The following is a 62,480-nucleotide window of genomic DNA, read 5'->3' on the forward strand; positions in this document are numbered from 1 at the left end:
TTTTTCTGCTTGCAAGTGTGTATTGGCGTTAAAAAAATATTCCTGTTTGCAAATGTGTTTTGGCAGTTATGTGCTGTGTTGTTTAACCATAATGTAATTTTCTTCCCATTTTAAGAAGGAAAATAAGCTTCTTCTTGTTAAATAGGTCAGTTTTGCAACAGCTATCCATAGTGGATTGAGCTGGAAATTACAACGGCGCACTCTGCTGGTAGTACAGAATTATTACACAGATAGAGGAAACACCTTAGGGAAAGATAGCAATAACATTCTGAAGCTTAATGTTGAGTGTTATAAATGAACACATGCTTCATCGCCGAGATAGAATTGCAAGTGGTTTATAATTATAAGATAAGAAACTTTACATAATAGTCTTTCAAAAAAGACTGTAGAATATTCAAACAAATGTATTGAAGCTAACACAAGTTATGACATTTGCATAAAACCATACACTTCAGTATACACAGTACACACTAGATTTATATTTTCACCAGATTTATATTTTCATATTTCAAAAGTCAAAACCATACACTGTACAATTTTTATTTTTAACATTTCTGATTTTAAAATTTGCATAATTTGTATCTTTTAATTTACTTTATTTTTTTTCTAAAAAAATTAAATCCTAATATTTTTTTATTATTAAACTTAAAAATAGTCAGAGGATTAGTGCTCCATCTTTGATAATAATAATAATTTAATAATTCCATTCGAGTATTTAAGAAATATGTAACCGAAATAAACTAAGTTGAGACCAGACGCAGAGCCAGGCTCAACTGCAGATATCAAGGAAAGGGTAAAAATCAGATCAGATGTTTTAACCTTTCCAAGTAAAAGACAGAAGACATGGAACCAAATAGAGAAACTGTTGGAACAGTGGCAAACAAGAGGACTGATTCCAGCAGATGATCAACCTGGGGGAAATAACGTATCTATGCTACAATTTTAGATGCAGATTTTGTTAAACTAATAAGTTTGCGCTGTGGACCAACACTATAGATTGACGGGGAAGGGGGCAGCAATAAAGATAACACCATTAAACAGTTACACAACATAACAGAAATAATATCGATAGCAGCGTCCCTAGCAACCACCTTCGTAACAATGAAAACGTTGTATGGACACAATTTCCTGAACTAATCTTCGTAATAACTAGCAAACTAAAGATCATGTACATCCACTGCACACATAATCTGACATAACAGCTCATATTTCTCGCATCAAATGACATCAAAACGCATTTTAATGGCCAAACTAACTTTAAAATAGGCATTTTCCACCGAGAATAAAACGAAGTTAGGCCATGTTTTTTTTTTCTGCAGGGAGAAATTTGAAGATCACGTGACATAGACGCCAGCCATTGGAATGAATGGAATGCAGTTGGAGGTCAACCAATCACAGAGCTTGAGAACTAATCACGGGGTTTGTCAAACAGAGCACATGGTGTAGTCATAAACGATAGCTGGGGATTCTGGGTAGTAAGTGTCTTCTGCCATCCTTTACTCCGAAAAAATATTTGTTTCTCCGAATCGAAGGGGAAAAATACAAAAGCATTGCACACAATTTAAACTAATCAATGTTGTGTAAGGAACAAGGATAATCTGGTTTTTTTTAGTCGATGAGTAGTGCAGATATCACTGTAAAATCAATCGACAGTAAGGGGAATACTTACTTCCGGGTGTACAATTCTCCGTTATCCAATGGGAATGGACGCTCACATTGCCTTTAAGGGCAGCCGACACAAATGAATGTCGTGCTTCCATGAGCGTCAAATCCCGCCGCAGATGGGATTACATTGCAATCAGTTGAAAGCTATTTGCGTCCCTTTATGAAGCTGAATGAGCCATGGAGCGTCACAACTGCACGCCACGGGACCCTGACCAAACGTTGCTCCTGGACGATTATGGAGTGAGAGTGTGTTGCCTACGTCACTACAGCCCCCAGAGAGGAGGGGCGAACAGCCAGCAAGCGGGAAAGACAAAGGTGTGGAGAGTCTCTTCTGCTCGGCCGACCACAAAGAGGGAGCTTTTTACATCCTTCTCTCTGAAACATCTTCTGCTTGTAACATTACCGCGCCATTTTAATTCAAGTATTTGAACCTTCTCAGAGACTCCATTAGTCTCCTTTTTTAAGGCTTCTCTCCTGGACGCGAGAATAATGAACAAAGCTAACATAGTCAAATTCCTTTGGAAGACAAAGAAGAAGACAAACCTGTTTAACGACGAGAAAGAGGCTCCTGGGAAAATACCATTTTATTGTCTTCATGATGTCTCTGTGATGAATGATAATGAGATCATCCCTGTACACAAAGAGTTGGGCGACTAGTGTGTACAGATGTAAAAAAAACAAGTATTATATTTAGGGCTGTCAAACGATTAACATTTTTAATCAGATTAATCACAGCTTAAAAATTAATTAATCATGATTAATCACCATTCAAACTATGTCCAAAATATGCCATTTCTTTATGTATATAGAGAGGCGAAGTCCCTCCCCTTCCGGGAGCCTCCATGGGACCCCGGAAGCGGAAAATTATACATTGAATTCAATGGAGAGAGAAAACGTATCTTTTGATCCCGTTTGAATTGTGCCACGAATGACACATATGATGTTTGTCAATTTAAAAGAACATTTTGCAAGTCAAAAAAATTTAAATGTGTCGTAAAACTGTGAAGTAACACATTTTTTTGTGTTAAGCCGCTCAGTGAACTACATCTCTCTGGTCCCGCACAATACGCGTCACCAACACAAAGATGGCCGTCACGTTGGCACATTTAACCTCATTCTTTCAGAATGAGAATAAAAGTATAAAACGAGGTGAAAATCACTACAAGTCCGGGCACGTTGAGAGCTGTACATACACGAAAGGGGAGTTAGTCGGTTCTGTAAGAGCCAGCATGCGGGACCGGCTTTACAAGGTTTCGGTGAGTAATATGAGTGCAATGTTAACGGGTTAATGTCAGTCAATAAGGAGGAGAATGAAAAAGAAGATGATGAACCACAGACCCGGCATATAATGACTGCAGTGTGCAGGGCTGTGTTAATTTATGTTACTGTTATCAATAGCATTAGTTGACTGAGAAAACCGTCAAGAAAAAAAGTTTAGCGATGTTACGAGTCGACAAGCATAATATGAACCACGGCTGTGATTGACAACCTGGACAGCCAGTCAGAAGCTAGAATGCCAACCTAGAGAGCCAATCAGAACCTAGAACGGGTGTACTGTATACGGGTTTGTATGCTGTGGATAACATTAGTGTTCACAAGAACAAGGTACACTCCCGTGTTTTGTTTTAGTTGCTCTTCAGATTGAAGCGGCCAGTTTTATATTGACTATATGTTTGATCTCCTTTTTACATCTCGTTGTGTCATTTCAGTTTATTTGCTGTGTGTAGATTCAAGGATTTTGGTTATCTTGTCAATTTGTTTGGTTATCTAGGCACAGCTGTGTGTGACTCCCTCTGGTACACTGGTATGTTTTCCTAATGTAGAGAGCATTGATTAATTCATAAACTACACACTGAGTCTAGACCCTGACCAAATCCTTTTTTGTTGATCAAATGTTTTTCAAAAATGTAATACACATTTAAAAAAATACAATGTACAATCACAACCAATACAACACAAATTACAAAAAATTCAGAAAAAACAAACAACAACAATCAGACAAGAGGACAAAACTATGGAAAAATAAACCCTCCCACCCCCAGATCTGGACCATCCTTGTATTGCTCATTCAATCTATTATAGCATGTTAACAAACATGGTACTTACTTTATTTGTACAGATCTACATGGGAGAGGATGGCGCGATGCAGAGCGCTGTCTGTGGTTGTGCCCGGAGGATGTACAAATGCAGCCACGCTGCAGCATTGGCAATATTTGCCATGTGGCAGATCAGCTCCACAGAAGTTGAGTGCCAGTGGAGGAAGCCTGGCACTTCAAAAGTAGTCCAGCCGGTGTCTCAACTCTACCAACAACAAGAGGAGACATACAACCCACTGGCCAGAGACATCGCCACTGAGGAAGTAGACTTGTTCAGGTCTCCACTGAGGGGCGCAGCGTGGCATGGCATGGCTTTTGTCACCTGAGCCGGAGCTGCAGCCTCAACATCAGGCCATTTTCAACGTGCCGGAGCTGGTGAAGGAGCGTGGGGGTCGGGGGCTTGAGGCAATTCTTGCCTCAATGCGACTGAGCAGAGACCAACAAGCTGCCATCCAGACAGCCACCGTAGGACAGCGGACAAATCCTCAGTGGCAGTTACACAGGCAGGGCAGGTTGACAGCCAGCAATTTTGGTGCTGTGCTGAGGTCGGGACTTTCATCCACTCCATGCGCGTCCCTCATGAAGAGGGTGCTAGGGGGGTACAATTTAGACGGAGTCATGGCTGTCAACTGGGAAGTTGTAAACGAGGTGTGTTTGGCCAGTGTGTTTGGCCTTTTAAGTGTGACACATATGTAGTGATAAATGCTTCACCTGACCACTGTTCCTAAATAAAAAAAGTTTTCTGCATCGTCAGTCATTTTTTCCAAATAATGACCAATATTTCACAAATTCTTCATGTAAACTTAAGAGCACAGCTGTATGTTGAGTGTCAGCTTTGCTTGGTTCATCTTACTGGGTGGGGGGGGGGGCAGCTACATGGATGTCGGTGCAGTCCACAATCATTTTGCAGTTGAAAGCAGAATGAATTTATTATTGACTCAGAATGAAGCACAACTTCATGTCATACAATACATTGACTTTATTTGTAATTGTGTAAAAACATATGAGCATTGATTAGCAAGCAGGACCTGCAGGAACAGAGAACGGTGATGGATGGAGCTGGGGAGAGAGAAGAATAAAGAAAACAGATCAACTTTATTATCGGATATTAAAAATTCAATTTCAAAACAAGTTGCCACTCCTACAGTTTTCTAGTATGTAAAGATGATTTCACATGACCTATGCAAAATATCACTCAATACATGTGTCTCTCTGGGGGGTGCATTGTGCCTTTGATGTATATAAATAATATACCATAACCAAATACTATCACGTACAGTGGAAATCAGGTTGCCAGAGCAGGTCAGTGTGCTTGTTCCTCAGGGTCTCAGCAGTTACAGGTGAGGTAAAGACAATAAAAGAGAAACAGGTCAGTAACAACACTTTAAAGTAACAACACTGAATAATTATCTCTTTTAATAATTTTCTCTCAGTAATCACTCAACTACTGTCTTTCCAACAAACAGATTGACTCACTCTCACTATCATCACAATGAAACACGTCCAGAAGAATGTCATGCAAAGCTGCCTGCCTGCCTGTCTTCCTTCGACTCTCCCTGAACTGCTTCCTTAGCACCCGGTGGAGGGCGCAGCAGGCCACTCTTCAAATGTTTCACGAAATACTTACCATGATGACTACTCTTACTGTTTAACATTTTGGTTTACTTCATGTAATAAAATAATAACTTAATGGTAAGGCTACTAAAAATGACAAGGCTAAGTAATGTAATGCTAACTAACGTGCTCGCTACTCGTCGCTACTAGCTAGGTAGCTAACTTGACTATGTTCCATGCACAACATGTATATTACCTATGATATTACCTGATATGTCTGATCCAGCGACTCCTGGTCCTTTCATAAGACGGGAAGCGATAGAACGAGCAAGTGGTATGATCACTTTTGTGATTACAACATGGTACAAAGCACACAGGCATCTTATAAAAGTGAATTTATTGGAGCAATCTCTTATATTTATTGGAGGGAATAAATCAGTTATGAAATCTTCTTCTTCGCTTTAATTACGAGTCGCAACCACTTGGAGCATTATCGCCTGTGACATCACATGCGCGACCCAGAATGGGATTTGGGATTTGTAGTCTTTGTAGTCGCGTATTTTTCATAGTCTTATATTTCAACAGTATTACGACAAAATGTGACTTTTTTGACATGGAAATGATTGTTTAAGATTGACAAACATCATATGTGTAGTTCGTGGCACAATTCAAACGGGATCAAAAGATACGTTTTCTCTCTCCATTGAATTCAATGTATAATTTTTCGCTTCCGGGGTCCCATGGACCGGAAGTAGATGGGCGTGACTTCGCCTCTCTATTGTTGTGGGAATGGAAAGATAAATGAAAGAAGGCGGATATATCCATTTAACATACAGTATGTTTATTATAACATTGTTATGTGTGTCAAAATGAAAGACAGCTCACACACCTATCAATCATCAAACTGTGGGGTCTTATTTCATTACGTGTTGATTTCTATCAACACGTAATGTTGTATCGATATAGGCCTATATAGAGATGCACTACAGCAAAAGTATTCTCCGTCGGGACTTCCTGCACGCAGTTATCTTGATTCTGATTGGCCAGAAGACATTATCAAAGATGTTCTATTGAGAAGACGATCACTACGTGACAAAAGTTTTCAAAACCGTTTCTAGTCTTCGGTATTTCCAGACAAGTGACTGCTGAAATCAATCTTGCTAACTGCTGTCTGCAATTTACTCCGCGAGTTGGCGGACTTTATTTTTCTTACTTTAACATCATTTTTCATGGTGGGGCTAAGGTGGGGCTAAGCCATTTCTTGGTATGGGTGTAGCCTACCCCAGCGTTGCCACTGGTGGGATGTATGGGGCAGGCCATTCTGCACATGCGTTAAATGCGTTAAATATTTTCAAAAAATTAATTTCCGCCGTTAATGCGCTAATTTTGACAGCATTAATTATATTATTTTATAATGTTCTGTTCAGGGTCAGGGTCAGATTTATCCCACAGGCGGCTTTTTTGAGTTTTTTCGAGAATAAAACATTTGGGAATATTCATGTGGGAAACCTACTGACATTGAGACAAATATTGAATAGGGTTTAAATTAATTTCCCTTAGGGATGAATGTTTGTCCCACTTTAATTTGACAACAGAATATTATCAGATTTTCCAGCTCTGAAATGAAATTGGATTACGGATTTTTTTTTTGGATGCGTTAAAAAAAACGCTTGCGGTGTTTTACCTTCACTGGTTTTATATTAATCTGAACCTAAAAGCTTGGGCTCAACCTTGAGATGAAAACGTTATTTACTGACGCCCACATCAACAAATACATTGAAAACCAATCACAGTTCAGCATGCGACTTGCAAGTGACATGATGACTTGAAACACTATTTTTTGGGGATTTTTTGTCAAAGCACTTCAGATATTCATTGCTATCGGGATGTTAAGAGCATTCCATGGAATATAACAAAAAGTGTGTCTCGAGCCGGTTTCTCAAACTTACCCCACCTTTAATCATTGCTAGGGTAGATATTAGGCAAAAATACATACAATAAAAAACTTAATTGAACCACAGTAATAAACAAACCAGCACTACTTCCTTATAGCAACGTTTTTGTACTTTAAAATCCATTTCCTGCTTGATGGCTCGGCCTACACCATGATAGGACACATTTACGTAACAAAAGATACACTACTAATGGTTGAAAATGACAGGTGTTGCTGACATTGTTTTCTATGCTAGCAGCTGATGAATTGTATAATGTCTTTGGTAAAATGCTTTATTTGTGCTGCACAACTATGGTGAAGTTCAAACAGAGACTGAAAGCAACAATGAAACCGAGGAGAATTTCCTGACCGATATTTGAACATACATTTTTCATTTGTAACTTTTTGTAAACTTTGTCATCAGCTGTTTGAGTAAATGTGAGGAATGTAAGACAGACAGACCTAAAGCATTGCTCAGAGTGTTAAATGGGGAAAAGTAGGTTTTTCTTCCATAAATGTGTCTCTGTTTTAGCTAAACTTCATGTGTTGGAAATAACTTTTACGTGTATGGATATTGATTTTGTTCAGTATGAAATTAAAGAATTCTAAGACTTTTATTGCTCTTTCGTGTATTGTTTAACCTCCTAAGGCCCAAGCTGTTTTTTTACATGCATTTTTTATTTCTCTTTGCTATTTGGGCTTATTGGACCCTAATTAGAATAAAAACTAAGAATCATCTTTTGATATGATGTACTTTTAGAGAAAAATGATGTCCACATATGTGGATTCTTGGTCCGAATTTCCATAAAACCCAATTAAGTCACCATTGAGTAATAGAATGAAAAACTCTTTATTTCCACCTTGAACACAGCAGTGTTTTTCCTGACTGCTTTTGCATGTATTAATAACACATACACACATATTTTTGAACATGTTTTGAATATCAGAGTAAAAACAACATGGAAACATTGCACTTTTGCCCCTTTGGACAGTTAAAACTAATGCATGGATCATTTGAAAAGCTGCAACAGTGCAAACAGTAATTGCAGGATGACATTGTATGCCTGTAACAAAATATAAAACATTCAAATCATTTTTTAAATTGTCACGTTACGTACACGGTACGTACAACAAATGACGGAACGTCATAGTGAAAAAATAAATAAATAAATGTTGCCCCTTTTTGACAGTCACAGTATGGCTCATGTGAAATGTTGCATTCGTAATGTAAAAAATAGGATATGTGAAAGGGTGGGAACATTGAGGACAGAAGGACCCGGCCTGCTTACGGAGGCCCAGGGGTCACCTGATGACCTTCACAGAATCTCTGCCATCACACTGCCATCACCTACAGGACTGTCTCAGAAAATTAGAATATTGTGATAAAGTTCTTTATTTTCTGTAATGCAATTAAAAAAACAAAAATCTCATACATTCTGGATTCATTACAAATCAACTGAAATATTGCAAGCCTTTTATTATTTTAATATTGCTGATTATGGCATACAGCTTAAGAAAACTCAAAAATCCTATCTCAAAAAATTAGAATAGTTCCTCAGACCAAGTAAAAAAAAAAGATTTATAACAGCAAAACACAATCAAACATTTGAAAATGTCCATTAATGCACTCAGTACTTGGTTGGGAATCCTTTTGCACGGATTACTGCATCAATGCGGCGTGGCATGGAGGCAATCAGCCTGTGGCATTGCTGAGGTGTTATGGATGCCCAGGATGCTTCAATAGCGGCCTTTAGCTCATTAGCATTGTTGGGTCTGGTGTCTTTCAGCTTCTTCTTCACAATACCCCACATATTCTCTATGGGGTTCAGGTCAGGGGAATTTGCAGGCCAATCGAGGACAGTAATGCCATGGTCAGTACACCAGTTACTGGTGGTTTTGGCACTGTGGGCAGGTGCCAGATCATGCTGGAAAATGAATTCCTCATCTCCATAGAGCTTTTCAGCAGACGGAAGCATGTAGTGCTCTAAAATCTCTTGGTACACAGTTGCATTTACTCTGGGCTTGATGAAACACAGTGGACCAACACCAGCAGCTGACATGGCTCCCCAAACCATCGCTGACTGTGGGAACTTCACACTGGATTTCAAGCAACTTGGATTTTGCTCCTCTCCAGCCTTTCTCCAGACTCTGGCGCCTTGACTTCCAAATGAAATACAAAACTTGCTTTCGTCTGAAAAGAGGACTTTGGACCACTGTGCAACTGTCCAGTGCTTCTTTTCCTTAGCCCAAGTCAGACGCCTCTTCCGTTGTCTTGAGTTCAGAAGTGGCTTGACCATGGGAATACGGCTATTGTAGCCCATTTCCCGGACACGTCTGTGAACAGTGACTTTTGATACCTGGACTCCAGCTTCAGTCCACTGTCTTTGAAGCTCCCCCAAATTCTGGAAGCGACTCTTCTTCACAATGCTGTTAAGGCTGCGGTCATCTCTCTTGGTTGTGCAGCGTTTCCTGCCACATTTCCCCCTTCCAACAGACTTTTTGTGGATGTGCTTTGAAACTGCACTCTGTGAACAGCTTGCTCTTTGAGAAATGTCTTTTTGTGTCTTACCCTCCTGATGGAGGGTGTCAATGACGGTCCTCTGGACAGCAGTCAGATCAGCAGTCTTCCCCATACTTGTGATTTAGTTTACTGAACCAAGCTGAGTGTTTTTCAAGGCTCAGGAAACCCTTGCAGGTGTTTCGAGTTAATTAGACGATTCAAGTGATTCGTTGAACACCCTACTAGTATACTTTTTCATGATATTCTAATATTTAGAGATAGGATATTTGAGTTTTCTTAAGCTGTATGCCATAATCAGCAATATTAAAATAATAAAAGGCTTGCAATATTTCAGTTGATTTGTAATGAATCCAGAATGTATGACATTTTTGTTTTTTTAATTGCATTACAGAAAATAAAGAACTTTATCACAATATTCAAATTTTCTGAGACAGTCCTGTATGTGTGAAAGGCTAAGTAACAATTGCGTTCGGTTTGCATGCACAAGAACACTTTGCAGGTCACACAGCGCACTCGGGTTCTTCCAGTGCAGCCTGGTTGTCTGCAGCGCATGGCATTCTTCAGGCCCATCATCTCTGGGAGGTGGGCATTAGCCCTCCTGCGGACCGAGACATGGGGCACCTCTGTCACATGACGTTTTACCCCTTGTTGTGCATCTTCTTCCTCTGATTGTTCCGATAGGTCAGCATCTGCACCGTGATGCTGGGCCAAGAGGATCTTTGCCACTTCCATACGGAACTCAAGGAACTGGATGGGTTTTGTCTTTGGTCCAGCACATATTGCATGGTCTTTGCGGTAGAGTAGCCAGCTGTTGGCTAAAGCCAGATCCGTGAAGTGCATGACCATCCGCATTGTCCACTTCTTAGTACGGGTGCTCATGCGATAGTAACTGATCATTCTATCGATCAAGTCAACTCCACCCATCTTGGTATTGTACTCACGGACAATGCTTGGTCGCGAAACAGTGACATATTGTTTCAACCTCTTGTCCCAGCACTGGCAGGTGTCCTCAGGCTGTGTACCATGAACAATAGACATCAGCAATACTGGCTTGTTGTCATACCACTTCACTACACACAGTTTTCCATCTTCAGCGGACACTTCTGATGAGGTACCTCTTCCTGCGCTTTTCATGGCTTTGTCACTGGGTAACTTGTCGTTCGCTCCAGCGAGTCGGTTCTTCATTATTGTACCAGTTATGTACAGCTCCTTCTCCATCATTTGTTGCGCACCTTTGATGGTGGTGAAGAACCGGTCACAATACACTTTTGTGCCGCGTTTCAGGGTTTGACAAAGACGCTCGATGACTAAGCTTCCCAAGCCCAGGCCCTCGGGTTCTTCGACCTTCTCGATCAGTGATTGTGTACCTTGATAGAGCTCAAAGTCAAGCACAATGCCATCTGCAGTAGCACACACAAAGTTCTTAATGCCAACTGGGTTGGGCTTCCTTGGCAGATATTGTCTGTACGGACAGGCTCCCGTGAAGGGTATCATTTGCTCATCAATAGATGTGCAATCAGGTCGATTCAGAGACTTGCAGCCTCGCAGAATCCGCTCCAGAAAAGGCCCCACCTTCCAGAATTTGTCAGACATCTTCAGATCTTCAGGCACATCATCATCAATTACCACTTTTATTGCTCCCCTCAGTTTGAAGAATCTGGCACGCGTGAATCTGTCAGTGATGGCAGTGATTTTAAAGGCTTTGGACCAATACATCCTAATGGCTGGGTATCGGATGCAGGACATTAAAATACAGGCACCAAAAAAGTGGTAGACCTCATCGACTGACATGTTGAGTGGGTCCCCACTCCTAGACAGTGACATGGCATTAGAACATTCTGAAATCAGTGTCATCAGATCTCTATCGATGTACTGGTCAAAATAATCTAGTGGGGTCCAGCCATGTCTGTCCAGATCGCTTTCGTCCTGATGCTGATACTCCGCAAGGTTTGGCGTCAATGGAGTAGCCTTCCAGCGTATTCCACGTCCTGCACAACCAGAATCAGAATAAAATAGTATTTAGTATGTATAGTATTTATTGCAGTAAGTTACATTTTATCTATGTAAGCAAAAAAACTTGAATCTGTGTGGACGTTTACATGAAATTTGAAGATTTACCCTCAAGGCATGCTAAAATAATAACAATTACCTTGTTTGGACTCTCCCTTTTTATTTTTTTTGGTTTGGCTTGGTCCTGGTGTTGGCTCCTCAGAGTCATCTTCTGCACGATCAGTCTCAATCGGTACAGTTCGACATCGACGTCTGGGAGTGTGGGATGAACCTGTCCCTGTACTCTCTGTCCCTGTCAATGTAAATAAGCATTCTGCCTCCAATCCTTCACGTAGCCCTGAGGGCCTAACTACATAACATAAACACAAATCTACTGGGTCTTGACTAACCATTATCTGCACCACGGCGACGTTTATGTCCTCTGCTGTGCTCTGTGGGCTCAGGAATGGGGTCCTCATTGTCACTACTGTCACCCTCATCCTCACTGCTGCTTTCCTCCTGTGGTGATGGTTGGTAATTTGTATCCAGGATGGGATCATCATTGTCAGATAGGTCTAAATCTGAGTTGTCTTCATCAATCAAGCCAAGTAGCTGCATAGCTTGGTGTAAAGAAAAACGCTCTGGAAATAAAAACAATGGATTTCAATGGTACTGTACAACGTTTTAATCCAACTAATTTATGTATGTATATATGTATTTACTATTTAGTGATTGAATTGTTATGTATTACATTTAGACAATGTACAGCCTTTTAGCTGCACCAGATATACTTGTTTTCTCATTTTACATGTGTGCATGTTTACTAGTATATTAGCTGTTTCGACGAGCTTCAGTCCATAAGTACACAAACGTGTACTTCATGTTTAGCGACATGTTACGTTCTTATTTTTACACTTTTTTTTCCAAATTTGCTTGTCATGACAAATATCCAACGCTTATATAAATATCTAAATAAGAATAAGCCATGAAATATGGCAGGACTTCTTACCTGATCGATGTTTGTGTCTGGAGTGGCCACTTGAATCATCCCTCGTATTTGCCGCCATCTTGAATTTTTACCATTGTATGTTATACTCTTCTGACACCACCAGATGGCAGTATAAGTGTCCACATATGTGGCTATAAGACCCCAATTCAGCAGTGTACACCATTGTGGACATAAGAGCTAAAAAAGTGCTGTCCACGCATGTGGCCACGGTACTTCTACTTTTATCAGAGTATTTTTAAACACGAGTATCTGTACTTCTACTTGAGTAAAGGAGGTGTTTACTTATCTGTCCCCAGGTGCACAACACACAGTCTGACCTACAGTAGCATTGATAACAGGAACTATCTGACAGGAACTATGATCACATTGACAAGCCCAAAAACAAAACACAGCCACTATGATTTTTATCAGCAACACCTGTGACACATCTTTGCATATTCATAAACAACACAGCCACAAAGTTTAACCTCAATAAGGAAAGAAGAAGAAACTGAATTCTGGTAGAACGAGAAAACAAAGACACATTTGATTAACTTATTTAAAGGATAGCAGCCACAGTTTCTAAAATGTAACTTCCTTCTGCAACTAAACCATCACTTTCAATTGATGTTATTTTCAATTACTACTGTACTGATACAACTTATTTACATATGTTCACTATTGTAAACTATTAAGACTGGATCTATAAACCCCTCACCTCACATATTTACAATTTTTCGGTTCATGTTTATGAAATTAACAAATGGATGAATAAACATTTTTAAAAACTTTAAAATCCAGTATAAAAACTGATCTTCTTCTTCGTGTTTAGTTCCTGCAGAACTCCATATTCCTGACCTCCAGGATGAGCTCCAGTTCTCAGATTATGGTTTGTGAGAATCTCAAAGTAATGGTTCCAGTTTACTTTGCTGTCCACTCCGAACCCAAAAACACTGACCTGGGAAAACAAGAATTGTTCTGTGAATCCCAGCTGAATTGAGCATTGCTGTCAACAAATGTTTTTGTTTAATGTATTATTTTGAATAAATGCTCCATAAAGTTGAATATACATTAACCTTTCTCCATTTTCTATGTTACATTAACTTGGGTTGTAGTAACCAATTAGCCTTTTGGACATTCTATCATCCACAACCATTAATGATGTCTTCAGCATTTTGGAAAAATACAGAATGTCTTTCTTGTCAAGAGTAAGGTAGGAGTGTTAATTAGAAAACCTTCATATTTGGTGCTGCTCTAGAGTCAGGGCCGGACTGGGACAATAAGTCAGGCCGGGTATTATATGCCCAGCCTGGCCACTACCAGTTTTTTGCGCCATTTTGCTGGATTTATTTGTCAATATTTACAGCGTTGCTGCCCATAGTGATAGCCCTCTAGTTGAAATCTACTACCCAAAAATAAACATATGGAGATGGGTTACTATTTAAAAAAATGTGCAAATCTATTTAGGAACCTAATCATGTGAACATATTTGAAGTGGGGGTGGACCTCAAATCCTATGGGGGGTCCGGGGGCATGCTCCCCCGGTAAGATTTATTTTTTAAATGTTGGGCTTGAATGCATCAATCTGTTGCACTTTGAGGGGGAAATAAAGAGACTACACCCATATGAAACAGAACTGTATACATTTAAATAATCATAAAATCATAAGAACATGGCCATAACCAATAACACACCATATCCAATATGAAAAAACATTGAAACTTGTTTATTTATTTGTTTTCGGTTCATTTATATGTGTGAGTGTGTCTGTGCTCCTGAACCAGCCTCTCCCCCCTCTCCCCCCTGCTCCTCTTTGAGGCAGCAGCAAAGAATAGTTTTAGCTCTCAACAAGTTTTAAAAGTTTATCTTACCTTTTTTCACCTAGTTAACATTTTATTTGTATTATTCATGCATATTTTACTAATCACTCCCCCCTCAAATGGAAATATATGTTTACATATGGTGACCGAACCGTTTGAGACCCACTGAGATAACTTAAACTAAGTTAACTATCTAAAGACTCAGAGAGTCCTTTACCTCACCTGAGCTGATGTTATCAGCCTCTCAGTCTGACAGCAGAGGACTCTCCTCCACCTTGTTGTTGAAACAGCTCCTTATATCCGTTAGCGCAGCTAGCTAGCACCAGATGCTAACAACAACAATACATGTGACCGTTGCGCACGCTTTCTCTCTCTCGCTCGCGCCACACATACACAATAGGGATGTGCATCTCCATCACTGAGGCCGATGCGATGCGCATCTCGATACGTTGCCACGATACGATACATTAACGATACATTTGAAACACCAGGCGATGCGATAGATACGATACGATTCACCCCTGTTGCGATACAGTTCGATACGATTTGATTCAACGTTATGCGATTCGGGGCGATACGATGCGATTCAACACGATGCAAAAATAATGATACTTCAATATGGTACGACAGAGGATTTTTGTTTTATTCCTTATATGCAGCAAATCATACATTAACAAAAAAGTGCTTTACATATTTGGTACTGCACATCCCATCATGCCGTTTATTTTTTTACCTTTAAAAGCTCTCCAGAGTACAATAACACCTCACAGTTAAACAATGTAAGGATGCATTGCTCATGATTAACAATGTGCAAATAACAGCTACCATAGAGCAATGCCCATACAGCTGCCAGCCTGATGTGCTTAACACTCAGAGGCTAACACACCAGTGAGCAGAAAGCATTGGTTTCTATCTGAACAATAAAGAAAACAAATAACCTTTCACAAACAGGTATTTCATAACTGCTTACAGTAAGGAAGACATTTCAATTATTATTGGCCGTCACAGGCTGCTGTAAGCTAAACACCTCTCTCTGACAGAACACCTCACTGAGTGATTTAACTCATATGTCTCACTTTCAGGTTTCTCTTTTCAGCCGCAGACCCCACGTCGCCTCTTTATGTGCGTCGCTAAGTTCCTCGTACTACTTGTGTACTTTAAAGCGGCTCGGCATCGTTAACAATTTGCGAGTGATTTTTCAAGTTGACCGTCTGTAGTAATAGTGCCGCGCACATATACCATCAGGACGTTGCTGATGGGGTGCGGCTGCGGAGTGATACTGTGTGTATGCAAGTCCGCATCTAGGACGGATTTATGTATCATGGCTGTAGACCTGTTAAGTAATAAAGATACCTCATACAAAGGTCTACGGATACCTTATTACTCTCCATGACCTGCGGTCAACTATATAGCATAAATGACTATTACACCGTCTTTCTCGAACAATCCGAAGTGTTGCCAAACGTTTGATTTGTAGGTATTTTTCGGTGCGCCGTGTTTCTCTTTCTCCTCAACTTCCGTGTGTGTCGATAACTGAGACTCTCGTTCTCCGTAGTGGCGAAGCAAATATCAAAGATCGTCTCTGCTGAGCGTTGACAAGATGAGGGGATTTTATATGAATGAATCGTTTTTTTACCGATGCAAAGACGCTAGGCAATCGATGCATTGCGAGTTCAACCCGGTTCAACCCAAACTGTAGCCGATGTGCACTCTTTCAACCGGTGCACTCGCATCTTGAACGTTTATGCCGGTGCACCGATGCGAATCGGTGAATCTTAACATCTCTAATACACACACACACCCTACCGAGCTTGAATTACACACAGAGACCAATCGAGGGCATTAGTGTATGATCTGTATGAAAGTGGCCATGTCGGCAGGCCACATCATGTAGACAGCCAGTCCTCCTCTGTGAGGCAGAGTCAGACCCACATTTGCGCAGCATTTGTGTTCATAAAAAAAAATCCTCAGGCCAGCAGGCCACTTAACAGGCCAGGCCATCGGGAAACCTCCCCGTCCTCCCGATGGCCAGTCCGGGCCTGGGATGCAGTGACACAAATATTTGGGAAGGCTTAGCTTTCCCTAGCCTACAGTATCCGCCGCCCCTGTCCGCTTCTGAAATGCTTCTGAAACGCGCCCGGTAGGGTATGATGCCGGAGGAGGCCGGTGTTACCGAATAAGATGTAGGCCGAACAACTGGTGATATTCTATAACGGTAAAGGCAGATGTATCAGGGGCGTGGCCTTTGTCGAATAACCAGGAAATATACATTTTGTGCGGCAAAGTGCAGAATACCGTTTTGATAAGGGATACATGTGTGTAGTCTTTAATATTAAACATGATCGCTGGTTGATAACCACAGAACTCGTATCACAGTTTAATCTGAGTGGATCACAGTTTACCACAGCTCTCCACGCTGCGTTGGAGATGGGTGTAAACAACTCAGACAGACTGTATATTTTACTAACAGACGGTATGAAAGTATAAACGGGTCTCAAATCAACTCGACATCATATTAATAACGATACACGATACAAATATAAGACTGACAACAAGAACAAGCCACAGAAGTCATATCACAAGTTATCCTGGGCGGATCACAGCTCCACAGCTGAAGACTTCTCCACGCTGCTTTCAAACTGTGAGTAAACAACGCGTGCTTCACTTGTAGGCTGTCTGAAGGTATACACAGGTCTCATATGGACTTGGTATCACATTAAGAATGATATTCAGTCATAAGTCTGGCAAAAAAAAATGGTTTAAATGATTTATTCAAGCTTGCAATGTTTTGAACACACATCGCCATTCACCTCATGTGTCTTTTTGTAGTCCTCGCTGTACGCGTCCGCATATCGGCATCGCAACCACAACCTCACACACTGGTACTGAATGTGCATCAAAGTGTTCCTATGGAGCCAAATATACCAAAAGATGTATGTAAGCGACAGAAGAAGCGAACGAAATGTATATTTCCTGGTTATTCGACAAAGGCCACGCCCCTGATACATCTGCCTTTACCATTAAAGAATATCACCAGTTGTTCGGCCTACATCTTATCCGGTAACACCGGAACAAAACCGCGGCGCAGCGGTAACGCAACGCAGATGGAACCGGTGAAATCGAGGGGTGAGGAACAAATTCGTAGTGGCCAAATGGCGGTACTGCAATTTCCGTATCAGTCCATGACGTCACCCGGCCCAGAAATACTTTTCCCCATTGACTAATATGGGTAAAGAGACGTCTGTAAATCAGCGGATAATTAAAAAAAAACTAAATAAACTATCAAGTATGAACTATTTTATAGCCCTTATTAGAATCATTTGGTCGTTAAAGTTGTAAAATGCACTAAAAGCCGAATCTAGATTTATTTCTCTCTCCATTCATTCTACTGAGCCGAGAGTGGGAGCTCGAGGGGCGGGGCTTAAGGCAAGGCAAGGCAATTTTATTTATAGAGCACTTTTCAGCACTTGGCGATTCAAAGTTCTTTACAGATTAAAAGGAAAAGACATTTAAGAACAAATACAGCATAAATACATTATTAAAAAGGCATTTAAAAACAGGCATAATAAGCAAAGGTAATGAAATAAAAATAAATAAATAAACACAGCAGGTACAGAACACATGACTAAAAAGGCATACTGTAGTGTGAGTATGTGCAGCTCAATTAAAAGCAGCGGCAAATAGGTGCGTTTTTAAGGGGTGCATGCTCTGTGAGCGCACATACGGGTTCTTCTGCTCCGACAGCCAGGCATGATGGGTAATCTGTGATGTTTCGCTCTCTCAAAAGTTGAGCCATTTTGTCTTCATGCGCCAATGAGCAGCTCTCATAGGAAAGAACGAGACCCAGCACATCATCTTTTCTGGGCGTATTGCAACCATCACTGTCAATTTGTTTAAAAAATAACTTTTAAATGTTGACAATGATCAATTTGAACCCTGATCACACATGAACAGGCTGAGAATTACAGTCATGAAGCCAGTGGATGTAGAGTTGCCTTTATTTTCCAGCCAGTTTTCATGGACATGCTTCATGAACGCTGGATTGAGGATCATCACCTGTAATCAATCAGACTTAGACCTTATTGAACTGATATTGGTACAAACCATTCCTATCACCAGTCAATGCATTACAAGGAGTTTACTAAGTTATTACCTTTTTTGCCAATTCCTTGTCATTTTTACAATATCTAATCCAATCCACTTTATTTATATAGCACATATTAAAAACAGAGGGTTTATCGAAGTGCTTCACAGCAAACACAACATTATAATAAAATATAATATTACAATAATAGATAAAAGGCACACATAAGAATAGATAAAAGGTACATAAAGGCTATGGACAGACAATAAAAGCATACAAATCGATAAAACAGCTCAGACTGACTCGAAAGCGAGGGGAAAGAGGTGGGTCTTTAGGCGGGACTTAAAAGTTTGAAGGGTGGGCGACAATTTGACACGGGTCGTTCCAGAGCCGGGGGCTACCGCTGAGAAGGCTCGGTCTCCCCTGGTCTTTTTCTTGGTTTTAGGGCAGGGGTCTCAAACTCAAGGCCTGGGGGCCAAATCCGACCCGCGACTCCACTTTATGTGGTCCCGCAAGAGCTTGCAAAGAATATAATACGTTTATTATACGGTTGCATGCCACTTTACAGAAGCACTTGCCCATAAACTACATGTCCCACAATGCATCTTGTTGTGTGAGATGCACACTGAAGAGACTTGCAATTATTTACCCTAGACTTCTGCTTTCAGACATAGTTAATTACTAAGTTATTATCCTATCCGATAATAATCCAATTCAGAGGCAATAATGTAATAATAATACATTATTTTATATATATATATATATATATATAATATATTTATATAGTTACAACCGCCCCTTTGAGAGCAACCTTTATGCAAATGTAGCCCGCAATGAAATTGAGTTTGACACCTCTGTTTTAGGGACTACCAGCCGCAGCTGATCAGCCCTTGAGGGGGTGTACACCTTTAGGAGGTCGGAGATGTACTGAGGGGCCAGCCCATTAAGCCATTTAAAAACAGACAATAACATCTTAAAATGAACTCTAAAATGGACAGGAAGCCAGGAGGGAAGCCAGTGGAGGGAAGCCAGAATAGGTGTGGTGTGTTCATGCTTGCGTGTTCCTGTAAGCAGCCGAGCCGCAGCGTTTTGTACCAGCTGCAGGTGTGCCAGCGAGGTCTTGTTTAGGCCAGCATAAAGTGCATTACAATAATCTAGACGAGTAGAAACCAAGGCATGAATAACAAGCTCAAAGTCTAAAAAGGATCAAACCGGTTTAATTTTGGACAGGATCCTCAGGTCATTTCATTTCATTTCAAACCTTTATTTATCCAGGTGTATCCCATTGAGATCATTGATCTCTTTTTCAAGGGAGACCTGCTCAAGTAGGTTCCACATGAAACATAGAAACATAAACAGAACAACAAAAAGGACAGGTGATAACAACAACCACAGAGTTTATCTGTTTAAAAACACTGTCGATTTTGACGCCCAGATTTGTGACCATGGGTTTTGCATATGGTTGCAGGGAACCCAGGTCAATGGAAGGGACATCACCATTTGGTCCAAATACAATGACCTCCCTTTTGCTCTCATTTATATTTAAAAAGTTTAGCGTGATCCAGGTCTTTATGTCATTAAGACAGGCAACCGGGGGCATCAGAGAGCTGGTGTTTTATTTTTGGGGTATATTTGGGGGTCGTCCGAATAAAACAATATAAGTTATTCAAACATGTATTACTTGTTTCATGCAAAAACCATTTGAATACTCACCAAATCCTTGTTAGCGATTCTCTTTGTGTTTCCAGCAGCTCCTTCACTGTTGGAGGAAACATTGTTCAATTCAGTAAAAAACTTACAAAAGTGCTATTTAGTAAGAATTATATAACACTATCTGTCAGATTTAAAATCCATAGCTAGTAAATTGGTAAGGGCCTATATTTAATTATTATTACCACAAATCAGGTCATTCAAGAGCGTACAGACTGCCAACGCTTATTTTTTAAATTTGATATTATTTATATTCTATTTTATTTCTATTTCTGAAATATTTTGGACTGTTTATTTCTTTTGTCTTAGTTTCTCTTTCTCTTATGTACATTGCCTTGTGTTTTGTATGCTGCTGCAACGCTAAGATTTCCCTATTTGGGATCAATAAAGTACCTTTCTATCTATTTATCCATCTATCCACCTGTCTGTCTGTCTGTCTGTCTGTCTCTCTGTCTGTCTGTCTGTCTGTCTGTCTGTCTGTCTGTCTGTCTATCTGTCTGTCTGTCTGTCTGTCTGTCTGTCTGTCTATCTGTCTGTCTGTCTGTCTGTCTGTCTGTCTGTCTGTCTGTCTGTCTGTCTGTCTGTCTGTCTATCTGTCTGTCTCTCTGTCTGTCTCTCTGTCTGTCTATCTGTCTCTCTGTCTGTCTGTCTATCTGTCTGTCTGTCTGTCTGTCTGTCTGTCTGTCTGTCTGTCTGTCTGTCTGTCTCTCTGTCTGTCTCTCTGTCTGTCTATCTGTCTCTCTGTCTGTCTGTCTATCTGTCTGTCTGTCTGTCTGTCTGTCTGTCTGTCTATCTGTCTGTCTGTCTGTCTGTCTGTCTGTCTATCTGTCTGTCTGTCTGTCTGTCTGTCTGTCTGTCTGTCTGTCTGTCTGTCTGTCTGTCTGTCTCTCTGTCTGTCTGTCTGTCTGTCTCTCTGTCTGTCTGTCTGTCTCTCTGTCTGTCTGTCTGTCTGTCTGTCTGTCTGTCTGTCTGTCTGTCTGTCTGTCTGTCTGTCTGTCTGTCTGTCTGTCTGTCTGTCTGTCTGTCTGTCTGTCTATCTGTCTGTCTGTCTATCTGTCTGTCTCTCTCTCTCTCTCTCTGTCTGTCTTTCTGTCTGTCTGTCTATCTGTCTGTCTCTCTCTCTCTGTCTGTCGGTCTATCTGTCTGTCTGTCTGTCTTTCTGTCTGTGTGTCTGTCTGTCTGTCTCTCTCTCTCTCTCTCTCTCTCTCTGTCTGTCTGTCTGTCTGTCTGTCTGTCTGTCTGTCTCTCTCTCTCTCTCTCTCTCTCTGTCTGTCTGTCTGTCTGTCTGTCTGTCTGTCTGTCTGTCTGTCTGTCTGTCTGTCTTTATATCGGATTATTTGAATATATAAAGCAGTTTTCCAGCTTGGCTATATTTGGATTGCAATTTAAAATGTATATTGATTTCAATGATTGCTCAAAAGAGAAACATGTTCTCGCTGTAAAGACCACATAAAGTAGACTTTTCCTGCTCAATCCTCTACAAACCTTCCTTATACTTCATGCAAACTCATCCATTCAATGCATTTATCTTTGCGTTCCTAGCTTTAATTGAACTACACATCAGGTATTGTTTTAAAATTACCACCCACCTTGGTTTGAACTTGTTTATAAGCCAGAGTAAATCTTGATTTTTGAATGGAAACAGCACAAGACTAGTGTTGTCTGGCACATCAATGGCACTCTCTGGATAGAGTATATGATGAGTTGATCTGGTCCCAACATCTTCTTCAAATCCTTTGGTACGGCCGTGGTTCATTCTTAAAAAAACATAGTTTGAGGACAATTATATGAGGATTTCATGGAGTGTACAATTTGTTTTAAAGCATATTTGCACAGGAATAGAATAACCAACCTTTAGTACTTTTAACAAAGAATCCTTAATAAGGCAAGTAAAAATGTAACTGCAAATGTTTTGTAAACACTGAGGTAACGTAGCTGTCAGGATTCTCATGTTATGTCACGTTTGTAGTTTTGTACTGTATGTCTGGTTATGGGTGTTTTCCTCCGTGTATATTGTCTGGTCCCTCTCTCTGTGTTTTTCCCCTGTCGTTAGTTTCCCTGGTGTGTCTGATTGTCTGATTGTGTTCTTCTTCTTCTTCTTCTCTTGCTTTTGGCGGATTGCAAACAACTTAAAAGGTGCATACCGCCACCTACTGTACATGAGTATGCATCATCACATCATTCCAACTCATTAACCTATGTTCTAATCAAAATAAAATTAAAATAAATTAATAAAACCATTAAATAAATAAAACAAAACAAAACAAATCTATGTTCTTTCCTGACCTAATGTTAGATTCTTTTTCCTACCCCAGTTTCAATCAAGAATTTAAACAGTGCCTTTCTGGTAGCTCTTACTCCCTCTCCTTTTGTTCCCAAAACACCAACCACACTCCACTCCCTCTCTGCCTCTAAGACTTTAGCCTTTAATTGTTCTCTTTCCGCTTTATATATGTCACAGTGTAACAATATATGTTCTACATCTTCTTTTACTGCACAGTTCCCACACTTGTTACTGTCACTTTTCCCCATGATATACAGCGTACTGTTCAAAGCCGTGTGATTTATTCGGAGTCTAGCCATCATGATTTCCTCCCTTCTGTTTCTTTCTTTATGAATATTAATTGTAATTTTATTTTGTACTTCGTGATAGTCCTTGCCTTTCTGGTCTTTCTCCCACCTTTTCTGCCAGATCTCCATCCCTTTCTTCTTAATGACTGCTTTTCCTTCTCCTTTACCAAGTTGAACTGGTAATGTTATTTGCTTTTGTAGTGCAGTTTTTGCTAATCTATCAGCACACTCGTTCCCTTTCACCCCCTCATGTGCAGGCACCCAGCAGAACTGCAGATCTATGCTGCTTCTGTGCAGTCTTAACAGGCTATGATTCAGTTCTATGAGAATGTCTTCTCTAGTAGTTGTTGTTGATTGTATGCTTTGTAATATGGACAATGAATCTGTACATATAACCACCCTATCTGGTCTGACCTCTTCAACCCACTGCAATCCTATTATTACAGCAAGCATTTCTGCTGTATACACTGATAGTTGATCAGATGTTCTTTTTGAAATAGATATTTTAAAGTCTGGGATGTATATGCCAACTCCAACACGCTCTTCCTTGTTCTTAGAGCCATCTGTATACATTTGTAGGTAATTGTAGTACTTTTCGTTCAGATACATACTTGTTTTAATTCCCACTTCATTTATTTGCCACTCTTTTTTCCTTTCTATGATATTCATATCTATGTTAGCTTCTGGGAACAGCCATGGGGGAACACTGCTAAATGGAGTTGCTTTGGTAAACGGGATATTCTCCACTCCATATGCCCTCGTTCTCTCATTACTCGTCCAGCCAAACCCACGTCCCTGGAATTTTGCATATTCCCAGCAATCCTGTAATATTCTGTTTGGAATATTTCCTTCTCCACTACCTTGTAGTCTGACCCAGTATGACAGAGCAAGTTTCTCTCTTCTGATCTCCAGAGGTGTCTCTCCTGCTTCTATCAGAACTGCATTAATAGGGGATGACTTTATTGCTCCAATACACAGCCGCAATGCTTTATATTGTATTCTATCCATTTTTAAAAGCGATGTTTTTGCTGCTGCTCCATATACTATACAACCGTAGTCTATTGTGGACCTCATAATTGATCTGTAAATGTCTATTAATGCTTGTTTGTCTGCGTCCCAGTTGCATCCGGCTACAGCTCGCAATAAATTTAATACTTTTTTGCATTTTGTTTCCACTTGATTAATATGCATGTTCCATGTGTATCTGCTATCAAACCACAGTCCTATGTATTTGAACTAATTCACCTTTGTCATTGGACGCTCATATAGTGTTAGCTGTTGGCCATCAATCTTGCGTTTGTTTGTAAATACCATGTAGCATGACTTGCTTTCTGACATTTTGAATCCCCAGTTATATGACCACCTCTCCACTTTTGTAATCGCTCTAGCTTCTCCATTACGTATGGGGCATTTCTTCCCCTCATCCAAATAGCCCCATCATCTGCGTACAGAGCCGATTGTATGCATGTGTCTAAGCATGTAAATATATCATTAATCATGATGTTAAATAATATTGGACTGACTGCACTCCCTTGGGGAATACCATTTTCTATTTCAAAATAGTTGGAAATATCTGCTCCAACCTTTACTCTAAATGTCCTGTCTGTTAAAAAGGCCCTTACCCAATTGTACATTCTTTTCCATCCATTTACATAGGTGTGATGTAAGAGCTATTGGTCTGTAGTTACTGGGGTTAGCTGTATCTTTCCCTGGCTTATTGAATGGTAGCACGATTGCTGTTTTCCACACACTTGGCATATCTCCTTCTCTCCAGAATGTATTGAAAAGGCTCAACACCATTTTCATAGTTTCCATAGGTAATTGTCTAAACATAGCATAGCATAGCTGGTCTTGTCCTGGGGCTGTATATCCTGTACCTTGTAAGGCTATTTTGAGTTCTGACATTGTAAATTCCACGTCCAGAGCCGACCTATTATCCTGTCTCTTCTCCTTCACGTTTTCATTCTCTGCTAGTAACTGCTGTTTTTGCTGCCTATGCATATCACTGAGATGCTCCCCACTATGTACTGCTGCAAGTGTCCTTCCTAACATATCTGCCTTCTCTTTATCTGTCACTGCCCGCCTCTCCCCATCCACCAAGGCTGGCATTTTAATGGATTTCCTTTTCCCACTCATCTGCTTAAACATGGACCAGACATCACCTAATTTAACTCCTCTGCCAATGGTAGAACAAAATTCTCTCCATGTTCTCCTTTTTGTATATTTAATTGTCCTTCGAGCAGATGCCCTTTTCCTTTGAAACTCTATGACATTATTTTGCGTCATGTTTTTCCTTAATTCTCTAAATGCATTATTTCGCTCTTTAATAGCCCTGCTGCATTCCTCATTCCACCATGGCACCACTTTCTTCCTACCCTTGATTGTTGTTTTGGGTATACTGTTCTCTGTTGCATTCAGTATATGTTGCGTTATTTGGCTTGTAATGACCTCTATGCTTCCCTCTGATGTTAGCAGGTGTACCGACTCCTCACACCATATCCTAAATTTCCCCCAATCAGCTTTAGCAAAGCACCACCTGGTTATTACACCTCCTTCCTGCATATATACATTAGTATTCATTTTAGTAAGCACTGGATAATGGTCCCTTCCTACAGTGGAGCTATTCAAAACAAACCATTCGCATGTATGCACCAAACAGTTTGACACTAATGTCAGATCCAGGCATGAGACTTTCCCCCTGTGTACATCTACTCTTGTGCCATGTCCATCATTAAGGCATACTAGTGTTCTTTCCTCCAGCATTTCTTCCACTATATTTCCGTTACTATCTGTATGGTTGCTGCCCCATAGACTGTTGTGTGCATTGAAATCACCACACCAAACTTCCTTCCTATGTTTATTGCCTGCTATTTCTTTAAATATATCAGAGGTTAGGTTTTTACATGGGTTGTATAAATTGATTATCCTAATGTTATCTTGTTTCCTAGGGTTGCAAATTTCCACTATAATACAGTCTATATCATCAGGAGATTGCACCTCCCTATATACCACACCATCTTTGAGAAACGTGGCACACCCTCCACCATTTTGACTATTAGCTCTATCATGCCTTATACAGCTAAATCCTGGAATGACAAAGTCTAATTGAGGTCGTAACCAGGTTTCTTGCACACATCTTACCTCAGGGACCACCTCTAGCTCATATATATATTTCTTAAATTCTTGACCATTAGCTATGAGGCTTCTTGCGTTCCACTGTAGTATGTGCAGAACCATGATTAAGGATCTAACCCTCATCCTGATTTTCATTTTCCCCAGCTCCATTTAGAGCTAACATTGCATGTATCTGATCTGCTTTAATATCTTTCATGTCTAGGAATTTTCCAGCGCCTACACAATGGCTTTGATTCTATCACTTTTCTTTTTTAACTGTAATGCAACATTTACAGTATGGCATATGAATACCACAAAATTCATCTTTTTCACTCCTAGAACATCATCATCCTCTTTACTCTAGGTGGCGCTGTGGGGTTGGATTTGAAGATTACTTTTTGGTGTGTTCCTGCCATTTTGTATTGTAATGCTCTGCTCCAGCGCCGTATAGGCTGAGAGTTCTCATTCATAACACTCCGTTCGATGTCTCACTATGGGATGCGCCTCATCGCGGAGCAAACAGAAGCATTAATCTCATTACGCCAATCCTGATTGGCTGGTGATCTTGACGTCAGCGTCAGGGAATCCACCCCCTATAAGTAGCTTGCGCTACGCCGCATGCGTCATTCAAACACCTCTTCTCGCTTCAGAGCACATCTCGAGAAAGATCAGTAGCTAGCTAGCTTAACGGTCCACAGACTGATTTACGAAGCTAACCTTCGGTCGACGGGCGCTCGCCGGCTACTTCTATATATACTTCTGCAAGAAGACTGTTAATACCAACACACCAGTTAGTATTGCAAATCGACCTCGCCGTTTTCTCCTCGGGAATAAAGGTAAGGTTTTGATTTTTTCAAGCTAGCAACACACGTGTTGCTAGCTTGTCTTCCCTCACTACCGACACCACGGTAGCGAGGACGTTTTTTCTTTTTCTCTCTCACACCAGAGGAGGGGAAGATAAAAAGGGTATTAACACACCAGTTAATATTCTTTGAGAATAAAATTCTACACCGTCGTTTTTTCTCCGGATTAACGACAGTTGGGGAAGTATTTTTTCTCAGCAACGTACCTGTTACGAGCGGGTCCTCTCCACGCCGTCACCACGGCGACCGAGATGGACGCTTCTCTCCCTCACACCAGAGGAGTCAGGGACTCGGAGGCTCGGCTCTGTGGCTGCGGGTTGAAGATATCAGGCACAGACTCACACCAGGTCTGCTCGTCCTGTCTCGGGCTGGAACACGCCCAGGAGGCTATCGACAACCCCGGCTCGTGCGGACATTGTGCCCGCTTCACCATCAAGAGCCTCCGCCGACGGCTAGCACGCCAAGCTAGCTTGTCGGGTCAGGACTCCCTCATGTCCTCTGATTTACCGGACGGAAATCAGGACACGGGGGCGTCCACCACAGAGATGGAGCCCCGCACTGTGTCGGTCTGGGGCTCATCAGTAGTGGCAGCTGCAGAACCGGAGTCCCGCGCCGTGTCAGGCTGGGACTCGGTGGCAGCGAGGGACGTGCGAGCGGAGCCCCGCGCTGTGTCAAGCTGGGGCTCCCAACTGGACCTCACCATGGTCTCGCCCGCGGATGATGTCCCGGAGTTGGACTACATGGAGGACGAAGAGGATGAAACCTCTGGATTCCTCCTGTCCGACTCTGATGAGCAAGACGATGATGTCTTCGTGTCATCAGCTCAGGCTGCAAAGCCGGGAGCGATGGCTGCTCTCCCGGGCGATAGCACACCAGCTTTGCCCTGTCTGAGTATAGACCTGCAGGCCGTGTGTCAGCGTGCCGCAGCCAGCCTAGACATCCCATGGCCCGAAATGGCCAAGGAGACCTACAGGTCCCGTTACGAGGGGAAAAATTTGCCCCAAGCAACGAGGACAAAGAGGCAACTCCTGCCGGTCTTCCCGGAGATGTTGGATGAGGTGTCGGTCTCGTGGAGAGACCGGCCCTTCAGCAACAAGGCCCCAATCCAGGGTGCCTCCTCCCCTAGACTGCGACGGTATGGAGAGGCTCGGCCTGCTCCGCATACCGCCGATGGAACCGCTGGTGGCAGCTCACCTCCTCCCGAGGATGGCGACTACACCGAGCAGGAACCCCACGCTACCGGCAAAGGCGGACCGGTTCCAGTCAACCATGACTGAACGGTCCTACAGAGCCGCAGCATTGTCTGCCAGGGCTTTGAACATTTCCTCGCTGCTAACCGCTTACCAAGCGGAGCTCTGCGAGGATCTATCGAGTAATCCTGGACCGGCAGTACTGGACGAGATAGCCGCGATCACGGACATCTGTCTCCGCGTTCAACGCTGCGCCGTCCAGGCCACGGGAAAGGCAATGGGAATTATGGTGGTGCAGGAAAGAGCTAGATGGCTCAACCTCACCAACCTCCCAAAACCGGGAAAGAGAGGATGTGCTGGACATGCCCATCGTTCCCGAGGGGATTTTTGGATCTGCGCTCGCTTCTATGCAGAAGAGATGCGAGTCCAAGAAGAAGGAAGACGAGGCCCTCCACCTCTGTCTTCCTCGATGGGTCGAGCCGCTGCCTTCACAGCGGCAGTCCCTCGCCCAAGCTACCTCAGCTGCTCGGTTTAAAGTACCGAAACAGCAGAGGTCACGGCCCGCCCCGAGTCCCCAGCCCAGGCAGGAGACGAGGGCGAATTGGCCCAGAAAGTCTCCGGTTCCGGCTGCAGCCCAGGCGCAGCCAACCCGGAATTTCGGCCAGCAGGCGAGGAAGAAGAAGCTGGCGGCCTGACAGCCTCCTCTTCTTCCCTCGGTGACGGAGCTGGAAGGTTCCCCAGCTCCAGATGTGTTCCCGCTGCCTCGAGAGATGCCTCAAAGCCATCCTCAAGTGCACCAAAACACATGTCACAATATTGCTCTGTTTTCTCGGATAAAGCATTTTCCGCTGACGCATCCAGGCCTCAGGCTGAGGGCGCAGCTCAGAAAAATGAAAGAGAAAACAATAAAACCAATAAACAGCCCCACATTTGTTCCCCTTTTGAGAGCAGCTACGGCCTCTCTCAAAAGGCGGATGATGAACGGGTCTGTGAAGGCACCGCCGCCACGCGCATGCGCAGTAACGACTGGGGCTGTGAGGCTACCACCGTCACGTGCAGGCACAGTGCCGGCTGGGGTTGTGAAGGCACCTCCGTCACGCGCATGCGCAGTGTCGGTGGGGACTGTCAAATCGGGGTACCACCGTGTTCAGACACTAGAGGGCCCCATAACACAACAAATAGAGACTCAGAGGGCAAAAGACGTGACATCTCCGCTGGCTCTAAGGAGCGAACAGTGGAAGATGCTCACAACGTCTGCTTGGGTGTTCAAGACAGTTACACGGGGTTACAGACTCCAATTCGCTGTCACCCCCCCTTGCTTCTCGGGCGTTCTGTATTCACAGGCCCGAGGGGAGTCAGCCCACATTATAGAAAGAGAGATTCTCTCACTTCTAGAAAAGGAGGCTATATCTATAATACCCGCCGAGCAGAGTCAGAGCGGCTTTTATTCCAAGTATTTCCTCGTTCCCAAACGGGGAGGGAACGGAATTCGGCCAATACTAGATTTGAGGGCTCTGAACAATATCTAAGAAGATACAAATTCAGAATGCTCACTCACACATCTCTGCTGCGTCTCGTGCGACAAAACGACTGGTTTACATCAGTCAACCTGAAAGATGCGTATTTCCACATCCCAGTATATTACCCACACAGGAAATATCTGAGGTTCGCATTTCAGGGGATCTGTTACGAATACAGAGTACTTCCCTTCGGTCTGTCTCTCAGTCCAAGAGTGTTTGTACGATGTACGGAAGCCGCGATAGCCCGTTAAGACAACAGGGTATTCGCCTGGCAACCTACCTAGACGACTGGCTGCTTCTCGCACAGTCGGAACAGGAGACTATTACGCAGACAAATGTCCTCGTAAAGCACCTGCTCAACCTGGGTTTCATAATAAACACAGAAAAGAGCATGTTGTGCCCGGCACAGACTGTACTCTTCCTGGGTTTACACCTGAACTCGGTGCCCAGCCCGCCTGTCAGCGGAAAGAGTGAAAGCTTTCAGAGCTTGCCTCGCTCATTTCCAGCTGCGCAAACATGTTCTTTTCAGATCATGCCTGCGGTTACTGGGGCTCATGGCGTCAGCCATCCTGGTTGTACGGCTGGGACGGTTACACATGAGGGAGTTTCAGCGCTGGGTAGCCGCTCTAAAACTAAACCCCGCGCGTCATGGAGCACGGAGAGTGATGGTTACTGTGAAATGCGTAATGGCACTGCGCCACTGGCTGCACCCGACTTTTCTGGTACGGGGCGTGCCTATGGGTGCTGTCCTTTCACGGAAGGTGGTCACCACAGACGCATGACTGACAGGCTGGGGAGGTATTTACGAAGGTCGTCCGGTGAGGGGTCTCTGGAGCAGAGACCTCCAGCGGTCGCACATAAATTACCTGGAGCTTTTAGCGGTGTTCCTCACCCTAAAACGCTTTCTGCCTTTTCTCAGAGGACACCATGTCCTTGTGAGGACGGACAATACGACCACAATATCGTATATAAACCGACAAGGGGGTTTGCGCTCTCTCCAGTTACACATGCTGGCACGCAAACTGATCTTGTGGAGCTGCGGCCGTCTCCTCTCTCTGAGAGCGACGCACGTACCGGGTGTGATGAACCTCGGTGCAGACCTGCTGTCCAGAGGTGTACCACTATATGCAGACTGGACTCTACATCCAATGATTGTGAGCCAGCTGTGGGTGCGTTACGGCCGAGCCGCGGTAGATCTGTTCGCATCAAAAGAAAATGCTCACTGTCAGCTTTTCTTTTCAATGCGCGATCAAAACGCACCATTAGGCGTGGACGCGCTCGCGCACATTTGGCCTCCGGTCCTCCTGCTTCCTCCACTAGGTCTCTTTATGACTGTAAGTGGAGGGTGTTTGAGGACTAGTGCCTTCAAAAAGGGCACACCTCTTTTCAATGCCCTGTGGGAGTGATTTTATCATTTCTACAGGACCTAATTGATCAACACAGAGCTTTCTCCACGATCGAAGTCTACCTGGCTGCTATTGCTGCATGCCATGTGGGTTTTGAGGGTAAGACGGCTGGCCAGCATCCTCTGGTCTGCCGTTTTATGAAGGGAGCTTGCAGGCTCCTTCCTGTTTCCAGGTCACTGGTGCCCTTATGGGACTTGACAGTGGTTTTAGATGGGCTCACTCGAGCCCCATTTGAACCCCTGGAAGAAGCTGACATGAAGCACCTGTCACTCAAGACAGTGCTGTTACTGACCCTGGCATCCGCCAAGCGAGTCAGTGACATTCATGCGCTATCTGTACATCCTTCATGCACTCAGTTCGCCCGAGGGTTAACGAGAGTGTTGCTGAAGCCCAACCCTGCCTTTATACCTAAGGTGGTTGGTTCATGTACCCCCTTTGACATTGAGGTATTTCCTCCGCCGCTGTGTCCCTCCGGGGAACAGCAGCCGAATTTGCTATGTCCAGTCCGTGCTTTACGCACCTATATGGACAGATCAAAAGAGTTTCGTCATAATGACCAACTCTTTGTGTCCTGGGCTAACCCTCAGAAGGGCAAGCCTGTTACTAAGCAACGGCTCTCTCACTGGATTGTGGAGGCAATTGCTTTGGCTTACACGAGTCAGGGTCTGCAGGCACCTTCGGGTTTGCGTGCTCATTCGACTCGTGGTCTGGCTACATCCTGGGCTTTGTTCAAGGGTGTTTCCATCCAAGACATTTGTGCAGCAGCGAGCTGGTCCTCGCCGCTCACTTTTGTCCGCTTTTACAGATTAGACGTCTTTGCTCCCAGTGTGGCCCATGCAGTGCTGGGCCCCCTGCTGAGTTAGAGCTCTAACTGTTAAGTTCTGGTTGGTCTTGGTGACTTTTGAGATAAGCTCGTCTGGCAATTCGGGAGCTACAATATCCCATAGTGAGACATCGAACGGAGTGTTATGAATGAGAACTATAGGTTACTTACGTAACCCCAGTTCTCAGAGTAACATGAAGTGAGATGTCTCACCAGACGGCCCTCCTTGCTATGGTGAAGCGAGAAGAGGTGCTTATTTTGAATGACGCATGCGGCGTAGCGCAAGCTACTTATAGGGGGTGGATTCCCTGACGCTGACGTCAAGATCACCAGCCAATCAGGATTGGCGTAATGAGATTAATGCTTCTGTTTGCTCCGCGATGAGGCGCATCCCATAGTGAGACATCTCACTTCATGTTACTCTGAGAACTGGGGTTACGTAAGTAACCTATAGTTATGTCATCTCCGTTCACTCCAATGGACCACTTTTTTACAGCAATGGCGGATCGTGGAGCCTCTCAATCGTTCCCCGGAAGTTAGCGCCAAGGCTAGCAGAGCTGTAGAGTTGCAGCATAATAGACCGTTCGTGACGGACTTTTAAAGGTAAGAAGAAGCTTAAAGATTTATATTGCGGATATTATCAGTACATCTGATTCAAATTAACATGTGTATTAAAGGATGTCAGTGGATTATCCCTAAATTAGTAGATTTAGGGAACGTTTACAGATAACAGATTAAGCTAGGATACCATACCATAGTACCATACACTATACCATAGTGGTTGAATACACAGTATTAGGAAACACTTTATACTTACTGGACATGTTATACTCATTATATACTGTATATAAAATATGACCAAGAATGTGAGACAACTTTATAGAAATTCATATCACATCTGTTACTGATGCCATTTGTCATACTTTGTTAAACTCACAAATAATAAAGTTCCATAACTTCAGTTGGGAACAAAGACCACACCTTATCTCCCCAAGGCAATTTCCCATCCAATAGGTGTGCTATATAGGTGTGTATAACCCTTTCTCCTGTCTGTTACTCCCTCTTTCAGCACAAGAACCAGAGGGGGATTCAATGGAGCCTGAATACCTGCACTGAGACCCTCACCCTGCACCCTGAGTCTCAACTCTCAGTGTTTTTCAAGCCTTTCCCTGTTTTTTTGTATTAAACAAAACATTAAGCTTTCCCAATGGTGTGGTTTTCGTTTTGTGAAAAAGTGCAAATGCAGTGTTTGTATACAATAACCTAACCTCACATATTTTTTTGCTGTTGGTCATGAAATTGCTCCTGCTGACTTGTGCCAGCCATTTTTTCCTCCGCTCTGTGTCAGTGGGGAAGCCGTACATTCGTACTCCTTTCTCGGAGCGATTTGAGCATCCCCAGGCAGCACAGCAAACCATGGTGGCGACTAGGAGGCAGCACAGCAAACCAGGACAACACGGAGGAAAAGGCACAGACAAACTGCATGATATGCTATTCAATGTTTATTGAATTCCATGTATTTGCAATGGATGTTCCTAAAACAACACATTTAACATCATCATCATCATCATCATCATCATCATCCTGCTGCTGCTGCTGCTGCTGCTGCTGCTGCTGCTGCTGCTGCTGCTGCTGCTGCTGCTGCTGCTAGTCCTTTGATACTCACCTGTCGGTCTCCTGTCCTTTCTGAAAGCCATAAAGATGACATTAGTCATTGAGATAACTTGTGTCCTCAATTACCATGGGATTACTGAAACTACCATGAATTTAAGAAAATGGTAGAAATGAATCTAATCTGAATTTTGAAGCATTCCTTTAGATCCCCTCCCTCTAAATATATCAATAAACATTAGAAAGTGATGCTCCTGACTACCATACAAGTTTAAGAAGATAATATTGGTTTGAAAGAATTCAAAGCTATAAACAGCAACAGGCTCTTTAACCAAGGCACTGTTAGCCTAACACAGTGGTACTCAACCTTGTCCTAATCAGGAGCCACATTGACGAAAAAATATTTTTGCAAGAGCCACAATCCAAAAACGCTCCTTTCCTCCCTGAAACCTTTATGCATTTGAGAATATGGATAATAGTAATATGTTACTTAAGAATGAAAAGCATAATGTACAGTGCAATAACTGTGATTTCTTATTTTCACTGCAACCACAAAACACACAAAACAACAGATAACAGACAGCATGTTTACTGATAATCACAGTCCATATAACAGCAGATTATACACAGCAGGGGTTGTCAGAAGAGTAATGTTGACCTTACTTCACACTCAATGTGATTTCTGACACTCCTTCTGCCGCACAAGTGATTTGAAGTCGGGCTCTGCGCTGGAAACGGCGATCCGGAGGGCCTATGTTGTGTGCTGCAGACTCAATCTGTTTCGGTTGCGACATTTTATTTTTGTGAGCGCAGAGAATGCTGCTTCAGACCGGTATGTGGACGGAAACATTGAGATGATGCGTCTTGCCAGTCTGGAGATATTTGGTAGATGCCCCACCAGTTTCCAAAAGTCCACGACATCTGTAATCCGAAATTGACGCTGAAGTTCATCTGAGCTCTTTAACTCCACGAACTCCATTTGAAGCTGCACAAGTCCGAGCTGGTCGCTTATTTGCTTCATTTCATTGACTTCAATCAGGAATGGGTTTTTCACAAGTAGAAAAATATTGCTATGGTCCTTGAAGTCGTGGAATCTGGATGTGTAGTTTTGCTTGAGCTCAGTTAGCACCTCACAGAATTGAGATTGACAGGTCAGGAGAGCGTCTGCATGCCTCGCCATCACTTTCTGCACGGTGGTAGGGTGGCCATTTTCATAACACCAAAAAGGAGGACACTTTGGGATTATCTTTTAGTTTTTATCCTGGCTTCACTGAATCCTTCACACTCAAAACACAATAAGACTCTAGTGTACTAACCACAAGTTGAATGTCTATTTACGATACTTTTGCCCTTTCCTGGCTGCTTCCAAGAGTTTTTTGTTTGTAAGGAGTCTCTGGTACATGTCTGTGCACTCAAATGTGAAGTTGACACAAATTTGCAGCTCTGCCTTGACACTGTCCACATCCAGACGATTTCTCTCATTTCTCCATGCTGAGGTCATCATTGAGAACACACGTTCTGTATGTGCATTGCTACATGGGATGGAGAAGATGTAGGCGCTGATCTTCCTCAGATTCACAAGTGGGACTTCTGCTTTGGAAAACAGTTTCAGATACCGCTCCTCACTGTGGCATCCTTCCATTTCTGAAGAGCTGAGAATAGCTTCCACCATGCCATATTCCTCATAGAGTCCATCCATGTCAATGTCTTTCAGGCTGCAGGCTTGGACTGCATCACTGTATTCTCCATAGGACACAGCAGTTGTGAGGCCAAGCTTTGACACTTTACTATGAAAGCTGTTCTCAGAGAAGTCATACCTTTCACTCACATATTTCTTGGCTCTTTCATAGAAAACAAGAAAATCAGCCTCACATTTCTTAGCCAGATCAGGGGTTAGCTGCTTGAGTTTGTTGTTCACAGCAAAGCCAAAAAATGTGTCCTTTAACCTTCTCTCAAGTTTCCCTTTCAGTTCAGTCATTACCTTAAACACAAAATCTTGGAGCATTCCTCCTCACCTAGACTCTGAAAGTAGCTGGTCAGGGGTCTCCAACACTTCAGGATTCTGTCAATAGATGGCAGCAGAGACAACCATCGCGTGACAACGTGCCGCAGCAGATTGCATTCCTCCACTTCCACAAACTCGCAGAATTCCTTCAACTGCGCCGTTCTGCTAGCTGAGATGCTAAAATGGCTATACACCTTAAGCACAACATTTTCAATGTCAATATCCAAGTTGCTTGCTGCATATCTTGTTGCATTGTGCAGAATATGGGCTAAACAGTTTGCAGCGAGCACGTCTTTTTGAGCCTGTTTCAGTTTCTGATAAACACTGTTGTGTTTTCCATAGTTAACGCTGGCGTTGTCTGCTGCATATGCTGACATTTTTTTCACATCTAGTCCAGACATCTCCAGTTTAGATAGCAGCTGATTTGTTATAGCTTCCGACTTTTCGTTGCTATCACTGTAAAAATCCAACAGTGCATGTTGCACGCCCTCCTCAAAGTGAAAATATCTCAGTACAATGGGGAAACACTTGATCGTACCTTTGTTTGATGCATCACTTGCCACTGAATAATGCAGTTCATTTTCTTTTATGTAATCCACATGCGTCTGGACAGAGTAGGGTGCTAGGATATTTTCGCACAAAGCTTTGGCTTTTGTTTTTCCACAGGTCATCCCTTTTGCTATTGATGAGTCGTTGTAGATTGTGCGATCAACTTTTATTCCACAGTCTACACTCCTGTATGACTGGTGATGCTTGACGGCATGATAAACTTTACAAAGTTCTGCTGCGGAGATTTTGTCATCTTGAGGCGATGAAGCTTCACGGAAAAACGATAAAAGTGAAGAGGCACCTGCGCTTTGATCGTTGCTTTTGTGCTTATCTGTGTTAGCATGTCTGTCGACAGCACCTTTTCCTTTGCTACTTACGTCCACATCGCAACGACACAACGTGCAAAAAGCATGGAAGTCGTCCTTTCGGCTTTTTGTGAGGAATCCATGCTCTTTCGACCATTCAGGATTAAATGAAGTCTTTCGTTTCGGCATTTCTGCGGTTTAACCTACCGCTAACTAGGCGGAGTTGGCTCATGAGCTAGTCTGCTAGCGCTAACGTCACTCTGTGCCACAGTGCCATGCCGTGAACGTGACGTCAAGAAGCACATGGCTAATTGTTTACGTTTATTAACCTATGAAATACAAGATATTTATTTGACATCACATTCAGCCAATAATTTGTAAGACCACAAGTCTTACAGGGATATATACTTACACATAACTTATTTTTTGTATTTCTTTGTATAATTGTCTATTTTTTTTTTATACCCTAAAAGTATAAAATGGGGATCACCTCAAAAGGAGGACAAATGAGCGTCCGGCTCAAGGCTGCGCCGGCAGACGGACACAGACATTGAAAACCGGACTGTCCGACCTAAAACCGGACGGATGGCCACCCTACATGGTGGGGAAGAAACGGTAATCAGAACCACGGACACTTTGGTCGAGTACATCCAGTTTGTCAGAAAATACTTTGACAGCCGTGTAGAGCTCATACACGGTCTTGTTTCTTCCCTGCATCTTGAGATTAAGTTCGTTCAAGTGCTGCGTAATGTCACACAGGAACGCAACAGACAGCACCCACTCTTTATCATCCAAAAAGGAAAATCGGGAAGTCTCCCCTTGGCCGACAATGAAGGCTTTCAGGGGTTCAATCAAGTCCATTAAATGTGCAAGCATACGTCCTTTAGACAGCCATCTGATCTCGGTGTGTAACACCAAATCTCCATAGTGAGTGTCAAACTCCTCACACAGCAGTTTAAAATTTAAGTGGTTTCTTGCACGGGCCCTGATATAATTAACCACTTCGATTAAATTTGCCATCACTTCATTCAGACATTTGAACTTAGCAAACAAGGCTTGTTGATGCACAATACAATGGTATGAGAAAATACCCTCAGCAGCAACCCCGCCGTTTTTAAGCGTCTCTTTCAGCAAGGCCACGGCTCCGTTCCTCTTACCAAGCATCGCCGGTGCGCCATCTGTCGTGAATGCTGTGATTTTTTCTGGGCCAATGTTAAACTTCTGTAACTTCTTTTCAGGGAAACCATGTCAAGCAGTTCCTCTGTAATGTCAAGCTTACTGTTGACCGCCCGGATAAAGATTAGTAATTGTGGCGTGTCATTGACATCCAAGCTTTCATCCATTGCAAGGCTGACAAACTCAGCGGATGACAGTTTGTCCTTAAGAGTATGTGCAATGTTCTCTGAAATGTCTGATGCCCTCCTAGCTACAGTAGAATCCGACAGTTGCATTTTTTTGGCCTCTCGTTCCAGGTCTTTTTTCTCAGGAAACAACGTTGAACAAGCCAGCAGTATGCAGTCCTTCACCATTTCTCCATCAGTATATGGCTTCATCTTTTTCATCAGTTCATGTGTGATTTTGTAGGATGCCTCTGTCGCTCTTTCACTCGTATTAGTGTGGAAAAAGTTTTTTTGAGCAGTTCGGTTCTGTTTGAGTCTAGCCAGCTTTTCCGCCCTCAGCTCTCCACCTTTCGGAAAGTCGGTACTAAACTTCGGGTGTTTTGTGTCGTGATGGCGCTGCAAATTGGACCTTTTAAATTGTGAAATGATGTTGTCACAAAGCAGGCAGGTGCATTTTCCCGAACCGGTGGAGACGAAGAAAAACTCCAGTTCCCAGTCCTCTTTAAATGTTCGATATTCCTCTTCATATTTCCGTTTAGTCGTAGCCATTTTTGCATAGTGCTGTATAGTTTTCCCAGTGTGACGTAGCAATTATCTCGCGCGAAACAATCAGAGTGCGAAACCTGACATAATATTTGATTGGCTATTCAGAGGGGGAGGGGCGACGACTGATGTGTGACTTGTGAGTGATAATGAAATGTTGATGAATTCTTCTGACTTTGTTTTTCGTTTTTCAAAGATTTATTTTTTATTTTTTATTTTTTAAGTGGGACTTAAAAGAGCCGCAGTTAGTCTTAAAAGAGCCGCATGCGGCTCGCGAGCCGCGGGTTGAGTATCGCTGGCCTAACATGTAAACTAGTTGTTCACACTAATCCTAATATTATCACTTAATATTAGCAAATTCTATTTTATTTTTTAAAACATATTGATGTAAATACATACACATATCGATTTGTTGTATAAATATTGCAAATCAAAACCTTTATTCACTAATAATTACCAAAAGTCGAAGTTCTATCTCCTGTTATCAATGCATTCACATTGCCCGCCATGAACTTCCGGAGAACGATCCTCGTCTGCATGGACCACGTGACGATAACCGTTTTTGGACTTCCGCTGTCGTAACTCTTCTATCTATACGGCGCTGCTCTGCTCCATTCCACTAGGGGTCTTATTGATTGTTATTGTTCCCCTTACTTTCTTTATTGCTTCTGCATATGACACTTTGTTTGTAATCTTAACCCTCTGCACCTCTCTGGCCTCTCTCTGCACTTCACATCCTCCAAACGCAGCACTGTGATCTCCTCCGCAGTTACAACATTTAACCTTTGCATCCTTTTCACATTTTCCATACTCATGTTTTCCTCCACATCTCGCACACCTTAGCTGCCCTTTACACTGCTGCGCTGTGTGCCCCATTCGTTGACATGCGTAACACCTGAGAGGTTTGGGAATGTACTCCCTAACAGTGAAGTTCAAATATCCCATTTGTACTGCCTTAGGTCATGTTCTCTCAAACTGAATGAGAACTGATAATGTTTCTTTGAGTGTGCCATCCCGTTTGCTTTTAAGCCTTCCACTACTTTACCTCCTTTTAATTCACTTTTAATATCTTCCACTGACATGTCCAATGGTACTCCTGAAATGACTCCTCTCAGTTTTGCCATTGCTCCTGGGACATGCGCCTTCATTTTCTCCCCATTCAGTGAGTTCATTCCCAGAATCTTTTCCTGCTGCTGTTTGTTATTGGCATGTATCAAAACCCGCTTGTTGTTCATGAATTTAGCGAATTTAATTTTTCCAATCGCTTTGGTAAGTTTAATCGGGTGGTAATGCCCACCATCCTGATTGAATTATATTACAACTTTCCACTCGTGTTCTAGTTCTTTATCCAACATTGCTTGGCTGACACTTTGACTGATTTTTGATTTTTTGCTTTGATTAGCCTTGTCGGCTTCACCCGACCAATCCGACCACCTTCTAGCTCTTTCTGAACTATCTCTTTCTTTCAAAGATCTTTTCTTCCTCGCAGCTTCGGATATCATCCATTCCATATCGTCTCTTTGTCTACCATCTGAGCTGGTTGACATGATGAAACACTCAATGTACAGTTTATGTTCGGGCAAAAGAGTTCCCCCGGGCCCGCACACCTCTAGTTCCGGGAGTCTCGGGAAGTTCGACATCTTTGTACATAGATATATTTATTTAATGTACATTGTCATAGGTTTATTCATGTGTATATTTTTGGTCAATTGGTGTGGAAATATTTAGTAAATGTGTGTATATAGTTGTGGTAAATCGTTTGCTTCGATAATGATAATGGTATGTGCCAGCCAATGAAGGCCTTCTATAAAAGGCAGTCAGTGTTGTTAAGAACAGGGTTGTATACTGTGTGGGTGATGGAGGGCAGCCATGTGGTCGCAGTGGATTGAAAAATAAAACAGTTTTCTGTGGAAAAACACCAACCTGCCTACTTCTCCTATTAAGCCTCCATGACCGCTCGGGCATTCTAACACCTCCCCAACCCTGGTTATGTTTAGCTTTGTATTGTTCCTAAACCTGACGAACTGGTCAGCAGGGCGGGATACAAAGGATGGAATTTTGCAATATTTTGAGTCTCAACACGATGTTCAGGTTTTCTCCCCTCTGAGAGTTCACCCTGCTTGGCATGACGTAGTGTATGATGCACATCCAAAAGGGTTCATCTGCTGCTGCTGCTGAACATCTTGTCCCATTCGCAGTGTGCCTTGTCAGGTAAGACAATACATTAATATATATATATATATATATATATATATATATATATATATATATATCACACATTTGAACTGGTGGGATTTTTGAAATACTGTATGATTCAAAAGTCATTTTAATCCGAGTGACAGAAAGTTTGAAGGCTTAAATGTAAAAGGGTGTGATTAAGTTATTTCTGCTAATGTCTGCCTTTAAAACAAAACACTTTAACTTTTTGGGCAAAAGTACAATTATTATAATCTCATAGTTGCCTGTTAGTTGCTACAGTTTAGTCAGATGATGGTCTGTAGGCCTAATGATGTTGAAATGTGTAATTTGGTTTAAAAGATTATGCAATATAAAGTCGAACTAATAACCTAAAATGCATTTGAAATCTCTCACGTTGGTCAAAATAAAAATAAAAACTAGTTTTCTAATTTTGGATTAAATATATTTTTCTTTTTCAAATAAAGCTAATTCAAGCAACACATAAACAACACGTTTAACATTCAGAAACTGCACATTGGTTTTGCTGTTGGTTACACAATGTGAAATGTTTCTCTGAGATGATGGCAGCCTTTTTCTGGCGTTCCAAACCCCATAATTAAACAGCAGGATGTTTTCTTTTAACCTCTGATCGTGATGACAACCACTTATCTATTTAAGCCATGCCATGGAACTGGTTTGATCTGATCCACAAGCACTACGCCTACTGTACATATTTTAAAAAAACATTCTTATTTCTTCCGTGCTCTTAACTTCCCCTTGATGCACCTATGCACCTGTCAGTATTTATGTAATTTGCCTATATGTAAAACGACATTTTATGCTACAAATTTGAATTGTTTGCCTCTCCTGTGACATGTCTCCATGCTTTAATGTTCAAAAAGCTCTTTATTGTTCTCATACTGCCTGTGCTGCAGCACCTCTTTTCACCCTCTGTCTGAAACCAGAGCCCAGTCTGCTCTGATTGGTTAGCTGGCCCGGCCCTTGGTCCACTAACAGTAAGCGAACATATTAGACAAAGAGCGTTGATCCATTATTTGGCTGTTTATTTACATTAATGTGTATGTTGCTGTTTATTGTGCATCCACTGAAAAACTGTCCAGCATCAGTAGCATGGCTTACGTGGTCACTTGTATAGGTTGAGGATGATCGAGGCTGTTGCTTGGCGTGGCGAGAATATTGCTCCACTTTCTCCGGTCCCCGAGATTGGGCTTCCATTAGCTCTGGAGAGAGCTTTCGCACCTGGGGCCACTAACGGTCATAATTTCTCTGCTTTGTTTCAAGACCCGCATCAGAAAGCTTTTGAATGGTGCTACTTTTCCAGTTGGTCTACCTGCTCTTCACGTAGCTCTGCATGTCGTCGTTTAGGTGCTTTTTTTTCTGGAGATAGGCACTGCTCAATCCACTCCTCAATACTATAGTAAGACCCCCCCGGAGGTCGAAGTTAATCTTAAATGTTTCCATTTTATGCTTTGTAAGTTTGTTTCGTAACGGAAGAAATTTAAATATATTTATAAAACTCGGACCTCTTTGATTACAGATTTGAAAACATCGTTGCTTGCTTTAAAAGTAGCACAATTCATTATGTTAAACCTTCAAAAGTATCTAGATACCCCGTTACTTCTCCATACGCTCAGTATACCACGGCTAAGAACCAATCAGATTGCTTGATTTGACTTGTCCGTTTTATAAATATATATATATCACACGTTTCCACTGATTGGATTTTTGAAATACTGTATGATTCAAAAGTCATTTTAATCCGAGTGACAGAAGGTTTGAAGGCTTAAATGTAAAAGGGTGTGTTTAAGTTCTTTCTATGCCGATGTCTGCCTTTAAAACAAAACAATTTTAATTATTATATTCTCATAGTCGCCTGTTAGTTGCTACAATTTAACCAGATGATGGTCTGTAATGATGTTGAAATGTGTCATTTTGTAATTTTAAAAGATTATGCAACACAAAGACAAACTAATAACATGTATTTGAAATCTCTCACGTTTAAACATGGTCAAAATACAAATAAAAAACAAGTTTTCTAATTTTGGATTTTCTTTTTCAAATAAAGCTAATTCAAGCAACACATAAACAACACGTTTAACATTCAGAAACTGCACATTGGTTTTGCTGTTGGTTACACAATGTGAAATGTTTCTCTGAGATGATGGCAGCCTTTTTCTGGCGTTCCAAACCCCATAATCAAACAGCAGGATGTTTTCTTTTAACCTCTGATTGTGATGACAACCAATTATCTATTTAAGCCATGCCATGGAACTTGTTTGATTTGATCTACAAGCACTACGCCTACTGTACATATTTTAAAAAAAAACATTCTTATTTCTTCCGTGCTCTTAACTTCCCCTTGATGCACCTATGCACCTGTCAGTATTTATGTAATTTGCCTATATGTAAAACGAAATGTTATGCCACACATTTGAATTGTTTGCCTCTCCTGTGACATGTCTCCATGCTTTAATGTTCAAAAAGCTCTTTATTGTTCTCAGACTGCCTGTGCTGCAGCACCTCTTTTCACCCTCTGTCTGAAACCAGAGCCCAGTCTGCTCTGATTGGTTAGCTGGCCCGGCCCTTGGTCCACTTAGAGATGTCCTGCAAACTAAACTAAAAGAACCTCCTGTTTTTTTTGTAATTTCTTTATTACTCTAAATGCATAAATGGGGTAAAGGTCTTTCTCATCAGTTACAGTCATGTGATTGTAGAGCGTGATGTTAAAGTGTTACAAATATACTTTATGATAGAATAAACTGCTGTAAGGTAAAACGCTGTATGATCAAAGCTCAACAGTATGGACTTTATATAATTTCATATTGCATTGCATCTCTTTGTTTAATAGTTATCAGTTGTGTTGGGGAAATATTTTCCAAGGCCCATAACTAAATAAACCATCAGTGTTTGACATCAAAGCTCCAGCTCTCCCCGTGTCTGAAGACGCCTGTAGATAATAGGTGTGTGAATGTAAGGCGTGGCTGCCTCACAGATAGTAGATGACTGATCAACCCTTTTCTTTCATTATGAACTCTATCCACAGGTTGGCTGTGACTGATTTAGGAGAGCCACACTGCCAAGATGCTTTACAGATTAAATAGACCCAAAACTCTCCTGTCCCTTCTGAGCATCGCTGCCATTTACTTGCTGTATGGATCCACGTGGAATCCTTCGGTGTGTTCCCCGGACCATGGGAGCTCCAGAAGTTGTGACTGTCACAAATGTTTAGGAGACGGAGATCCGTGGTTTGGAAAGACTCTCAAGGCATTTCCAAGACCCTTTCTGTCAAAAACACATCGGACATCGCTGGAAGAATACAATTGGTGGAAGGTAATCTATCTATCTATCTAAATGAAAGTTTCAGGAACAAAGATTCTCTCTCTTTTTGATCTATTTCTATAAAAACCTGTCTGAAAATGAGCTGATCAGATTTTGGTCACTTTATGATGTTTTGTCTTGTGTAACCATTAGCCAATCACCAACCAAGGTAACCCCCCCCCTTATCACCTGAATCTCCTCCTAGAGCACCATTGTGTTCTTTGTAACCAAATGTCTCTCAGAGGGGCGTGGGGAGGGGCTCCTTATTTTCATCTAACGTAACAGACAGAGAATCAGCTGTATGGGTAATGCTGCAATGATCTGTTTGGTGTTTCAGCCAATCAGAGACAGGTTCTGTATATATCTGAGACCTGTGATATATTGATGAAGAACAGTATAATAGGGGACCTTTAAGTGGAACTGGTACTTGATTGAATTGTACACGAATGCTGGAATAACCTTATTTTTCTGTTATTTGTCAGAAATTACGGTGCACCCACTGCAGCTTCACTCAGTTCAACGCAACGTTGGAAAAACTGTTTAAGATTTTCCCATCAGTTCCAGATGTTGTCGAATCGAACCCTGACCGCTGCGTCACCTGTGCTGTGGTGGGGAATTCGGGAAATTTGAGGCGATCACACTACGGACCTCTCATAGATGCTCATGATTTAGTAATACGGTAAATCACGACTGCTATTTCTAATAAAATCCAGACTCAACAAATGACTTTTTTTACCGTGTGGTTTAGAAATTGGCAAAGGAACAGAAAGCATGTATTAATTTTTCAAGGCTTTTATTGTCATTTGTACATAGCTACAGTGTAGATATGTCAATGCAAATCTTAGGCTCCTCCAACAGTGTGACACAATAAAACAGATCAAACAGTACAAGTAAATACAATAGAATTAAAATAGTGCAAGAAGAGTCTATACACGTGGAATATGATATATTGGATACATTATTTGTAAGTTGCAAACAGGTGAATGTTATGAATGTTCTAGTATTATCCCTCAGATGGAATGATAGTTAGATTTTTATAATATTCACAAAGACCTATGCTCGGATTATTCTGTAACTTCTTGAATTTGCACACAAAATGCTGTCAAATCTTACCATCAGACAGCTGGGATTTCTTTTGATTACTAACACAGCATTCATAATCCTCCAAACCACAAAGAGGCAGAAAGAATCCAATAAAAGAAATATCTAAATTACTGCAATGCCGATTCTTACGGGAATTACATTACTACGTTACCTCAGTGTTTACAAAACATTTGCAGTTACATTTCTACTTGCCTTATTAAGGATTACTTGTTCAAATGTACTACAGGTTGGTTATTCTATTCCTGTGCAAATGATGTTAAATTGTTAACATAGGTTCAGGATCATGGCCACGCCTAAAACTCCGCCTCGAACCACGGCCACCTCTATTTATATCCGGCAAAACTTCCGGCCACTGCTTGTCTCCATCCTTTCAAAGACTGACAGCCAGTCCGTCATTCACGCCAAGCGTCGTCACGGTTCAGACAAGCTAAACGCTACCACGAGAACATTCAACTCACCATGGCTCCCGAACTGCTGATCAACTCACCGGAGTCAGATGAAGATCTCTTCGACATCGGCTACCCGCCATCCACGTTTCAGCAGTTGGATCCAAGCCAAGCATCCGAACGGAGCCGCGTGCGCTCGGCAATCAGTGTCCCACACACCAGCCGCCACCGCTCCCACTCAAGATCCCCCAACGAGAAACACCTCCAACTCCAGACAGGTCCCAGGCTTCGTCTTCTCCGCCAGCGAGGGCAAACAACCGGGGCCACAACAGGCACAGCTAGGTCAAATCTCCCCACCAACGGCAGCCTGCCTCATTAGCAGCCCCCGGCCACTCGCAGCGGCGCACTCGACACGCCTCTCGGACGGAACCGCGCTCCAAAACGGAGCCCGAACTCAGGAGGTGGACAGTCATTCAACTCCAACGCTTCCTGAAAGAAAGCGGCATCCACTTTCACCGAAATGACAACAAGGCTAGACTGTTCTACAAAGCCTACAGCAGCACAAGGGCAAGAACAACGAGACACACAGCTCTTCCGGCTCCAGAGCCAACCACCGCGCGCACCACAGGTCGTGATGTCACAGGCCTCCGTCCTCCTCCACGGACACAGCCCGACTCACCAGCACCCCCTGGTGGGGGCCAGGTCGTATTGCCCTCTGTGCCTGCTCTCTCTGTGTCTGACATGTCGCAGCTCATGTCAACCTTTCTCTCATCCCTGTGCTCACAGGCTTCGCGAAATCCCCTTGCACATACATCCCTTCATCCCTCCATCCCTTCTTCTTCTCTACCTTCAGCAGTCCACAGCAAACCAGTTTCTGCTTACCTTCCTCCTTTAGCAGCTAACCCTGTAGCAACAGCGCCTCGCCCAGTAACCCAAGGGGCCATGCTACATGCTAACCCATTAGCCGACTCTTACCCAGTACCTTCTTTCCCAACTGGTCTATCCTTTCCCCCTCCCCATCCCCCCATCCCTACCCCATCCCTTCCCCATCCCTTCCCCAACACCCAAATGTTTGTCCTCCCTGTGCAACCAGCTACACTCTAGCCAAAGCAACACCACCCATCCAGCCAGCCTCCTCAGTCTATCGCCCTTCCCCCGTGTCCCCCGTCTTGCGCCAGCAGACTCTCCTAGGTAGCTACGTAGACTTGGCTCAGCTACTACAGCCATCAATCATCGACACTAGCCTCCTCATAGAGCTCGACATGGCCTTACGCTTCGGATGCTCAGGTTTTTACACCTACCACGTCCACTTTGCTAGCCAAGCCGCCGGCCGCATCAAGCAGTTCAACCAGGGAACATACTGGGGCACTCTGGACTCCGAGCTTTACTGCCGCATCTTCGCAGCACGCGCATCCCTCACTTGCCAATTATGCGGAGCCCCCTCCCACCCGGCCTCAGCGTGCTTAGTCAGCGCCCCACCACCCGAGCCACACCCTCACTCCCCTTTCCTTCAAGAGGCAACGCCTCAACCTTCAACCGCCTGTCACCTGCCGCACCCCCACCTCCCATCATCCCTAGGCCCGCAAACGAACGTTCACCAGCCAACGCCCCCGTTTCAAAGGGCGTTGACAGACACGGAAGGCCAATCCTCTACCAGGGAGGCAGGACGGTGTGCAACAATTTCAATGACCTAGGCTGCTCTCTTTCTAGCTGCCGCCTCATGCACATCTGCTCTTTCTGCGGTGGCGCTCATGCCAGGAGCACCTGCCCTCACAACCCAACTACACCAGTAGATTGACTAGCACGGCACCTCAGCACACCCGTCAAGATAAGCAACTTAGCTACCGCCTCAGTGAATCATCCAGATAGTTTGTTTACTTTCTCACCAATGGCTTCACCCGTGGTTTCCACCCAGGCATAGCAATGTTGCCTGACACATCTCACATCTGCCAGAACCTTCAGTCCGCTTTAACAGAACCTCACACCTTCGACACCTTACTGGCCAAAGAAGTCAAAGAAGGATTCATGATAGGCCATTCGATAGTCCCAACTTTCCAGTGTCCGCATCAGTCCAGTAGGCAAAGCTACTTGGAAATACTCCGGGAAAAGACCCGTCTTCTCCACACGGCTCAGCCATCCCGAGCATTAACAGCGTCATTCCAAGCCCAGACTTTTCGATGCAATACGCAAACATCGACCACGCCATCACCCTCATCCGCTTAGCAGGCCGTGGAGCATGGCTCTCTAAGGCAGACATCACCAGTGCACTCAAGATCTTGCCTATTCACCCAGACTTCTGGCATTTCTTTGGAGTGTACCGGAAGGGAGCCTATTACTTCTCAGTACGCCTCACATTCGCTTGCAGAAGCAGTCCCCAAATCTTTGATTCCCTTTCAGAAGCTCTGTGCCGGATCTCGACAAACAACCACAGACTCCCCTATGTGCTCCATCCTCTCGACGACTTTCTCACTGTCACCCCACCATCCTCACCCCCCTGCCACGGGCTGAGCACACTCATACAAACATTTTTCAGACCTTGGCATTCCTCTGTCTGAAGAGAAAACCTCAGGGCCTCAATGTCTTTCCAGGCTTCTCTACCCTCAGAGAAAGTACAGCGCATCACTCTCCTCTTGTCAAACTACTTACAGGCAGACAGATGCACGAAACGGCAGCTGTTAGCCCTCCACGGCAAACGACTCTCTCATATTCACACTCCTGAGTAAAACGGATCAGCTGGGAATTTCTTTCCCCATCCACATCTTCCGCCTGAACTCGTATCCCAGCCATACGAGCCACTAACCAAATACCTCAGCGCAAGGTACGATGCACACGCAACACCTCAACACCCACTCTTTCTCACCGAAACAGGGGAAACGGCCACACATTTCTGGTTCCAGAAACACTTCCACAATGTGTTGCTTATTTTGGGGATATGCTCAGAACACTATTCGAGCCATTCCTTCCGCATTGGCGCAGCGTCCACAGCAGCTAGACCGGGCATCTCTTATCCAACCATCTAGGCCCTCGGCCGCTCGTCATCCCAAGCGTACCACGCTTACATCCGCAACAATCTCAATGATCTCAGATAGGCACACGCTCAAGTCAGCTGCTTTAGTCAGACTCTTTTGGGGGCCCGTAATCAGCCCACGCAGATCATACCGGAGACGGAACCCCCACTCTGAGTCTCCCACTGCACGGACCACAGCTCGTCCTCCCAGGTCATCCCTTCACCCCCCTCATATCAGTCACCTGTTACTTCAATAAACTTACAAACATCACACTGTTGTGGCGTGGTTCCTGTTAGTGAAATATGCTTTAAAACAAATTGTACACTCCATGAAATCCTCATATAATTTTCCTCAAACAATGTTTTTTTAAGAATGAACCACGGCCGTTCCAAAGGATTTGAAGAAGATGTTGGGACCAGATCAACTCATCATATACTCTATCCAGAGAGTGCCATTAATGTGCCAGACAACACTAGTCTTGTGCTGTTTCCATTCAAAGATCAAGATTTAATGTGGCTCATAAACAAGTTCAAACCAAGGTGGGTGGTCATTTTAAAACAATACCTGATGTGTAGTTCAATTAAAGCTAGGAACGCAAAGATAAATGCATTGAATGGATGAGTTTGCATGAAGTATAAGGAAGGTTTGTAGAGGATTGAGCAGGAAAAGTCTACTTTATGTGGTCTTAAAAGAAATAAACAGTCCAAAATATTTCAGAAATAGAAATAAAATAGCATTACAAATTAAAAAATATAAATAATATCAAATTTAAAAAATAAGCGTTGGCAGTCTGTATGCTCTTGAATGACCTGATTTGTGGTAATAATAATTAAATATAGGCTCTTACCAATTTACTATAGCTATGGATTTTAAATCTGACAGATAGTGTTATATAACTCTTACTAAATAGCACTTTTGTAAGTTTTCTACTGAATTGAACAATGTTTCCTCCAACAGTGAAGGAGCTGCTGGAAACACAAAGAGAATCGCTAACAAGGATTTGGTGAGTATTCAGATGGTTTTTGCATGAAACAAGTAATACATGTTTTAATAACTTATATTGTTTTATTCGGACGACCCCCAAATATACCCCTAAAATAAAACACCAGCTCTCTGATGCCCCTGGTTGCCTGTCTTAATGACATAAAGACCTGGATGGCGCTAAACTTTTTAAATATAAATGAGAGCAAAAGGGAGGTCATTGTATTTGGACCAAATGGTGATGTCCCTTCCATTGACCTGGGTTCCCTGCGACCATATGCAAAACCCATGGTCACAAATCTGGGCGTCAAAATCGACAGTGTTTTTAAACAGATAAACTCTGTGGTTGTTGTTATCACCTGTATGATGTCCTTTTTGTTGTTCTGTTTATGTTTTTATGTTTCATGTGGAACCTACTTGAGCAGGTCTCCCTTGAAAAAGAGATCAATGATCTCAATGGGATACACCTGGATAAATAAAGGTTTGAAATGAAATGAAATGACCTGAGGATCCTGTCCAAAATTAAACCGGTTTGATCCTTTTTAGACTTTGAGCGTGTTATTCATGCCTTGGTTTCTACTCGTCTAGATTATTGTAATGCACTTTATGCTGGCCTAAACAAGACCTCGCTGGCACACCTGCAGCTGGTACAAAACGCTGCGGCTCGGCTGCTTACAGGAGCACGCAAGCATGAACACACCACACCTATTCTGGCGTCCCTCCACTGGCTTCCCTCCTGGCTTCCTGTCCATTTTACAGTTCATTTTAAGATGCTATTGTCTGTTTTTAAATGGCTTAATGGGCTGGCCCCTCAGTACATCTCCGACCTCCTAAAGGTGTACAACCCCTCAAGGGCTGATCAGCTGCGGCTGGTAGTCCCTAAAACAGGGGTGTCAAACTCAATTTCATTGCGGGCCACATTCGCATAAAGGTTGCACTCAAAGGGGCGGTTGTAACTAATATAAATATATTATATATATATATATATATATATATATATATATATATATATATATATATATATATATATATATATATATATATATATATATATATATATATATATATATATATATATATATATATATATATATATAAAATAATGTATTATATTACATTATTGCCTCTGCATTGGATTATTATCGGATAGGATAATAACTTAGTAATTAACTATGTCTGAAAGCAGAAGTCTAGGGCAAATAATTGCAAGTCTCTTCAGTGTGCATGTCACACAACGAGATGCATTGTGGGACATGTAGTTTATGGGCAAGTGCTTCTGTAAAGTGGCATGCAACCGTATAATAAACGTATTATATTCTTTGCAAGCTCTTGCGGGACCACATAAAGTGGAGTCGCGGGTCGGATTTGGCCCCCAGACCTTGAGTTTTAGACCCCTGCCCTAAAACCAAGAAAAAGACCAGGGGAGACCGAGCCTTCTCAGCGGTAGCCCCCGGCTCTGGAACGACCCGTGTCAAATTGTCGCCCACCCTTCAAACTTTTAAGTCCCGCCTAAAGACCCACCTCTTTTCCCTCGCTTTCGAGTCAGTCTGAGCTGTTTTATCGATTCGTATGCTTTTATTGTCTGTCCATAGCCTTTATGTACCTTTTATCTATTCTTATGTGTGTCTTTTATCTATTATTGTAATATTATATTTTATTATAATGTTATGTTTGCTGTGAAGCACTTCGATAAACCCTCTGTTTTTAATATGTGCTATATAAATAAAGTGGATTGGATTAGATATTGTAAACAAATGACAAGGAATTGGCAAAAAAGGTAATAACTTAGTAAACTCATTGTAATGCATTGACTGGTGATAGGAATGGTTTGTACCAATATCAGTTCAATAAGGTCTAAGTCTGATTGATTACAGGTGATGATCCTCAATCCAGCATTCATGAAGCATGTCCATGAAAACTGGTTGGGAAATAAAGGCAACTCTCCATCCACTGGCTTCATGACTGTAATTCTCAGCCTGTTCATGTGTGATCAGGTACGTTCAAATTGATCATTGTCAACATTTAAAAGTGATTTTTTAAACAAATTGACAGTGATGGTTGCAATACGCCCAGAAAAGATGATGTGCTGGGTCTCGTTCTTTCCTATGAGAGCTGCTCATTGGCGCATGAAGACAAAATGGCTCAACTTTTGATATTAGTCAATGGGAAAAAGTATTTCTGGGCCGGGTGACGTCATGGACTGATACGGAAATTGCAGTACCGCCGTTTGGCCACTACGAATTTGTTCCTCACCCCTCGATTCCACCGGTTCCATCTGCGTTGCGTTACCGCTGCGCCGCGGTTTTGTTCCGGTGTTACCGGATAAGATGTAGGCCGAACAACTGGTGATATTCTTTAATGGTAAAGGCAGATGTATCAGGGGCGTGGCCTTTGTCGAATAACCAGGAAATATACATTTCGTTCGCTTCTTCTGTCGCTTACATACATCTTTTGGTATATTTGGCTCCATAGGAACACTTTGATGCACATTCAGTACCAGTGTGTGAGGTTGTGGTTGCGATGCCGATATGCGGACGCGTACAGCGAGGACTACAAAAAGACACATGAGGTGAATGGCGATGTGTGTTCAAAACATTGCAAGCTTGAATAAATCATTTAAACCATTTATTTTTGCCAGACTTATGACTGAATATCATTCTTAATGTGATACCAAGTCCATATGAGACCTGTGTATACCTTCAGACAGCCTACAAGTGAAGCACGCGTTGTTTACTCACAGTTTGAAAGCAGCGTGGAGAAGTCTTCAGCTGTGGAGCTGTGATCCGCCCAGGATAACTTGTGATATGACTTCTGTGGCTTGTTCTTGTTGTCAGTCTTATATTTGTATCGTGTATCGTTATTAATATGATGTCGAGTTGATTTGAGACCAGTTTATACTTTCATACCGTCTGTTAGTAAAACATACTGTCTGTCTGAGTTGTTTACACCCATCTCCAACGCAGCGTGGAGAGCTGTGGTAAACTGTGATCCACTCAGATTAAACTGTGATACGAGTTCTGTGGTTTTCAACCAGCGATCATGTTTAATATTAAAGACTACACACATGTATCCCTTATCAAAACGGTATTCTGCACTTTGCCGCACTTATCCAGATCAAATTTGACTGTTTACTCGTTTTGCAAAGATAGAAGCAGAAATGTCATTGCTACATTTGCAGGGATATTTAGAATTTAAAATGCTGCTTGATCGTTAATTTTGTTCTCGGCAAACAATATTATGAATCCTCTATTCAAAACTATTATTCAGTGTCCATCGACATGAAAATAACCAAAAAGTTCATGCTGGACTCAAACCCGAGTCCCAATAGCAAAAATCCCTAGTGCCATGCGCGTTATGAATGAGCCACGGATCAATACAATGTATTTTATCATTACAGATTATTTTCTCACATTAACATTGTTAAAAGAGTCAGAACAATTCAACCCGACCATTCTTTATAATGGGAGCGAATGCATGTACACTTTAAGCCATATAATATAAATATGATAGTAGGCATTTGCTTTGAAATAGTAGGCTATATACTGACTGAGCATGGACAGACGAAAACATGTTAACAACAGTGTGGAAAAGTATTAATATATGTGTTTCTAGTTCTCAACGTAGCCTATGTGATACCCTCGTCATTCGGTGTCGCTGTATCGACATTTAACCAAGTAAACAGTCACATCTTATCTGGATAAGTGCGGCAAAGTGCAGAATACCGTTTTGATAAGGGATACATGTGTGTAGTCTTTAATATTAAACATGATCGCTGGTTGATAACCACAGAACTCGTATCACAGTTTAATCTGAGTGGATCACAGTTTACCACAGCTCTCCACGCTGCGTTGGAGATGGGTGTAAACAACTCAGACAGACAGTATGTTTTACTAACAGACGGTATGAAAGTATAAACGGGTCTCAAATCAACTCGACATCATATTAATAACGATACATTATACAAATATAAGACTGACAACAAGAACAAGCCACAGAAGTCATATCACAAGTTATCCTGGGCGGATCACAGCTCTACAGCTGAAGACTTCTCCACGCTGCTTTCAAACTGTGAGTAAACAACGCGTGCTTCACTTGTAGGCTGTCTGAAGGTATACACAGGTCTCATATGGACTTGGTATCACATTAAGAATGATATTCAGTCATAAGTCTGGCAAAAATAAATGGTTTAAATGATTTATTCAAGCTTGCAATGTTTTGAACACACATCGCCATTCACCTCATGTGTCTTTTTGTAGTCCTCGCTGTACGCGTCCGCATATCGGCATCGCAACCACAACCTCACACACTGGTACTGAATGTGCATCAAAGTGTTCCTATGGAGCCAAATATACCTAAAGATGTATGTAAGCGACAGAAGAAGCGATCAAAATGTGTATTTCCTGGTTATTCGACAAAGGCCATGCCCCTGATACATCTGCCTTTACCATTAAAGAATATCTCCAGTTGTTCGGCCTACATCTTATTCGGTAACACCGGCCTCCTCCGGCATCATACCCTACCGGGCGCGTTTCAGAAGCATTTCAGAAGCGGACAGGGGCGGCGGATACTGTAGGCTAGGGAAAGCTAAGCCTTCCCAAATATTTGTGTCACTGCATCCCAGGCCCGGACTGGCCATCGGGAGGACGGGGAGGTTTCCCGATGGCCTGGCCTGTTAAGTGGCCTGCTGGCCTGAGGATTTTTTTTTATGAACACAAATGCTGCGCAAATGTGGGTCTGACTCTGCCTCACAGAGGAGGACTGGCTGTCTACATGATGTGGCCTGCCGACATGGCCACTTTCATACAGATCATACACTAATGCCCTCGATTGGTCTCTGTGTGTCATTCAAGCTCGGTAGGGTGTGTGTGTGTGTATGTGTGGCGCGAGCGAGAGAGAGAAAGCGTGCGCAACGGTCACATGTATTGTTGTTGTTAGCATCTGGTGCTAGCTAGCTGCGCTAACGGATATAAGGAGCTGTTTCAACAACAAGGTGGAGGAGAGTCCTCTGCTGTCAGACTGAGAGGCTGATAACATCAGCTCAGGTGAGGTAAAGGACTCTCTGAGTCTTTAGATAGTTAACTTAGTTTAAGTTATCTCAGTGGGTCTCAAACGGTTCGGTCACCATTTATGTAAACACATATTTCCATTTGAGGGGGGAGTGATTAGTAAAATATGCATGAATAATACAAATAAAATGTTAACTTGGTGAAAAAAGGTAAGATAAACTTTTAAAACTTGTTGAGAGCTAAAACTATTCTTTGCTGCTGCCTCAAAGAGGAGCAGGGGGGAGAGGGGGGAGAGGCTGGTTCAGGAGCACAGACACACTCACACATATAAATGAACCGAAAACAAATAAATAAACAAGTTTCAATGTTTTTTCATATTGGATATGGTATGTTATTGGTTATGGCCATGTTCTTATGATTTTATTATTATTTAAATGTATACATTTCTGTTTCATATGGGTGTAGTCTCTTTATTTTCCCCTCAAAGTGCACCAGATTGATGCATTCAAGCCCAACATTTAAAAAATAAATCTTACCGGGGGAGCATGCCCCCGGACCCCCCATAGGATTTGAGGTCCACCCCCACTACAAATATGTTCACATGATTAGGTTCCTAAATAGATTTGCACATTTTTTTAAATAGTAACCCATCTCCATATGTTTATTTTTGGGTAGTAGATTTCAACTAGAGGACTATCACTATGGGCAGCAACGCTGTAAATATTGACAAATAAATCCAGCAAAATGGCGCAAAAAACTGGTAGTGGCCTGGCTGGGCATATAATACCCGGCCTGACTTATTGTCCCAGTCCAGCCCTGACTCTAGAGCAGCACCAAATATGAAGGTTTTCTAATTAACACTCCTACCTTACTCTTGACAAGAAAGACATTCTGTATTTTTCTAAAATGATGAAGACATCATTAATGGTTGTGGATGATAGAATGTCCAAAAGGCTAATTGGTTACTAGAACCCAAGTTAATGTAACATAGAAAATGGAGAAAGGTTAATGTATATTCAACTTTATGAAGCATTTATTCAAAATAATACATTAAACAAAAACATTTGTTGACAGCAATGCTCAATTCAGCTGGGATTCACAGAACAATTCTTGTTTTCCCAGGTCAGTGTTTTTGGGTTCGGAGTGGACAGCAACGGAAACTGGAACCATTACTTTGAGATTCTCAGAAACCTTAATCTGAGAACTGGAGCTCATCCTGGAGGTCAGGAATATGGAGTTCTGAAGGAACTAAACACGAAGAAGAAGATCAGTTTTTATACTGGATTTTAAAGGTTTTTTAAATGTTTATTCATCCATTTGTTAATTTCATAAACATGAACCGAAAAATTGTTAATATGTGAGGTGAGGGGTTTATAGATCCAGTCTTAATAGTTTACAATAGTGAACATATGTAAATAAGTTGTATCAGTACAGTAGTAATTTAAAATAACATCAATTGAAAGTGATGGTTTAGTTGCAGAAGGAAGTTACATTTTAGAAACTGTGGCTGCTATCCTTTAAATAAGTTAATCAAATGTGTCTGTTTTCTCGTTCTACCAGAATTCAGTTTCTTCTTCTTTCCTTTTTTGAAGTTAAACTTTGTGGCTGTGTTGTTTATGAATATGCAAAGATGTGTCACAGGTGTTGCTGATAAAAATCATAGTGGCTGTGTTTTGTTTTTGGGCTTGTCAATGTGATCATAGTTCCTGTCAGATAGTTCCTGTTATCAATGCTACTGTAGGTCAGACTGTGTGTTGTGCACCTGGGGACAGATAAGTAAACACCTCCTTTACTCAAGTAGAAGTACAGATACTCGTGTTTAAAAATACTCTGATAAAAGTAGAAGTACCTTAAACAATACACGAAAGAGCAATAAAAGTCTTAGAATTCTTTAATTTCATACTGAACAAAATCAATATCCATACACGTAACAGTTATTTCCAACACATGAAGTTTAGCTAAAACAGAGACACATTTATGGAAGAAAAACCTACCTTTCCCCCATTAACACTGAGCAATGCTTTAGGTCTGTCTGTCTTACATTCCTCACATTTACTCAAACAGCTGATGACAAAGTTTACAAAAAGTTACAAATGAAAAATGTATGTTCAAATATTGGTCAGGAAATTCTCCTCGGTTTCATTGTTGCTTTCAGTCTCTGTTTGAACTTCACCATAGTTGTGCAGCACAAATAAAGCATTTTACCAAAGACATTATACAATTCATCAGCTGCTAGCATAGAAAACAATGTCAGCAACACCTGTCATTTTAAACCATTAGTAGTGTATCTTTTCTTACGTAAATGTGTCCTATCATGGTGTAGGCCGAGACATCAAGCAGGAAATGGATTTTAAAGTACAAAAACGTTGCTATAAGGAAGTAGTGCTGGTTTGTTTATTACTGTGGTTCAATTATGTTTTTTATTGTATGTATGTTTGCCTCATATATCTACCCTAGCAATGATTAAAGGTGGGGTAAGTTTGAGAAACCGGCTCGAGATACACTTTTTGTTATATTCCATGGAATGCTCTTAACATCCCGATAGCAATGAATATTTGAAGTGCTTTGACAAAAAATCCCCAAAAAATATCATCTCTAGAAGCCGTGGCGCTGTAAAAAGCACGACCGGCTAAAATAACTGGATGGCCTACCTGCCTGTCAGCCTTCCATCTGTGCACAAACTTATCTCGTGCCCTCATTGGTCATGTGCGCGTTCGTGTGTGTGTTGGAGGAGGGGCTCTGGAAGGAAGTGGCAGATTTTTGATATTTTCAAATTCTAGCGCACTCGAGCTGGTTTCTCCAAAATGACCTACCCCACCTTTAATGCCACACTAACACACTGTTTTCTGTACAGATGTATTTATGTTGTATGGTGTGTGTAAATATTTATTTTTATCTGGACAATGACATCTATCTTTAAATTGATCTTAACGAGCCCCTCCAAATTCCTTTTTATCTATTTCAATCAGGAGAGACTTCATTTTGTTTAAAGAACATTTATTGACACATGCCATATGATAAATGTTAAGTCTTTGGCGATTAACCCCCCCCCCCCCCCCGGGGTCTAGACCAGGCATGGTCATATGCGGCCCGTTGGCCTTTTTAATCCAGGCCGCCAAATATTGGTACAAAATGGTCCAAATGACAGTAAAGACCGCATTCATTTTGCCTTTTTCCTTCAATACCCGGCATTTCAGTTGATCCCACTAGATGGCGCAATCTAGTCACAAATTACCTTTGCTGGAGTCGGCAACCCGTCAAGATCTAAGAACCAAATATGTCACGTGAGTCAAAACACTCCATGGTTTACTAGAGAATTATCTGATCTAATTCATGATCGAAATAAGCAATGGTCCTTAGTTAGAAAGTCTAACTAGTGATGACTGGCTTCCTTTTCGTGTCCTCAGAAATAAATGTTCTGCCCTTATTAAAAAAGCTAAAGCTGATTTACTATCTGAGCTTAACCACTGATTGTTTTAATGACCATTCTAAGTTCTGGAAAACAATTAAATCACTTCAGAACAAGAAGGTTTCTAGTTTCCCACAAAAAGTAAAGGTCAGTGATTATTTTATTTCAGATTCAGATGGTATGTCTAATGCTTTCAGTGCTCACTTCAAACAGGCTGGTCACATTTTTGATGAGCAAAGTCATGACTCTCTAAATGGTGGTACTCACAGCCCTAGTCAAGAGATGAACTCCCCTGTTTTTGATTTAGCTTATTTCTCGGTCTCTGAAGTCTTACAGGGTTTGCATTCAATTGACCCTAAAAAGTCTGCCCGGCCTGACGGCCTCAACTCGTTCTTTTTAAAAATTGCAGCTCAGATTATAGCACAACCAGTAACAGATATTTTGAATCTCTCCCTGTCCACTCACACACTGCCAGCTGTGTGGAAGCAAGTTCTGGTATCGCCCCTCTTGAAAGCTGGTGATCCCACGGAGTTGAATAACTATCGTCCTATCTCAAATCTTTCTGTGTTATCAAAGATTATTGAGTCCCAGTTTCTACTCAGCTAAAACTTTTTTTAAATTCACACAACATCCTTAACCCTATGCAATCTGGATTCAGATCAAAGCACAGTACTGTGACTACCAGTCTGAAAGTCTTAGACGATATTAAGGCTGCTTTGGATAAAAAATCTGTTTGTGTTGCATTGTTTATTGACCTAGCCAAACCATTTGACACTGTAGATCACCACATTATGTCTGATGTTATGTTGATGTCTCGTTTCGGTCATAATGCCATTTGCTGGTTAGTTAGTTATCTAACCGACCGTACTCAAAGCGTCAGGTTGGGTAGTACTGTCTCTGACCCTGTCACCTTGGAGAAGGGAGTTCCACAGGGCTCTAATTTGGGGTCTTTGCTCTTTTTATTATATGTAAACAATATTTGTAATCAGATGCAATTTTCTACCTATCATATGTATGCTGATGACACTATTGTATACTCATGTGCTCCTTCTCTGGATATGACCGTTTCCAATTTTAAAATCTGATCTGTTATCACGCTGCAGCATGCACTTCTTGATTCTAAACTGCTATTGAACAGTAAGAAAACCAAAGCACTGCTTTTTGCTCCGAAGTCAGCGTCCTCTTGCCTCTCCATTGACACCCTTGATGGTGTTTCTGTTGAGTTTGTCGATACCTACCAATATCTTGGCTTTTGGTTGGACAGTAATCTGAACTTCAAACACCACATTGAAGTTCTATCAAGGAAATTGAAATTCACTCTTGGCTTCCTTTTCAGACTTAAATGTCTCTGGCTTATTCCTGTCCCAGCTGGACTACGGTGATACCATCTATAGATTTGCCTGTCCCACTGTTTTGGCCAAACTTGACCCACTCTACCATGCTGCACTGCGTTATCAAATGCACCCTATAGGACTCATCATTGCAAACTGTATAGCCTAACTGGATGGTCCTCACTTAGTATGCGTAGTGTTAGAGCCAGTATTTTGATTTGATAAGAAAGGCCACCTAATTGGGACGTCTGTAGTCAACGCACTATAAACGACTACAATTCCCACGGCGCCTGTGCTAACGCCACAGTGATGGGCAACCTGTTGAGAGACGACGTCGAGGAACAGTTTTTTAACCGTAATACTCGTACTGTACACGTATACAAACCGTACAAGTACCCTTTAAGTTGTAAAATTATAAGCATTATAACGAAAGAAAGAATACCTAAGTTGTTTGTTTTATTTGAGTTTTGCCTATTTCTTTTGAATATTGTAAAGGCCTATTTTCTTTGTTGCATGTGCAAAAGTTTGTTATTTTATTTTGAGCAAACACATCGCAACATCTTCTAAACTATCGGAGGCCAAGCAACACTTCAAACTGTGAGTACTTTAAGGAAAGAAACGAGTTAGAACTGTCTGTTTAAGGCGTTTAGTGGCTTGATGGAAAAACAAGGAAGGAAGCCACGACACGTAGGATGCAGCATTGGTTTTTATTCATGTATAAAGCCATTTTAGGAAAGCTTCCACTCTACATATGTGCCAGATGTGCTCCAGTCTGTGACTCTTACAACCTCAAGCTGAGCCTGGATACGGGTCCAGGTTCCTGCCGTGCGGACTGAGGCTGGGAAAAAGAGTATTTTTCATTATGGTCCTTGGAATGACCTTCAATCACGCCTCAAACTGAGGGCCCTTGTCTCAATAGCATGTTTTAAATTGAAGTTGTCTGAGGTCCTTACCACCAGCTGCACTTGCAGTAATAAGTAGTACCTTTCTTCCTCTCCTAATGTGCTCAATGTAGTGACTGCTTTTTCATCTTTTGTTTTCTTAGTTATGTTCTCTGTATTTTATATGTTTGTGTTATGTGTAACGTTGCTGCCTTCTTGGCCAGGTCAGCATTGCAAATGAGATTTGATCTCAATGCTTTTTATCTGGTTAAATTAAAAATAAAAATAAAAAAGTTAACAAACTCCGGTGCACGAGCAGCACTGCAGTGGGCAGTAATCCCGCTGAACCACATTAATAAACAATGAACCACGGCACTCTGGAGAAAGGTACAATGTTGGAGAAGTGTTCTTTAATTTAATCTGGCTTCGTATGATTAAAAACTACCCGACGCAGTCCTCTATTGATGTTGTGAGTGGAGTTGCGGAGAAAATCAGCGGCGTAAAACGCTGTGTGGGTCATAAGAAGGCACGTAAACGGTTACGTCATGACGCAAATGATGACGCAATGACGCAATAATTCACCTTTGAACCTGCATCTGTAACAATGAGTGGACCAAAGAAAAGAAAAGTCGACAATGAGTGCCGAGTGTTTAATGAGGAATGGACAGCTAAATATTAGTTCACCGATCTGCTACTGGTTTTAAAACTCATAGTGGCCAGCGAGCCAATAGGTTTGCCCACCCCTGGTCCCACATGGTGATGATGCTGAAGATCTGGATTTGATGAGGAGATGGGATGAAGAGGAGGTGTGATGAGGTCTTTGGATTAGCTCTGCTGGCACTGGATATGATGGAAGGAGGTGGATCGGGAGGAGGCGGGTGGCAGCATGAACACCTGAAATCACAGCTGACTGCAGGAGAGAGGAGAACCATTTTAAAGTTTGGCTGCAGCACAGTGATTGGCTGCTGGAGAATGAGGTGAAATGTAATAGGTTAAAAAGAACGTCTGTGATGATCAGCTGCGGAGTGAATGTATATATATACCCAGTCTTCCTGAAAGGACTTAATTTATATCAAAGTCCATTAGTGTTTCAAGTCATCATGTCACTTGCAAGTCGCATGCTGAACTGTGATTGGTTTTCAACGTATTTGTTGATGTGGGCGTCAGTAAATAACGTTTTCATCTCGAGGTTGAGCCCAAGCCTTTAGGTTCAGATTAATATAAAACCAGTGAAGGTAAAACACCCCAAGCGTTTTTTTTAACGCATCCAAACAAAAAATCCGTAATCCAATTCATTTCAGAGCTGGAAAATCAGATAATATTCTGTTGACAAATTAAAGTGGGAAAAAACATTCATCCCTAAGGGAAATTAATTTAAACCCTATTCAATATTTGTCTCAATGTCAATGTAGTAGGTTTCCCACATGAATATTCCCAAATGTTTTATTCTCGAAAAAACAAAAGAGATTCATTCAAGTGTAACAGTGTTCATTAGTGATGGCAGTTTGACACTGAAGCTTCGAACGGAGCTTCAACCCTGGACTTCCTATTCCATAGAAGCAGTGCTTCGAAGCTTGCTTCAAATCACGTGACATGTGATGTCCGAAGCAGCAACTGCTTCAAATCACGTGACATGTGACGTCCGAACCAGCAACTGCTTCATTTCCTGAATGAATCAACTCACTGGTTCGCCGTCCAATCAGGTGATTCAATGCACTGCCTCGTCTCGATTCTGACAGGTGACAGGTTGAAACAGTTTCAAATTTGAGCGCTTCAACACTTTATAACCGCTCTAAACAATGCGCGGGTTGTTGTCGTAGTTTGCATTGTTGCTGTTGAGTTGTTGTTGGCATTGCATTTGAATTGGATCATTATAGAGCAAGCCAGGAAGAAAAATAGGTCGTTCTGGCTCGTGAAACACTTCGAAATGTGGAGAAGTTGTGAACAAAAAGACAATGAGTAATATAAAAACACTTCGATGGTCTAAGGAATTGATAGTCCAGTGGATAGAGCCGGCGGCCAGGATGCAGCGATATCCTCCTCGCAGCTGGTTCAAAGCTCGGAAAAGTTAAACTTTTAATCATTGCTTTTCAACTTTAATACTTTAATAACTGATAAAAGGCCCTCTCCGCCCAAAAAAATGTCAAGCACTCTCAAGTCTCTTCTCAATAACCCAATACACACTATTATCAATCTTTAATTGCAAATAGAACATGATATTCAGTCTTTTTGTGTGTGTGTGTGTGTGTGTGTGTGTGTGTCAAATATTTTTCAAGGCAAAGATACGTTAAACCCACTGCAGCCTTGCACTTCGCCAGGAGAGGTCGCTGTAACTGAAGCTTCGAGGAATGAACCTATTTCCGACACAATTGTCCAAGTGGTTCGACGCTTCATTCAAAGCTTCATTTTGCCATCACAAGTGTTCATAGAGCAACTCATGGCGCCTCTCCCTTTCTCACTGTTGCAGTATGTTCAACTGCTAAAACTGTAAAACAATAAAGTCAATAACACCCTTGTCAAATATATGAATTAAAGTCATGCTTTGAGGCGTCTAACTGTGACGAGAAGGGAAAACATTTACCTCTGCTGACTGGTTCGGTGCCACAAGAATTTGAAAAAACACAGCCGGAAGAAATCTGCTACTTCCTTACAGAGCC

General features: G+C 42.2%; 3 protein-coding genes across 5 annotated transcripts; 1 reads left to right on the forward strand and 2 right to left on the reverse strand.

Annotated features, from left to right (window-relative positions):
• Positions 1-8,564: 8,564 nt before the first annotated feature.
• Positions 8,565-12,961, reverse strand: LOC307022059 (piggyBac transposable element-derived protein 3-like; the record flags this gene model as incomplete). The annotated part of the gene is made up of 5 exons (XM_079654633.1): positions 12,768-12,961; positions 12,169-12,399; positions 11,919-12,071; positions 10,276-11,757; positions 8,565-8,596 (listed from the first exon to the last, which is right to left on the reverse strand). The coding sequence occupies exons 1-5, from the start codon at positions 12,823-12,825 to the stop codon at positions 8,565-8,567; spliced, it is 1,956 nt and encodes a 651-aa protein (XP_079510759.1). The 5' UTR covers positions 12,826-12,961.
• Positions 12,962-13,154: 193 nt separating this feature from the next.
• LOC307022060 (CMP-N-acetylneuraminate-beta-galactosamide-alpha-2,3-sialyltransferase 1-like) lies at positions 13,155-22,116 on the reverse strand (the record flags this gene model as incomplete). The annotated part of the gene is made up of 5 exons (XM_079654634.1): positions 13,155-13,704; positions 17,232-17,242; positions 18,502-18,622; positions 20,364-20,409; positions 21,950-22,116. 5 exons carry the CDS (start codon positions 22,114-22,116, stop codon positions 13,537-13,539), a joined length of 513 nt encoding a protein of 170 aa, XP_079510760.1. The 3' UTR covers positions 13,155-13,536.
• Positions 17,112-57,070, forward strand: LOC307022287 (CMP-N-acetylneuraminate-beta-galactosamide-alpha-2,3-sialyltransferase 1-like). 3 transcript variants are annotated; one of them, XM_079655001.1, is made up of 7 exons: positions 17,112-17,207; positions 43,443-43,729; positions 44,200-44,396; positions 48,587-48,754; positions 49,173-49,218; positions 51,071-51,190; positions 55,325-57,070. In XM_079655001.1, exons 2-7 carry the CDS (start codon positions 43,481-43,483, stop codon positions 55,490-55,492), a joined length of 948 nt encoding a protein of 315 aa, XP_079511127.1. In that variant the 5' UTR covers positions 17,112-17,207; positions 43,443-43,480; the 3' UTR covers positions 55,493-57,070. The 3 variants fall into 3 exon arrangements, with proteins under 3 accessions (XP_079511127.1, XP_079511126.1, XP_079511128.1); XM_079655000.1 differs by lacking the exon at positions 17,112-17,207 and adding an exon at positions 40,328-40,411; XM_079655002.1 differs by lacking the exon at positions 17,112-17,207 and adding an exon at positions 40,959-41,394.
• Positions 57,071-62,480: the final 5,410 nt, after the last annotated feature.

Source organism: Notothenia rossii (genome assembly GCF_949606895.1).
Source record: "Notothenia rossii genome assembly, chromosome: 10".
NCBI lineage: Eukaryota > Metazoa > Chordata > Actinopteri > Perciformes > Nototheniidae > Notothenia > Notothenia rossii.

Excerpts from the sequence above, each read along its gene's own strand:
- LOC307022287 (XM_079655001.1), top strand. The coding sequence starts at position 43,481 with ATGCTTTACAGATTAAATAGACCCAAAACTCTCCTGTCCCTTCTGAGC. Across the intron at positions 44,397-48,586 it reads GCTCATGATTTAGTAATACG|AATGAACCACGGCCGTTCCA; the intron begins GTAAATCACGAC and ends TGTTTTTTTAAG. Across the intron at positions 48,755-49,172 it reads ATAAACAAGTTCAAACCAAG|TGAAGGAGCTGCTGGAAACA; the intron begins GTGGGTGGTCAT and ends TTCCTCCAACAG.